The sequence below is a fragment of the Episyrphus balteatus genome, chromosome 1 (assembly GCF_945859705.1).
Source record: "Episyrphus balteatus chromosome 1, idEpiBalt1.1, whole genome shotgun sequence".
Lineage (NCBI taxonomy): Eukaryota > Metazoa > Arthropoda > Insecta > Diptera > Syrphidae > Episyrphus > Episyrphus balteatus.
The window spans coordinates 129,918,538-129,990,626 of NC_079134.1; the positions used below are offsets into that span (position 1 = coordinate 129,918,538).

Here is a 72,089-nt window from a genome sequence, read left to right on the forward strand (position 1 = left end):
CCTCCCTCCAAAACGGGGGGACATTGACCCTCCCTCCCATAGTAAACAATGATTGTATTTAACCCCTCTACAAAATCTCATTATCAGTTCTTGGTGCTTAAGTAATCGTACTTTCCCCTCAAATGTTTCTGTTTTACTTAAGTAAAACTAAAAATACGAAAAAAAGATAGATTAAAATGGCCATACTTCGGTCAATTTTCAATGAAAAAATTTAGTGAGTACAGCATTTTGAAGGAAATTTAATCTTCTTTTTTTCTTTGGAGCAATGTTTATGTCTATCTCAACCCAAAAAAAATGTACAACTAAAAAAGCAAAAAAACTCAAAAAATCGATTTTTTTGATATTTTTTTTATGATTGTTTCGACTATTTTGGTATGGAAATTTTTTTTTCAATTTTTAAAAAACATTATTCCAATTGGAAATTTAATTCTCTACAAAAAGTTGTACAGACAATATATCAAAATTTTGCTTGGTTTACGAGGTATATTGAAAAAACCAGAAAGGGGACTTTTGCACCCCTATCTTCAGTTTCCACCCTCTCATTTAATAGCACTCCGCGGTTTTATCTTCTTTTATAACCCATTGAACGATTCCTGCAATAAAAACTCGTGAACGTCTTAGTTCCTTTCTAAACTACATAATCAATAGCCTACACAGCGGAGAATCGATAGTTTCATCAGAAAAGCGGAATTAAAAAGTCTGAAAAGCGTTTTACGACGAAAGCCAAAAATGTTCGATGCTTTCAGAAAGCCCATTTCTTTTGACTTGACGGCAGCGATGGCCTTCCTGATGGCCAAATTGTCCCAATCGTTGGTTTTTTTTTCTTTTGGTGCCATCTAAAAAATTAAAAAGAAAAACCTATGTGAAGATTTAAACAAAAATTTTAGTTGGTTCCCAATATGGAATACTATTCCATACTAGATAAACTCTGATATTCCATAGGATAGAGTTGCTAGTAGCCGGCTAATTAAGGATTCTGTCTCATAAAATAAAGCACAGAAACGTCAAATATCAACATTTTCGAATAATTCTTGAAATAAAATGTACTTTATTTATAAATTTTTCGGTATGGTTAAAAAAAATTAAAAATAGTTCAATCAAATGATTTAAAAATGTATTTATTTTTCCCCATTTTTTAAACTTTTATCAATAAAAGGGGGCCGAATACAGAAAACTCTTGAATTTCAAAATTACAAAAAAACCATACCCGATTGGATCACTTCACAAAAAGTTATTTTTTCTAAGAAAACTGAATAACAAGAATAATAAGAGTATTGTAAGTTTAGGAGAGATATTTGAAAGAACAGCATAAGAGCAAAAATTTAGAATAAATCCTACGAAATAACTAGTTATAACGATTTTTCTGAAAGGTGGCCGGCTACTGGTGAGGGCCGGAATTAGGCAACTCTACCCTATTAGGAACAATACGATTCACTAAGCTATGTTAAATTTCAATCTTTATTTACCTAAATACTTTTTCTTATGCCTAAGTTTAAGCTTTTTCCTAACCACGCGAAAAATAAAATATATTAAAAGTTAAAAGGATAAAAAAATACAAAAAAAAATAAACTTACAATTATATATGTCATGCACCTACACGAAAACCAACTTTTATTAATTACGCTAATCCAGATCGCCCGGTGTTCACAAGGATTATAACAACGAATATCCGCATGAAAAGAAAGCTTGAATTGAAATAAACAGACTCATACAAAGTGTAGGTCTCAGAATATTGCACTTATTCATATTAGGAGCGTATTCCATAATTGGTACACTTACTCTATCAATTTGAACGTCAATAACGTCAAATCAATTTTGAAATAGCTCTAAACGAATTCATTTCGTTCAAATTAAGCTATCGTAACGTTGTTGTACAAATTCCTTTTGCAAATTTCGTTCTTAAAAGCTATTTAAAGTTAAACTAAGTTCTTCTTAAAAAGGCACTTCTCTTTTCCGGAAGCCTTAACTACAGTTACCTAAAAAGTGGAAAAGTGGGAAAACTTACAAAAGTAAAAAAAAATTATTTTTTTCAAGCTCCATTTGTTTTCGGAAAAAACTACAAAAATTGTTTTTTAAACCAAAAAATAAGCTTTCTGAATCATTATTTTTAATTTTTTGGTCGGAAAAAACTATCACAAAATGAGTTTGAAAATGTTCACTTTTTGACTTTGTGCAAAAAGTGGCCGTTGTAGTTATACCTTTAAAGTTAAACAAATTTTTATATTCTTTTTTATAAATATGGTTGGTAATATTGACTATTTTCCAGTGCTATATCAGCTTTAAAACAAAACATGAAACCAATTTCCCCAAAACTACCATACCGACAGGAAAATTCCTTTTATTAAGGAAAAATCACCACCCACTCAAAATATTTTTCTCTTCTCTTTATCAACTCTTAAATTAAAATTTTCCTGAATTCTGATATCCGATACACTTTTCTAAAAGGCAAACGCATACACTATTTTTTTTTGTTATAATAAAAAAAAAATCTCTCAGGGTGGATATTAAATGAAAATGGTAGATTATTTCCTTTCTCTCTTTTTCTCTCTGATAAAAGTTTTTCCTAACCAATATTCCTCCACCCCAAAATAGTCTAGCTTAAGCAAGCAAGCAAAAAAAAAAAAAGAAAGAAAATCCAAAAAACGAAAAGAGAACCCATAACGTACGTCTATATTTCGGGAAAAAGTCAATTTTCCATCTACGCGATATGGAGGGTGCTTTTTTTTGTAAAAAAATTCAACAAAAATATTGGTGACAAGAAAGTAAAAAAAAAATACAAAAATTTAATTAAATTAAAATTGAAAAATATAAAAATTATTCTTCAATAAAAACGAATTATAAAATATTGTAGAATATGTTGTAATATTTACAAGTAAAATATATACATAGATACTCTCCAACGTTATAGAGAAGGATTTTTATTTTCATACGGAAAATCCGGTTGATATTTTTGTTCTTCTTTTCAAGCGCTTTTGTGTGAGAAAAGCAATAAATTTGAAATTTCTTTTTTTTTTATTTTTGAGAAATGAAAATTTCTTCCATTTTTTCTTTTTGACACAATATTTTGGTGCGGTTCTTAGAATTTTCCCTTAATTTTTTTTTTGCTTTTCTTTTTTTTTGTTCTTTATTGTTTCGTCCTCTCGCTTGTATTTCCTGTTTATTCTTCCATTTCGGGTGGACGTGTGAACTATTAACTGTGTTTCGTGAAAAGAAAAAAAGAAAATTATTTCACCGTTTGTACAAAACGTGATTAAAGTTTAAGTTTTTCTTTTGGCGAAAACTATATCTATCAAGTTTTTGAAAAATTATTAAGCTTTTTTACATTATTTTGGTTTAAATTTCTTTCTTTTAGTTCGGAAAAATAGTCAATTGTCTGGAGTACATACATTTAAATACATATAAATATATATATATATATACACACATATATATCTTTATATATATATATATTCGCATATCCATTTTCGTCTTTGCCTTTCCTACTCTCTACTTTAATTTTGACATCTTACAATACGATAATCAGAAAAGAAAGCAATTCGTTGAAAAGGAAGAATAAAAATCAAAAACCATTTTAGAGATTTTGATTAAATTTTTTAAATAAAAAAATAAGTTAAAAGTTAAAAATAAAAAATAAAAAAAAAAAATAACTTAAGAAAAAAAAAAAAAAAACAAAGTAAACAAAAAAAGGGAGTACCCGACACGAATGTGTGGGGTGGAAGATTTTGTGAAACAAGCACAAAAGGGTAAAAATGCTATATCGGTAGCGAAAATGTGCGTGGAACGTTAAACGGTGAAACGGTAGATGGTGGTGGCGCTAGGTGTGATGGTAAAACGATGATGATGATGATGATAATGATAGAACTGGTAACGGTAATGATGTTGAAGCTAAGAGAGTGTGAGTTTTTGTCGTCGTCGTCTTCGTCTTCGTTGTCATTGCTGCTGTCGTGGTTGTCGCCGAATTCGTCGCCGTCGGTAATATCCGTTCTAAATGTCGTTGCTGTTTAAAATGCTGCAATGCCACTTCTGACCTAAATGTATTGCAAAAAAACAAACTCCATCATTGTGGAACGTGATAAGAACAAAAGAAGGAACAAATATTAACAAAATAAACAAAAAGCAAAAACTTCGACATATTTTTGTTCGTGTGATATAAGCTCGTTGACAAGGCGATATGAGAGGATATCATCTATAAAACGTTGTGTTTTATTTTTTTTCTTCTTTTTCGTGTTCTCTGCTCGCTGTCTCTTTTTCACACTTCATCATCATAATCTTCTTCATCTTCTACTTTTGTATATTTCTGCCTACATACAAACAAAACATACAATATTAAAAAAAAAAAAGAATCATATAAAATGTGCGCGGACAGAAGAAAAACATCCTCTTAAAAAAAAAAAAAATTCAAATCCTCCCGTACACTCAAGAAACCCGAATGTTCATTTTCCAAACATATTTCGAAGTTCGAAATTCGAAGATATCATACCTATATTCTAAGCAACATACAAAAAAGGTTGAAATTGTTATCAAAAATTGTGTTGGTGGTTGTCAGCTTGAAGCTTTTGTTGACAGTGTTGGTGAGTGTGAAGTGCGAATGTAAGAAATAAAGCAAGTGAAGAAGAATCAGCAAAAAAAAAAAAACGAGAAAACATTTTTTTCGGTTTGAAAGAAAAGGTTTAGATATAAAAATTCAAAAGATAAATCACGAATCCAATAATAACAATAGGATTTTAAAGCAATTAGAAATATATTGAGTGACGAGAAGTAGAAATATATAAAGAATAATTGCACTTGGACAGCTTTTTTGTGTGAAAACAACTGATCAGTGAACCGTGAAAATCTGTCTGTATTGTCGTGTTTTTATTATTTTTTTTTCGTCATAATTTTATTTTTTTTTTTTTTGTTATAAATGCCGAAATTTAGAATATTTGTGGAGCTTTTTAATGAAGACAGGAGGCAGAGGGCAGAGCCTCCAACTGGGTTCTGTTGAGACATGTCGTAATGGCAAGAGAGGTGAGTTACAAATTTTATTGAAAATATACACATATTTATTATAGATTCTAAAGTAGAAATAAAAAAGGTATGACAGATGTCAAAAATATTTCCTTTGATAAAGGATATTACTACACGTGCTTTCTTTTATGGATTTTGGATGTCCAAAAATGGCAAACAAAAAAAAATATAATAATCGATATTGAAATGGCGCCCAACGAAGGATATTGGTTTTAGTGTGTTTTTGTTCTTTAGACTTATTATATTATTTTAATAATATTTTTTCTATAAATAAGTATCATCTAGTATTACTTACGGCTAAAAATAAATAATCGTAGTAAATCCAATTTTAATAATAACTTCTTACTCCCGTAACAATCTCAAATTTTTGATGTTTCTTCTGCTTTTTTTTGTGTGATTTTATGGTTTTATGATGATTTGATATCCAAAAGTGTTTGACGTGGGCGAATATCTAAAATAAATACTTATCTACATATAAAATCTAAAATTATAAAATGTGTTCTCTATATTAACTTACAACGCTACCGTTCTACCAATAAGTTTCAAGGCTCTAAGATATTCAGAATTCAGAAATGCTGTATAATGTGTCAAAGAATTCAATGAAAATGGACAATTGCCACGCCCCCTTAGAAAACAGTCTGAAATTGAATTATTTCTTTCAACTACTAGCTCAACCATTCTACCAAATTTCAAGACTCTACGATACTCAAAAATGGTCTACATATATCGTTTGGTATCAGTTCAGTAGAAATGGACCGTTACCACGCCCGTTACTTTGTTGTAAAGGAGAAAAGAAGATACTTTATCTTTAAACTTATCACGGCTAAAATTGGATAAAATATGGACTTTCAAAATCTACTGTTTTTGGACTTTTTGACCTAAATTTCTTGCAATATTTTAATTTCAATTTTTTTTTGGAAAAATACATACCGATAGGAAATTATCTACAAAAAATTTCTTAATGAAAATTTTCAAATTCAGCTTGCTTTTCAAGTTGTATGTAGACAAAAACTCAAAAAGTAACAAAAAGAGTCGAAAATTTTGACCGTTACAAGAATGGTCATATCTTTTTAACTTATCTATTGATTTTGAAGAAAAGTATTTTGTTTAAAGTATGAGGATTCGAAAGATTTTGATTTTTTATTTTCAGTAAGAAATTTTTTTTTGCAAAAATTTTCTTTAAAAAATTGATTTTTTAAAAATGTTTTGATACAGTGCACTTAAACATTGGAAGTTACCAAGAAAAGTTATTCTAGTGTATTTATTCAGCTTTCATATGCCGGGTCTTTTGTTCATATTGATCGGTTATTACTCAAGATATAGCCCGAATACTAAGTATGATAGGAAAAACAACGACAAAAAACTTTGAAAAATCATATCTCGAAAATCTATCCATAAACATTTTTTTAGATAAGATTTTTCAGTTTACTGGGCTCAAATCTATACGAAAAGTATAACGGCACTTTGTGTCCAAAATTTTTTTATTTTTTTGTAAACTATAGTGTTATCATTAAGATAAATTTTAGCTCGGCTATATTTTTTCGATAATTTGTATGGGAACTAAAATTTATCAAACGGTAGGAGCCCCCAATCTGTCAGGGCTAATTCCTTCAATAGGGGTTTTTCTTTTTTAATTCAGAAGAAAGCTCTGAACAGAGTCTGAACATTCTGAGCACGCTCTGAACATTCTCTGAACTGAGCGTGTTCTGAGCGCTCTGAATTAATATTGAAACAGATTTGAGAAGAAACTGCCACCAAATGACATTTTGTCAATTCATAGTTGTCAAACCCAACAAAGGAAAAAAAAAATATGTTCTAATAATTAAAAATAACATAGTTTGAAGTAATTTATTATTAAAACTTAACAACTGCACCAAGCCGACAGCTTCAGCAGCCATTTTAATTTTGATTGTGCATATATTTTTTTTTTCATTGACGTAAGGCGTTCATGATTAATTTGAGAAGTCTCCATCTCCATTTATCGAGCCAAATAATAGTAAGCCTGAGATAAAATTGTGAATTATTCTTTAAATTAATAAGAAACGGTTCTTAAAAACCCCAAGAAACAATACAAAAATTACACTGTGTGACAAAAACAAGGTTTTGAAATATACGCGGGCGGAGACCTATCACGTTTTGTAGAGCTAGTTGCACTGATTATGCAAGGTTATTTAAAAACTCCTTATCACCCCCAAAATCTGGAGTTAGGGCCTTCACCCATATAAAAAAAACCTAGCTTCGTCAAATTTGAACAGTACAATGTATAAAACATGTGGTTTGGTTAAACCAACTAGAATTTATAAGCTGACAAAGTTCAAAAATTTCATTTTTTTTCCGTCATTTACCCAGCTTTTACTTCAATTTAAAGTAAATGTTTTCATGCTGTTTTAAAAATATATTCTAAAACAATATTATTTTCCAATTTAAGCGATTAATTTTTTATTGAAATCGGTTCAAAATTGGCTTAGAAAAAAAAAATTTTCGATTTCAACACAGATACAGAAATTGTTTAGATAACTTGGGTGCCAGAATTTAATAACTGATTTTTGTAGAGGAGTTCAATTCAATAATTTTTTACTATTACTTTATTTTACTTTAAGGCGGGAGGGGCAATTTTCTAAAAAAATAATTAAAATAAAAAAAATTATTAAAAAACAACGGCAACACTTAGAGTAGTTATAAGTGAAACCATTTCCGAAGGGCAAAATTGTATACTTAATTCAAATTTTTTAATCAATATGTTTTTGAAATAATCGATTTCAAAGTTAAAAATAGGCAAACAAAAAACATTAAAAAAAGCTCATTGAATAGGTATTATTTTTGTTCAGGTTGTGAATTTCAATACAAAATTAACTCATACAGAGAACTGCCTCAATTGATTCCTTATCGAACAATGAAAACTATATGTTTTTTTGTGTTATAAGTTTTGAGAAAACGATGAATTAAACGTTTGTACCAATTTTCAGCTCTGACCAAGTTTGAATAAGGATTGTCTAATGGGTAATATTGACCACAACCTCGAAAAATGACAAAAATGGCAAAAATGGCACCAGTACTTTTATAAGTCTAAAAAAAATATTTTTGGTAAAAAATGATGTTTAATTCGAAGTCCTCTCTTTGTTTATTCATCACATCCAAGGATTCATTTTTCTGTTGAGCAAAGGTAAACACCAGTAATATAACTATATATATGTAAAAAAGTTGTTCTCCAAACGACTTTATCATTCCAATCATGTTATACAAAGATGTCAAAAAATCATTTTAATCCTTTTTTTAAAGATTGAATTTAAAACCTTATACTGTTTAAGAGTATAAGTGCACGTGTGTGTATGTATGTATGTATACTTCTACATATTTTTATACTTTTTTAACATTTTCGAGAAATGTTAAGAGCAAAACTGAAAACCTTATTAATTTTCAATTATCCACTTAAGGTCACCTTGGACGGCCGACACAGCCAGGCTCAACCAAGCTCAAGGCATTCATCTAAAGAGCACACATATTGACCGAGCACTTTATCCATGATTCACGTGAATAAATTAAATTATTTGAATCGTTTTGTGTATACAAAAAAAAATCGTTTAAAAAAAAAAATCTTCCTCTCGCAACAGCTTTTGTGGAATTGATTTTAAAAACCTTCAATTCATGAAAAGCCTGTGCATTATTAACCATGCGACAAAGGAATGGATTTAATCTACTGGCAACCATGATAGTGTCTAGGTATAAGGGCGAAAAATGATGATGAGATATCTTTTAGGTTCAAGGTAATAACTCAGTTGGAACACAGGTTAATATTTAGTTGCAGTTGAAGTTTCATCCGTCTGTTTGTCCCTTATATCTTTAAAACTGTTTCTCACTGGCAAATGTCAAACAACAGGTTTTATAACTTTCAGAAACATTTGCACTTACTGAACTGCAACGAAAGTCGCCTTAGAATTTTTTTCTTAGAATTGTCTATGCTTATTTCGAATTTGAAGTCAAACTTCCTCTGGCTTTTGATTTTTTAACATATTTCAATAAAAATAGCTACTTTTGATGCCGAATTACATCAAAATCAAATATTTTGCTAACGAAACTACTTTGGCAATCTGAAAAAGGTATATATCGTGGGCATAAAGCCAAAACCACGAATCTGCAAAATGCCTTCAAAGTTTTGGAAACTCAAGCAATCTTATGGAAACCCGTGGAAAGGAATTTAAGTTTAGGCTTCTAGCCAACAGATGGAGTATTGGGATGGATGAAGGGAAAGGGAATAGAGGACCGATAGAAAGTAAAATGACGCATTAAAGTGAAAATGTCAAAATTGCAGATTCGCGGTTTTGACGTTGTATCAACGATATTATGTTCTCAAAAACTAATATATTGTTTTTTTAATAATTTTTTTTTTTAAATTGGTAATAGAAATTTATGATATTTTGAAGGAAAATCAAGTTTGTATCTTCGGATTGCGATTCAAACAACACTATATTATAAAAAATAGGTATTCTGAATAAAAAAAGAACACTTCATTAGATATCAGTTTTTAAGACTCTAATATACATATATAGCGAAAATAGTGATGGGTAATTATTTTTTTTATTTTGTGACTCGTTCTCGCATAAGAGCTCATTTGTCTTTGTATTCATTTCATTGGGTAGGATTGGGATCTTATTTCCTGTAGCAACTTTTAAATTAAAAGAAACATTTTTTTTTACAAATTTTTAATCAGGGTTTACTAATCTTAAAGCCCAGCGCAGTTTGATGCACATTTGTGCAGTAGTTTATATTAAAACTCTTGAAATTACTCTACAAATTAATTAAACTCTTTTTTTTTTTAACTAGAAATATGTATGTTTCAATATTCTTATATAGTGATCAATTCAATGCAATAAACCGAGTAAAAGCAAAATAATCCCGAAATTAAATATTCTTTTAAATTTAAAATTGATAACATTTTCAAAAATCACAATTTTGAAAAAAAAAATCAATTTAATCGATTGTTTATAATTTGTAAGTAAGTTTATTATGTAAGTCGTTTGTACTAAAACGACACAAAAACGACTCGCTCTGGATGCCGAAATTGAGCCATGAGTAAAAAAATTATCGTGTCATAAAGAAGAAGAACAAAAAGCGGAGGGGACTGCGAAGTTAAATTTCTAATTTGACTCGAATTTGTCCTCCTAGAGCAACTGCTTTTCTTGTCGTTTTAGTACAAACGACTAACGTAATAGGGGTGACTACAAAATAAACTAAATAAAATTAGGAACGAAAATCACAGGTCTTCCTAACCCCACGATTGGCATGTTATAGTGCGTTGTGCATCTCATTGAAGTAAAAGTTTTTCGGGTCAAAACTTGGCATTTTCGTCTGAAGTCTTTTTTTAAGGTTAGAGGCGATGAAGGCGAGTTAATGTCTTGTTTTTTTTTTTGTTTGTTGACAAGTTAAGTGTATGATATGGCCATTTGTATTTAAACAATTAAACGGCGAATTTGGTATCAAAGGTGATAATATCTGTTTTGAAAATCAGAAGCTTCCCAATAACAACTGTGAATTTTTGTATGAAGCCTAACAAAATACAGTAGCGAGCAAAAAAAATGCAAACAATAAAAACATTTGCATTTTTTTGCTCGTCTAAAAACGCATATTTAGGTAGACTTTTGACCAAATAATTGTTTTGGAGTAAAATATTCCACAAATTGACTCTGTTTAATGAAAATAAAACAGTTTCATTATACCAAATTTGGTAACTTAGTTCTTGTTCAAAACTCTTTAAACTTTTTTCGTTTGCATTTTTTTTGCTCGCTACTGTATGTATGTATATATGTATGTATATGTATGTATACTCTTATCCGATGAGAAATAAAACTACAAAAAAAAAAAAAAAAACAGTTTTTAACGAAAAACTTTTAACATGTGCTATTATTTCCTTTAAATAAGCTGCAGTTAAAATCAGTAATAAAAAATATTTTTTTGTTTTTGATAATATTAGAGTACCTATTCGACATTTCTCAGAAAAAAATGATTTGAGTATAATTTTTTCTTAAATTAATTTTTGTTTATGAAAATATTACACATACGCCACAGTGGCCGTTTAAGTTTTGAATTAAAAATAGTTGACAGTTGTTTAATTGTTTAAGGGTTTTGTATAAGAAGAAGGTCACTAAAGAAATAATTAAACAATTTCAATAGTTGACAGGTTTTTTTTTCGAAAAAGAAAACAGTTATTAACGAAAAACTTTTAACATGTGCTATTATTTCCTTTAAATAAGCTGCAGTGAAAATCTCTAATAAATAATATTTTTTTCTGATAATATTAGATTATTCGACATTTCTCAAAAGTTCTTTAAAAAATGATTTAAGTTTATTTTTTTAAATTAATTTGTTAATGAAAATATTACTCATACGCCACAGTGGGCGTTTAAGTTTTGAATAAAAGAAGTTGACAAGTTTTTTTTTCGAAACATACTTTAAGTAGATATAATTGAGTTAGTTAAACGTCTCCACAAGAAACACCAATTCAGTGAAGAGGACTTATTCCTTTCTTTAAGCAAGTTAGTCATAAAGGGAAAATGCTCTTATGATCTTTAATTGAGATATTAAAGACTTTGAAGTTAATGCTAAAACTTGAAAGATTATTTCGGCGCTTAAAAAACCAATTAATTTTTGTAGGTTACGTTTGTATGTTTTGATTTTCGTCAAGTAAAATGAATGAACAATGTTGTTTTTTCGGTTTTTATATTAATTTTGAAATAAGAGAAACAAAAAAAAGTATAAATAAATCCGCTCCTGTAAAGCATATCTTAAATATGTTGGTAGGTACATATGCCACCATCAAGGCACTTTGTGTAAGGTAGATGCAATCTTTTGCAATTGAATGTGATTTTAACAAATTACTATCAAAATTGCATGCATTATGAGATGTTTATCCACTCTCGACAAGGATTCTTCTTCTTTTTTTTTTGTTGTATTTTTTGTTTTTGGTTTTTGTCTTTTGCCTTCCTGAGTGAGTAGTCATTATTGTTTCGATATTAATTCCTGCAAGGACATTCTCTGAAATAAATACATTGTCATCTCAATTTTTTTTTTTTTTTTTTTTGTTAAACTGCATATTTGCTCTGCCGAGTGTGCAATGCCGTGGTGGTGCACGGTTCGGACTGACAAGGGATGAGGTGGAGGGAGGGGTTTTTTTTGGGTGGATGAGGCTGAAAAGTCAGGCAGGAAAAAGAAATCCTTTCAAGGATAGTTAAACAAAAACAAAAGGCAGGAGATGAGAAGAGAGAGGGATGGGAGTAGTATATTTCCATATGTCAAAGTATTCACATCCGTGCGGCATACTTAGAATTTTATGCGCTATTTGTGACATAAGACGTAAAGTTGTACAAATAGATATATACTTGTACATATATAATACCTATGTATATATTTGTCTTGTATATTCGCGTGTGCAACAACAAACAATAAAAAAAAATATATGTTTTATTATTTGAAGAGCTGAAGGTCAAACTTGAAGGATCTGTGGGATTTTTCTTTCTTCTTTTATCTAAATTTAAAGTCAGCATCAACTGGTTGATGACAGGCTAAGATGTTCTTAACATGTGCATGGACTATAAAGGATGGGTTTGGTTTTGATACAATGAAACAATTTTTCTTTATTTTTTTTTTTATTTTTTTCAAGTATAGTTATAGAAATCTATACATACGAATATACCTCTTAAGATTGACACATAATTCAAGATACATGTTCATATATGTATGTATAAAGACGTAAAAATATCGTTTTTCATACCTCTATACTAAAATTGTCTGAGACTTTTCTTCTTATTGAGTTGTTAATATTATTTCAAAGTTATGAATATATTATCAATTTATTTTTAATTGTTTTTATTTTGTAATCATATAATAATCATAATCATAATGAAGCTTGATTTTGTATTTGATATTATTATTTTTTTTTTTTTTTAGAGAAATAAATAGAATTTTGAAAGTATTTTAAAATATAAGCTTAAAAAATGTTGTTTAAAATAATTGTAAAAAGGGCACAGCGCACCAAAACCGCTTTAAAAAAAAATGTTCAAATTCATTTCTTAACAATAAGATATTAGATGAAATGATGAAGTAATTTGAGCAAACATTATTTGGTCGCATCTACTTGATTTTTTCTTATAGTTAAGAATGTTTCATTTGCAATTAAAATAAAGAATGGGAAAACTTCATAAAAATAATAAAGTCTAATGGAAACTTTAGTAGTAGAAGCGACCGTCCAGTAACTTAGTTAATAGGTGTCAAACGAAAGAAAACTTGGTAGTGAAAATGAACAATTATTCATTTTCAAAGAAATTTTTTTAATAGAAGTGTTTGAAAAATGCACCGAAAAAAAATTTGATAATAACAGCTATCAAATTAACATTTTTCAGTGACAAAAGTCGTCCAACAATTAAAATATCAATTTTGATATTTTATCATATCATTTTGACATTTTTTAATTTCAGGTGCAAATGGGAAAATTTCACTTTGAAATTTAAAATATCATTTTGACATTTTTTTAAGTTTAAGTGGATAGTGAAAATTTCACTTTGACAATTAAAATATCAATGTTGACTAGATTTTACGTTTTGGTTTATTATAATGAAACCTATTTCTTTAATATTCTTTTTTATTATTTTTATTATTTTAAGAATTTTCTTTCTTTTTTCAAAACATTACTGAAAGGGAATATTCTTTACAAAATAATGGTGATTTTTTCTATTATAGGTGATATAATTGTTTTGTTATTTTCTCCGAAACAATGTGAAGTAAAATCTTTATGCCGATCAAATTTTCTCAGTAAATCATACATTTTACTTCGAAAAAACACAAAGCGCCTTTTAATTAGTACACAATCAGAATTTTTTATTTAATATTTTTCAATAATTTTGGAATGAGAAATTGATATGAAAAAATGATAATAAAATATCAAAAAAAATTTCCAAAATGTGACATTTTAATATCATCCTGATAATAAAAATGTCGTTTTAACATTTTAAATATCATAAAACACATTTTATAGAGCATTTTTGGCTGATATTTAAAAAAATTTAATTTGATATTTAAAAAATGTTAAATTGATATTTGTTTTTTTTCGGTGTGTTTAACTTATTTTTTTTTATTTTTTCTTCACTTAATAGCCTTGACTGATGAAGTATTGTTAAATAGTAAAAGATTTTTAGATAAAATCCAGCATTTCAAACACAAATTCAGTCTGTATCAAGAAAATTCAATGAAATTGAATTTTAGCTGTCAAATATATGTATTAATATTTCTTCTGCTGAATACAACGAATAATATTTATGATCAAACAAATTTGAAAGGTAAATTCATACTTAAGTTAAATTAAAAATAAAAAAAAAAAATTTTTTTTAAAGACTTAACTCAATTTACTTGGTTTTGATTTTACAGATAGATATAAACTTCTGGCTGCAACGGCAGGTGTTGCCGTTGTGTTCAAATATTTTTTTTTATGTTTGAAGTAAAATTTTGAGAAATTTGCATTTCTCACTCATTCCCATATAGTTTTTTTTCCTTAAATAACCTATAGACACATATGCATAAGAATTAGTAAGTGCATTTACTAGACAAATTGTAAGGTATGAACATTTTCTATTCAAGTTTTGTACATATTAAATAAAACGCATGACTGCTCTTTGGTAAATGTATATATGTAAATAAAAATAAATAAATAAAAAAAAAACATAAAATTCGTTTGAAGAACGAAAAAAAAACTCTTTAAATGAAATTGAGCTCAAAAAATTCAAAATCGTTAGAGAGGTTTTTTAAAAAACTATTTTCTTATAAATATTTTTTTTGAAAAATAAAAAAATTATAGGTTTAAACTTCGTTTAAATTTCGTTTTCGAACATTCGATTTTTCAACAAAAAAAATTTCAATTCAATTTTCAATTTTTTTTCAATTTTAGTTTTGTTTTTAATGAAATTATATAAATGCTGTATAAAAAATTTCGTTGAAATCGAATTAGTTTGGGAGAAAATTTGATTTACAAAAAAAAAAAAAAAAACGATCTATGGCAGGTACCGTAAATAGTGATTTTCGAAAACAAACTTTTTTCATTAAGGCTGGATGGATCACCACATAAACGACTCAGCGTTTATAAAATTGTAAAGAAAATTGAATGAAATTAATTTTTTTATTTAGTTAATAAACAAGGCTTAAAATATTCGACCTTATAATTTCTAAATTTGAACAATAACTCTCAAAATTACCCTCTAAATTATAACAAGATTTGAGATAATCAAGTTAACAAGTTTTGCGAGCCCTTCAAAATGGCCTATCAGCATATTTCGTTTTTTCCATTACTTGTAATAATTACCGATGTTTGAAAAAAAAAAATCAACAAAATCGGAACGGCCCGCCAGGTTCCCTTTTAATTTGCTTAAGTAACTCCACTAAAAGTTTTTATTTAAACTCTTTAAGCATACAAAAGAATAAATCTCAAAACATAGCACCCCTGATGACTTCAGTCGGGATATGGGGTAGTTATCCTATCGGAACACGTTTTCTTCAGTGTAGCAATATATTGCACACTGCAAAATTTTATCGTGGCGTTCAATGAGAAAAGATCGACGTAGTGCGTTATGCTTAATCTAGTACCACGTTGGTACTATAACCAATAAAAAAAAAATCAAAAAATTTCTTCTTCGAAAGAAAAAAAAAACAACTTTGTTAAAAACAAAATTAATTTTAAATTTTTATTTATATACTATGTGAAAGCACAGGACAACATTATGTTTTCCGTTTTATTAAAATTTTTTGAACAAAGAACAAAATCATCAAACTTCCTCAACCTCATAGGTACCTTAAGTTGTAAAGTTAAGGTGGTAGAAAAATAATTGCAATTTTGTTCTTTTGTTTATAAAACAAATTGTTAGGGGATATTGACCTATCCGATTCCATCCAACCTTCCCTTTAAAATATTCATTGATTATATAGTTAATGTTTTGCATCATTACCACACGAAAAATATTTCATATTTAATAGTTGGCAAACAAAAATATATTTACTTTTTGGATATTGAAAAAGTCATAAATCTATCAAATTTATCTGATTTAGATCTTTTGGAAGTTTTATTTTTAACTTCTAACATTTAATTAATTTTTACATATATTATAGTTAAAATTATTAAAAATAAAAAAAAATGAATCTTAGCGAATTATAATGATTTTCCTTATTTTTTTTTTTTTTTCTTTTGAAATAACATGTGTTTTACTTCCTTACCAACAACTCAGTTATTTTTAATAATCAGAGTACAATACCAACATCTGGCTACTTACCTACCACAATAAACACCCCAATTCTGTATGGTTTTCAATTCAACACAAATGACACATTTACATCCTCCCAAATAATATACTTACTGTGGATTTTAAGTTACCTTCCACATTTTCTACATGAACTGAAATCAAATAAAAAGCTCATCTGTGCTAAACAAGTGTAAAAGCTTAAAATAACACACCCACCCTTCATCACCACTACCATCACAGCACCAGCTATTCTAGCAGATTTTTCTCAATTCTTGAATCTAGAACAGAATTAACAGAATGAACCGTTTCGTGAGATTCCTAGTAATTTTCATTGCAACAAAATAAAATAAAATTTAAAATAAAAAAAAAAAATCAAATAACTATGGCACTTTTATCCTAGGTACTTAGAAGTGAGTGACTAGCTTTGACCCAAATATTTTTTTTTATTTACAAAAAAAAAAATTAAAAAAAAAATAGATAGAGATCAAGAGAATACGAGAGAGAGAGAGAAAGAGAGAGAGGGAGTAAGAGTATTGCAGCCAAATGGGAGATGGTGGAAAAACCACAACCAAAAAAAAAAAAAACAAAACCTAGAAAAAAAAAAGGAATCAGGAATTCGTAATAAAGAATCTTACCGCATACTCATATTACAGAAGTTATGTGTGAGTAAGTTTCACTTATTTAACGTTAACGTTGCGGAATTACAATTGCAGCACAGGAAAATGTTTTTGACGTTTTATGAAAATAGAAAAATAATAAAACCAAAAAAAAAAAAAAGAAAGAAATAATATGTAATAATGAGAAGAAGACAAACGTAGCAACATGAAAAAGGAAACCAAAAACATGATATGGAGCAGAAGCAGATTTAGTAACTAGCTTCTTTCATGTAATTAGCATTTAAATTGTAGATACTGAAATATAAGATGAAACTATATTTTTTTTAGAGGATTTTTTTTTGTATTCCCTTTTGGTTACTTATTTTTAATAGGCATTTAATTAAAGTAGCCCATGACCAATTTAAGGAGTTCATTTCGAAGAAAGATTATTATTGAGCTGTGAAATACTGTTGAAGGGCAGTAACAAACGCAATTTTTGTTTTCTGGTGCATCAAAAATTAAAAACAAAAACATTCTTAAGTAACAAATTTATCAAAGATTTTATTTTGCTTTACACTTTTCCCTTTCTGATAGTGTTGGTTAAATTGAATTTTTGTTATGAATAACCTATCTAAAGAAATATGGAGATCAAGCTAGTGTTTTCTAAGATTTTCTGCAATGAACCTAATTAGAAAAAGTCCGCTACGAAAATTTTTCATTTAACATTTCAATTTGTTCCTAGGAGTGCTGATGTTGCGTATACGCCACAGTGACCTTAATAAAACCAGATTATTTTTTTCTAGTATTATAACTACAAGTGGGCACAAAATGCTATAACTTTGGCAGTTGCCTCGAGCCTATGTCAACTACCCTCAGTCTGTTAAAAGTCTCAACGAGAACATCTGTGAAGAATGCGATTACAAAAATTGTGATGGGAAATGGGTTAAATATGCACCTTAAACATGCGTTTTCCAGTGCATTTTTTGGTCAGAAATCAATATATCAACCTATCTTGATCCTAACTTTTTCGTATCGTGGAAGAAAAACCAATGATGTGATAACGTTTTTTTTTAGGTATCCATCCTTATTTAAAAACTGCATTGTTGATGCACTTCATTTGCAATTTGCAGCTATATCAGGATCTACAAGAATTTTACATCTTATACGTCAAAATCAAAAACCCATCCAAGATACCAATTTATTTGATTTGATGTAGGGTGGTCTAAAAAATATTTTTTTTTCTCGATATTTTCGATATCTTAAGCGCAAGAGGGTGCTGATAACAGTTCAATGTTAAGGTTTTGTATGTAATTTTGATTTTTTTTTAGTTTTTTTTGAAAAGTAAATATTTTACGTGTCTTTATAAAATATTTTTTTGAGAAAAATGTAAGCAATAATTAAAAATAATAACACTGATCAACATGGTTTTTGCCACAAGAACCAAAATATACTTTTCTATAGACAATTAGCATTTAATAACTGTAATATTTCAAAAACGGAGGCCAATTAAATTTTTCTGACTCGAGTTTTTCAGATTCGAGTTCAACACATCAAAAACCTCTAGAAAAGTATATCTTGGTTGTGGCAAAAAAAAAATTCAATTTTGTTGACCAGTGTAATTAATAGGCAAAAAGTGCAAATAAAAAGACTTCTTATCTTGATATAAGTCAGAAAAATTTCCTGTACATAAATGAAGACTATCCTCAACAATTCTAATTAACTCAAAGTTGAATTAATCTTAATGAATACTCCTCTTTTGCATATAAACGGATACTTTTAGTGGTTCACTGTGACGTATACGTAACATTTTTTTATTGCATCATTATGGGTTTCTTAAAAACACACAAATTTTAATCAAAATATTCAAAACTAGCTGATCTGGCGAACGTTGTCCTGCGCTTCCCGTTAAGTGCGAACTAGTTGGTATTTGGTTTCATGAAAGATTTGTAATAAAGCGAAGATGATAATTAAATGTTTGTTTTACAGAACAAAAAAAAAATACTTTTTTTACACTTCTTATGAAAAATGTATTTGGAATATTCAATCCACCTGTGAATATGTAAACATCTAAAACATGATTATCAAGTTCCATTTAACTTTTTCCTTTTCTCCTTTGCCACAGCGCCACCTATTCTAGATTTTAAATGCAAAGTTACACATGATGACTACCGATCCCAACTTAAAATTTTGCTAATTTTGTAAATACAAGCTACACTTATCGAAAGAGTGTTCTCAGTCAATAAATTTGTGCCCACTGCACAGAATTTCATTTGAATTGTGCAGTATATTGAGGGCAACGCAATTACTGCAAAAATTCGGTGGAAACCAAATTATTTTCGATTTTCGTCGACATAAAAAATGTCATTAGACACAAGGAGAAAACTGACTACCCAAAAACAAAAACGGATTCCACATTAAATTAAACGGATTTCTGTATGGTTTTTTTCCCAAAGATGACTTCCACCTTAATTTAAGCCGACAAATCTTCTTAATTTCTTGAATGCGTGAATTTTAAAGAAATCCACTAAATTTAAGCGGAAAATCGTCGCCACTGGGGATCGAATACTTACCTGTTGGCTCATTAGTCGAGTTCTTTACCATCAGACCATCTCACCATTTGAAATGACTGACGATAATTTTTAAATGTTCATTTTAGGTCGGCTTTTTAAGACGAACATTTATATTAAAATGAAATGAAGTTCACCTTAAATTTAACAGATTTTAAACGGATTACAATGATTTTAAGCGCAAATCCTATTGTTTTAAGGTGGTGGGATTTAAGGTGGCTTTCATCTTATTCTAAGGTGCCCTTTTTTCTCTATACATGGTCAGCAGTTTCTGTGAGATAGAATTGATTAACAATGCAATGTCTATAAATTTTGTTTACGTGCATTTATCACTGTTTTAATTCAAAAATCAAAGATAATAAAAATCGGTCCAGCCAAAAACTACGATGCTCATGCTCATTTTCTAATTTTGAATGTTTTTTTTTCAGTCTACGTTCTAAACATGAATTTTTCTTTATCCCAATATAACGTTTTTTTGTGTGTTAATTCCTCTCAATCACAATTCGAATCGTGTTTATTATTTTAATTGGAATCCATTATAATCCTGTTGCAAGTGTAAATGTTACGTATACACCAGAGTGAAAGTATGCATTTAATTTGAAATTAATGAAACAGCTTTACAAAAAATAATAATCTAGTAAGCTTTAGGGCTAAGACTGGACAAAAATTTCAAAAAAAAAGCAATCAGAACTCTAACTAAAAGGTGAATATCACTTTATTAGCCGCTGTTTTTCTGTGATAGAAAGTATGTATATCTCAGAACGGTAAACTCTATTCAACGACACTATTTGCCCGTCTCAGATATGCTTGGGCTAAAAATGTGGTATATTATGTTTATTAAAACCCAATAAGTCACCATGTCAAATGAATATTTTGTTACATTTAATCTGTAAAAGTTATATGTTTACTTGTTTTTGATTTAATTTACACATATGGAAACATCCTTAAGTTAAATCGTTTGATAAAGATCGATTTCTCTTAACCCAATATCTAATAATCTTCCCAATTCAACAAAAGAAAAGAAAATCAATTAGCTTTACAAACCATCCATTATAACACTTTAAAATGCAACATTATCACAATAATCAGACTCTGATTTATAAAAAAAAAATATGTCAACTTGCAAAAAAAAAAACACACACACACATAAATGAGGATATGACCCCTACGGCCTCTATCAGGTCTTTACAAATAAGTCCAAAAACTCTCTATTGTGTATTCTCTACTTCATGAGTCAAAATCCTCTAATTCACAATTCAATAATATAACTAAAAAAGGACAAACAGAAAAAAATTACACAAAAAAAAATTCCCAGAGCTTCACCTAGTTTATCCTGCACAAAAAAATAAAATTACGACAAAATATTATATAGATGAAAATACACCACAAGGCTGCCATCATATTCTAATAGTTTTTCCTGTTTCCTCTTGAACTTTGTATAGGTATATCATTTTCAAAAAAAAAAAAAAAAAACAATATAATACAAAAAAAAAGTGGCATATTTATTGCCAATTAAACAGGTGTCCTCAAATCAATTTTGGCATTTCCACCTCTATTCTTGGCCTCTTTTTTGTTTTTGTTTTTTTTTTCTGTTATACCTAGCCCATATGTGTGATATACACACATAATTTATATGTTGTGCATTCTACTTCAAAAACTTCATCAATACACAAATTTACCATCATCATCATACATTTTACGTGTTTCATCACAAGCCCCCTTTTTTTTTTTTTTTGAAAAAAAGGCGAATATATCGATGATGACAGTTGAAATTATAAGGAGAGGGTGAGAGTTCATATTAAAAATAAAACAAGAATAACAAAAATAAAAAAAAAAAAATGAAAAAAAAAACTATAAGAAGAATAGATTTAAAGTAAACTTTTACACACCCTTTTTCGGGACACACACCATAGAATACATGTTCAAAAATAACAGTAAAATATCAACAACAACAACAACAGTTGATATAAAATAGAAACTCCATCAAACAGTGTTATTCTCCCCTGAGTTCTGTTAAAAATATAAAATTATTTTCAAACAAAAAAAAAAAAAACAAACTTGCATCTTAATTTTTCCCATACACATGGACCAAATAACTTGCAAGATGAAAAGCTGCTCCTGATTCTGCTTGCTGCTTTTGCCACTGTTGAATATGCAGGAGCAATATTGCATAAAACATTTTTCATATCAATGTGTGTGTAAGTGTAATGCAATATGAAAAAGAGGCAGATGCTGTGAGAGAGACTATGTGTATGTGTGTGTAAATTCGAGAGAGAAAGTTCAAAAGGATGTGGCTGCTGACACTCCCAAACATGCACATCGCAGGATCAAAATCTCTGTTATATTGCATTTTTTTTTTTTGAATTTTTTTCTTTAAATTGCACCTAACATCGAGTAGAAGATACACGACGAAGGATATACCAAGTGGCTGTTCGTTTCGTTCTACTAGTACACCATTCTGTCCTGTGTGATGAGAGCACACAAAAAATAATCCCAAAGAGAATTTTTTAATATAAAAACAAAAAATAAAACAACAAATTTCAGTTAAAGAAAAAAAAAAAAAAAAAACAAGTAAAACTAAAAGTCCTCTACCGATATGGCTTAAATGTGAGAAAAACGAGGTCAACCGATACTACTACCCGATTCAGTTCCGATTTTGTCTATCGGTCAGGAGGGCACTGCACTTTGAGATGTTCATTGCAACCGAAAGGAACTCTCAATTTTATTCCTCAACAAAAATTCATTGAAACATAAAAATCAAGTTAAACCATTTTTGGAAAGTTAAGTTTTTTTTTCATTTGAAATATATTAACTAAGTTTTTTCTTGCAACAAAACATCATAAAACCTCCAATTTATGTGTTCGAAATCTATTACTGTTTAATAGAAATTGAAATTCTTGATCAATTTTTGTGTGTAATTTTTTTCCAATCGGTCGTATACTCGTCGTGAAAAATCGTATTTTCTACTTCTAGTTTTTTTTCGATTACATATTTTTTTTTCAAAAACTAACCATTTCTAAGGTTTCCTTCAGCATATTTTTGAAAAATTAAAAAAAAAAAAAAAAAAAAAATACAAAATCATGTGTAACTTGCAGTAATTTATCGAAAAAGAAGAAGAAGAAAAAAAAAAATACGTTAGTGTTACAAAAGTCCATGCCTTGTGAATATAATATATTGTGTCAATGTATGTGTGTCTGTATCCTTTCACTTAATTTGGAATACATTTCTCCATCACACCCGCATATCTAACTCACACATACACACACACAAATTTACCAACACCCATCTTCTGTGGGAACAAAAAAAAAAAAACGCGAGTGCTGTATAGAGTTGAAGAAATATAATATCACTTCAAAATGTGTATGTTTGTAATATGCATTTCAGTTTGCACTGCAAAACGAAAGGATTCTACTTGCAAATCATCCTCATCATCAACATCGCAAGTCTCTAATGGTGCTGCTAGTTTTTTGCTTCTCTAGAAACATACAAAATTTGAGCAAAAAAATACTACACAGTAAAAAACCACACGAAGAGGATAATAAAAAAAAAAATACTGAATTCTTCTTAGCTCAACAACCATAATCATCAGCATCAGGATCATCGTCATCATCATCAGCAGCAGCATCCAACGGCAGCAAGCATCAACATCATCAGTAGCTAGCAGAGTGTATAACAGGAGCAAAATCATCATAATCATTCTGTGTGTCCTTTTTGTCGTTGTCGCCGTCATCATCATCAACAACATCGCCTTGCTGCTGTATATTCCTTCAGCTTCAGCTGCATCCTGATACAACATTTAGAAATAATATTCCAAAAAAATATACACTAAACACTCTCTACATCAGGACTAAAAAATATATACAAAACAAAAAAAAAAAAAAAAAGAAACAGGACATCAGAGGAAACTATGATGATGCTATGGTGCTATGTTTGCTACTTCTACTGCGGTTTGAGCGAATAAAAAACCAAAAAAAAAAAAATCCTTCCCTTCGTTCCACATCATTATGAAATATTGGAATAGCAGGATACACCACTATGTATAAAATTAATCCTCGTGAATATATTTCGTGTCCAACAATCTTCTGTGCACTGCCCTGATTATATCATTCAAATGTAGGCCACAGTTACATACAATCTATCTATGTGCAGGAGCAGCATCAGCAGTAGCAGTAGCATTGTGCCTAAACGACCTCAACCAGAAATATGTAAAAAATATAGAAGACGAAGAAGAAAAAAAATAAATTATTAAAAAAAAAAAATCTAATCATACTAGCCTAAACTAAACAATAAAAATAAATTTACTATAAACAAAAAGAAAAACAAAAAATATTAAAATAATTTTTTTTACAAGGGTTCCTTTTTCTTGAGCCTGATAAAAATTTCACAAAAATTAAAAAAAAAAAATTACAAAAATGTGTTCAACGTGCGCGTGGTTTCACTGCAAACAGCTGATTTAATAATAAAAAAAAAAAACATAAAATCTTATTCAAATTTTAATAAGAAAGAAGAACAATCCGGTTTTTCATAATTTTTCTAGTTTTTTGTACAAAAAAAGTTTTTTATAAATTTAAAGAAAATAAAAAAAAATAAATTTTTAATAAAAAAAAAAACAAAAAAATTAACGATGATTGTGATAACGAACATCCTTTTTTTGTTAAGTTCCATTGTAACTTAAACAAAATTTAACAAAAAAACACACATAAATAACTTGAAAACAATAAATTGTCGCAAAAAATAATAAATTATTCGAGTATTATTGAACATCCCCCTTAAACAGAATTCATGCCAAATCGCTGAACTCTTCCATTTGTATACGGTATATTTTGAAAGTGGGAAATTTTAAATAAGTAATCAAACAAAACTAAAATAACAAAAACAATCAGAAACATTGGTGTTGCAGTAATAAAAGATATAAAAACAAAACAAAAATATTTAATTTCTATAATAACTTCGGGTTGTGTATGTAGTTGTTGTTGTTGTTTTTGGATTTTTTTTTCGATCACAAAATTTTTATTTTGTGTGGCCTGCTTTGTGGTCTGTTGTGTGGAAAGTTTCAGTTTCCCTCTTGCTCGCATTTATACACACACACACTTGCAACAAAACGAAAACGCACACATTATTGCCTCTCTCTCGCTCTTGTTCGCTCTCACACTCTCTCTCTCTCTCTCTCTCAGTCTCTCATTCAATCAAAGTGTAGTTTGCAAAAATAAATTTCGATTTCATTTCCATATGAGAGTTGTATAGACATATTTATATGTATTTAATTAACAAACCAAAAAAACCTAAAACTATATGCATACGTAACATAAAAAAAAAAAAATAAATAAATAATAAGAACCTTTATAACTGGACGACTGATGATAAATGACAATTTAATTTGATTTGTATTTTTTGGAGATCTTTTTTCACGTGTTGTTGGATTTTTTTTATATAAAAATATATAAATACAAAAAAGGTTTTTTATGTGTAACTAATAAATAAAAGAAAAAGTTCTACTATATAAAACGTATACCTACTTCTGTGTTCATAAATTAATAAAAAAAAAAAAATATTTATATAACAAATTAATTAATAAAGAATAAATTTAAAAATTGAAAACGTGTGTTGTGCATTGGATAACAAAAAAATAATAAAAAAAAAATTAAATAATTCACTAAATATAATAAAAAATATTTAATCAACAAATCTAACTGCCAAGCTGGTACTGCCCTAAGATTAAATAAAATAGTCAGTCTACTTATAATTAAAAAAATAATTGTTTTTTTAAAACAAATAAAAATATTAAACAAATCACTGCCAAATATATCTATATATTTAATAAATTAAATCAAAATGTTATTAACATTATGATAAAGTTTAAATAACAAAAAAAAAAAAAAAACAAAATTTGTGATTAAAAGGATATCTAACAAAATTTAATTTTAATAAAAATAAGATATAAATTATATATATTTTTCAAATCCCCCGGAAGTAAGGAAACGGCGTTAAAGTGGATTTCAAAAGTGATAGAATGTGGTCCGCTGCTTTGTGCACATTGGGCGTGACAAAACCAATATGCAATTGCCTGAGCTTCCGACAGGCGGCTCAGGGAGCAGTTGCTGCTGCAGCTGCTGCGGTAATAAAATATATTTATTTTTACATTTTTCTATTTTATATTAAAGATTGAACTTTATTAGTATATAATGTATCTGTGTAATAATATTATGTGCTGAGATTTGACAGTTACATACATACCTACACATTAACGAATGTCATTATTCTTCTTTAAGGATTTTTGAATAGTGTCATCGTATTGACACTTAAGAAAATTTCTTTTTTTTTTAAACAATTTTCGAACTAGAAAAATCTATTGTATTTTTTCGATCTGTTGATTTATTGATAAAAAGTTTTTTTTTATCATATTTTGAATATAGAATTAAATTTTTGATGAAAAATAATTAAAAGTGCACGCCTATGTCGAAATTTTATTAGGAAACAAATTGAACACGAAATAAGAATCAAACATGACATAACGTTGATTGAAAATTCCGACGACCGATTTCAATGAAAATTTAAAAAAAATTTAAGCTCCTACTTAACTAAAAAAAATTTTGTATTTAAAAAAAAAAAATTTGTTTTTGAATAATAAATTTTTTGATTGTCCTTTTTAATGACATATCAATTTTATTTTGCGAAAATGTTAAAAAAAAATAATTGGTGTTTAAAACCATTTAAACAGATGTTTTTGTAACTTTTTGTAACAAATTGTTTGTAATTTATTTTTAATTTCTTAAAAATACTCTTTTTCGAATTTTCAACGTTTGATCCAGTCGCGCATTTTATTTCTGATTTAAATTATTTTTTTTTTCGAAAACAAATATTTTCTTGTAAAATTGTAAGTTAAAATATTTTGAATTAATTAATATTATAAGTATCAGCGGATTTGTTAAAAAAAATGCAAGTAGAATGGGAGTAGGGATCAATTTGTCCCTGATCAATGGGAGTAGCAATTTCATCCTCAAAGTAGTTTTGATATCATAAATATGACAAACCAAAATACAATTCCCATGAAGCCTTTAACTAACGATAAAGTATACGTCCTGGAAAATGGTTCACAAATGTAATCTTCTAACAACAATCATTTAGCAAAGAAAAAAAAATTTGTAAAAAAAAAATTTGTAAAAAAAAATGTTACACATACACCACAGTGACCATTTATAAATTAAACTCAAATAAAATTGATATTATATGTACATAAATAAATTTTGATTGAGTATTAAACTCATGCTTTGAACCAAGGTCATGTAAACTAATTCTATAATGGTATTAATAAACTCTCAAATATGAATTAACGTCATATTATGGGTTAAGCCCAATTACAAATTAGAACTTAAAAGTAAGGTACATGTGCTGTGCATGTAGGTATCTTCAACTTGTGAAATTGTTACAATATCACAATACATTTTTCTTAAAGTTAAAAATCCATTCGTATATGTAATTACAATATATCTGAACAATTATTATTATAAAATAATAAAATTCGGAATTAAATAAAAAAAAAAACAATTTGCTAATTTTTGGCGTATTTACTTGAACAGTGTCATAATTAAAAAAAAACTGGGTTTTCAGGAAACGAGTTTTAAATTTAGCTATCTAAGAAATTACTTTCTGGAAGACTGAAGAAGTGAAGATTACTTTACTTCAATAACTTCCCAAAATTCTAGATTTTTGAGTTATGACAGTATTCAAGTAAATGAGCTATGTTTACTTATAGTTTATTCGCAAATTTTTGTAAAACAAAAAGTAAATATTTTTCTTTCAATTTTTTATTGTTTAATCCGTTTTAACCAAAATCGGGCTTTCAACTCATGCTTGAAAAAATTTTATAAAATAGAGAATGCGAAAAAAGTGAATTTCACAATTGTCTTTGTTTGTTTGTCTCCCTGTTTCTGTCTCGAGCTGCAGTCCCGAAGCAATACAGCGATTAGCTTTAAACTTGGTAGTTAAGGGTTTTAAGTGACCTCTAAACGAGGAATTGAAGTATTTTTGGGAGTATTAAAAAAAATATTTTTTGAGCTTATCTCCTAATTGACTCAACCAGGTTTCAACTAAGATTTGTATACAACAAATTGTTAGTAAGAATTGTGTTAAAACTAAGAAATATTGTAGGGTTTTCTTAAATTATTTATTTCTTTGAAAAATCTTCTTTTTTTTAAATCCAATCCATTTTAATTTTTTTATAATATTTTAAATAATAGCATGTTATTTATTTATTTATTTTTTTTTGTCGAAAACTTTGATGTATGTATAAAAACTATTATGGCTCAACGTAATAAGTTTTCTTATTTTTTTTTTATTGTGATTGGGGACAACAGAATGTAGAGTGTTGTATTTAATTTACACACACACAAAGCTTCTCCAAAATCTCTAAAACATTAAAAACTGAACTCTTAAAGAGGTTTTTTTTCAAATGTTTTGATTTTGTTTTTGGTCGATCTATCATCTGCAATTTTGTTTGTTTTTCGTTATAACCAAATATATAAATGTCAAATTTTCGAAATGGTGATCCTAAATATGATTATTTGACAATTGTATACATTGTTTCACAAAAAAAAAATCACTCAATAATCTTATTATAAAGCTTGAAGGAATTATGAACAATTCAGTTTACCGTAATTTTATACTAGTTTTAGTTATTTTTTTAACAGTAACTTTGTCGACTTTCATAATTTAGGGCACATTTTTAATCATTGTTCCTTCTTACGTTTCCTATTTGCACCGCAAAGACTTTTCAAAAAAATCATTAAAGTTGAATGTTTATTTTTTGTACAATATCATAACCAGAAACTAATTGCAAGTCATTTGGAGCGTTTCTTCTAACCTATTCGAACCCATCAACCGATACCTACATGCACAGCACATGTACCTTACTTTTAAGTTCTAATTTGTAATTGGACTTTACCCATACCTATATGATATTAATACCTATTTGAGAGTTAATTAACACCATTAAGGCATTAGTTCACATGACCTTGGTTCATAGCATGAGTTCAATACTCAATCAAAATTTATTTATCTATCATATCAATTTTATTTAAGTTTAAATATAGAGGGTCACTGTGGTGTATGCGTAACATTTTTTTTTACATTTTTTTTTTATTCAGAGTTTTTTTTTTGCTAAATGATTGTTGTAAGAAGTTTACATTTGCGAACCATTTTCCAGGACGTATACTTGATCGTTAGTAAAAGGCTTCATGAGTATTGTGTTTTAGTTTGTCATATTTATGGTAACAAAACTACTTTGAGGATATTCAATATTTTTTATTTTAGCCTTAAACCCTTAAAAAGTTTCAAGTCAAAGATTTGGATTAAAAATACTTTTTATTACCTACTAATTTTTGTTTCTAATTTTTCTGAATGTTTCCTTTCACAAATAGACAAATAATCTCACTTTCTTTATAATTTAAATCGTCTACACCTTAAAGAATTAATTGAACGAAAAATTCAATTTTCACTCAAAATCCACCACCCCCAAAACAAGAAAAAAATAATCATTAAATACATTTTATTAGCTATTAGATTAGTATCTGTATAGTTTGTAAATGCCCACACAAGTAAATCACATGGTACTTTTGCTCGATATTATTTTTTTTTCGTCTTGCTCCCAGCTTCAGAATGAACTCGGGAGTGTAGATTTGAATTAGCTCTACACACACTTGTTCGTCCAGGCGAAAACAAAGCTGCAAAGGAAAAAAAAAATTCCTTATCCTCCTTTTACATTTGCTGTCTCTGTGCGTGTGTGAGTATATGTGTTTTCCTACTTTGTATATACATATTAATGTATGTGTGTGTGTGTGTGTGTGAATAAAAGAGCTTTTTCTTATCATCATTATCAGCATCCGAATCATATGTGTGTACACCCGAGTGTGCAGTGATAGTTAAGTAGGTCACTAGGACTCTCATGTCCTTGCTGTTTTCAATTTCGATGTCTGTTTCTGCACAATGCTACTACTGCCACAAGTGCATCCATGAATATACATATATATGCATGGATTGGATATATGCATGAATGTGCATATATACACATACAGGAATAACTCTTGGATTTTTTTTTATTGCTTAAAAAAGGCCAAATCACCCCGCCTTATGAACTCTCAATATTGCATATAAATATTATAAGCGTAGATAGTACGAGTATTATCTAAAAGGGCGAAGCAGCCAAAACGAATCCGGTCATAAGCTTGTCATTAAAATATTTTTTTTTTTTTCTAAAGGAGTTCATATTGTTTTTTTTTTTTTTTTTTTTTTTTCAATTTATTTTGGTTATTTGTAGGTATGCCAAAACATTATTCCAATATAAATTACATGTGCACTGATTTTGAACAATTTATTCGTTCCAAGAAAATAAAACATTTATTTTTTAAAGATCAATTAAATGTTCAGAGAATTTCATATTATAACTTTAATCGTTGTAGTTTAATCATGTTATCATTTTTGGTTTCTTTAATTTAATTTTTTTTTTAATTACACTGGTCAGTGAAAATAGAGCTTAAACCAAACCATACTTTTCTGAAGGATTTTTATGTGCTGATTCCGAATCCGAAGTCAAAATTTTACTGGCTCCTCACATTTTTGAAATATTTGAAGGTCAAAAATGCGTTTTTTTTGGAACTTTTGGCATTGAATTACATCACCGTCAAATTTGTTATTGCAAAACTACTTATGCAATTGCAAAAACCTATATTTTATCGTCTTAAATATGTTTATTCTTTTTACAAAATTATTTTTTTTTAAAAGATATTTAAAATATAAATTTATGATATCTCAAAATCTTAGTGGTTAACGTAACTAATGTTTTTTGAAGCAGATTTGAAGTAAATTCCAGTTTTCGACGATTTGGATAAAAAAAAAAAGCAAAATAATTCGGAAAAATATATATTTTAGATCAAATATCAAAAAGCATTTAGTTCAAAATTAGTTTTTGAGACTCTAAAGCGAAAAAAGTGATGAGTAGAGGTCAAAAACTAGACGTGATGGAATAAATCTGTAAACAGTTTTGAACTCAGCACACTCCCGACTTTTTTTTCTTTTTTGCCGAGCAGTGTTATTGATCTTACACTATCAGTGTCTATACCAAGTACTAAGCCCTTGTTTCCCACCTGGTTGTTTTCAGATAGCAGAAAACTCATAAGAACTGGTTAGCGGAGTTCGATACCCTTAAGTGTAGTTCTGGCCAGGAAAGAAAAAAGCAGTGGTCACTAAAAATTTTGGATCGCAGCAATCGTTTGCGTAACGGCTTATTATTCCACCAGCCACTATCATAAACTCTGAAAACCATTCTGCAACTCAGGTCTTAAGCCGAGCTCGTCCAAGAGAGGACACAATGTGCACAGGGAACCAGTGTCGCTCACTTTTTACTGGACATATTTTATCCATCGCCATCTATCTGACCGATTACCATTTCAAGCTCTGGTTCTTATTAAGCACCACAGTGGCTTAGTGAGCTCGACCAGCAGAATATCCGATGTGCAAGTAGGACAACAATTTGGTCTTCAATTCAGTTTTTAGGTCGCTTAGGTGTCTAGAAACAGGGCATCAAAGGCTAAATTTGAATTATTCCAAGTACCAACTGCCAATAAAAATAACCGTTAATGTCACTGTTTTCATGACAAAATAGGTGATTTTTGAAAAGCAATCTCAGAGATTATTTTAATTTTATTTTAAGCTCATTTTATCAAAAAAAGTGTGAGCTAAAATCATCATAAACTTGAAAATTTGGATACTTTTAGACATTTTTTTTTGGATTTTTGACGATCTTTGATTTTAGGAATGTGCCATGATTTATCTATATTTATACATATCTAAAAATAGATCTTATTTTGTTATGGTCTAAGGATTTGTTGCATTTTCGGGTCATTAGCACGTCAGATATGTCGACAAACTACAATTTTCTAAGCCAATTATGAATAATAAAATTTATCCATTAATATAATGTAATATTTCTTATTAATATAAACTTTAACCCTTTAAGTAATTGCTAATCAAATTGAATTTTCTTTTAATTTTTTTCAGGAGTCTCGCGGCAAGAGACCCCTTAAAATTTGGGATAGTTGGCGGAATGTACGCAAAGGCGTAGTAGTTGGAAGTTTTGAGGAACTTATCGTTAGAGGTAAGTTGTATACCAATTCACCATTAGTAAAAGTTCTACTGAGTTAAGACTTTAAGACCCAATTTATTCAATTTCTATTAAATTTAAAATCGCCATTTAAAATGAAAAATTGGCGATTTGACAGATTTTAAAATCTATAATGGAGACTTTAAATTTAATAAAGAGTGATTAAATTGGGCCTAAGACTCATAAGTTTTTTTATTAAATACAACTTTCAACTCATTAATTCGTGTTTTTTTTTTTATAGGCAAGGATAAGCTTGGGGTTCCTGCCTCAGAACCAGTTCGTGTTGTTCTAGAGTGCGATGGGACCCAAATCGAGGATGGCGAATATTTTCGGACGTTGGCAAATAATACGGTTCTGCTGCTACTAAGGCAAGGCGAGCGTTGGTATCCAACTGGCGTCGATGTTATAAAAGCTGGTTAGTATGTCGTTTTGTTTACATTTATTTTAAATTATTCCTTCCCTTTTTTACACCTTTATTACACACAAAAAAAAAAATTATTACAGCGATATCAGCTATTCCGAAAATCGTCTGTGAGACGATCCATGCTCTAGAGCTCCACGATGAGACGCCATCTTGGAAGATTATGGATAACAAGGGTCGCGTCACGGTGGTCCTACACTGGGACCAGCGTCAGGGAGGTGGAGGAGGGGGAGGCGGTGGTGGCGGGCCGGGCAGTAGTAGTGCCAGCGGCCTGGGCGCCAGTGGTGTTGGCGGACCAGGTGGCAGCAGCAATGGTCTTATGTCATCGGAAAAATATTCACCATCGAAAAAAGGACTTTCGGCACAGAGCTCACTCGATAAATCATCACCAGCACCTCAGCGTTATTCGAGCCCACAAATAACCGTAATTAGTGATGAAGGACCGGCGAGCATCTACCATCCAGGTGGACGACGCCTATCCAAGCAGGGCGGTTCCTTTGATAGTGCCGTTGGTGCTGTGCACGTGCACACGCCCGAATGTGCCCATCACGCGCACACGCCTAGCCGTGCCGGCAGTCCTAGTACAACCGAATGCGACTTCCATTGTTGTGCCCTGCACGAGGAGGGTCGCAAAATTGCTGTACACAAAAGCGTTGCAACCTCACCCATCCAGGATGGCACAACAAGCCCTCAACCCCAATCGTCAATATCAATATCGACGGGTGGCGGCGGCGGTGGCGGTGGCGGCGCAGTCGGTGGCAGTGCCGATCCTACGGGTAGTATGCAACGACGATCGTCTGGTGCTAAGGGACACGTCCGATTTCTGGACATTGCTCCCGAACGGGACAGCTCCGAGAGTGAGACCGAAAATACAGTCATGGAAGATGACAAAACGACAACAGAGAAATTCCTATTATTAATTGATCAGCTGTCCGTTGATCAGAAACGTCATTTAAGTATTAAGGATATTGGTATTATCTTAGAGCGTTTAAATTCAAAAATCCTAGATGTCGAACGGCTGGATCGTGAATCCGAGTCGGACGACTGTTATAACTGGACGATAAAGGCCACAATTCGTGGCGATGCGTTACGGGAGCTAGGTGTAATTTATAATGGCAATTATTATGCGATCTCCGAACATCCTGGTTATAAGGAAGAGATCGAAGAGAATGGTGAAGAGGCCGAAGAGGAGGAAGAGGATAGGCTTTAATAAATTGTATAAAAAAAAAATTAATAATAATTAAAATTATCCGTAAAAAAAAAATACTACAAAAAAAAAAAAAAAATACCAATTGAAATTAAAAATAGGTAGCATTAGTTATAAATATTTATATATTAAAAAAAATATAATTTGTTTGAGAAATTGTAGGTGTTAGAAAAGTAAACAAAAACAAAACATAAATTAAAAACAAACAAAAAAAAAAAACAGTATCTCATTCTGATGTCTTGTTACGTTTTCGGTCCCAAAATTTGGTTCCATTTTGTTAGTAATTAAGTTCTTGTGTAAGGCATGCAAAGGTAGTTTTTTGGGCCAACGGACAATAGTGCAATGTATAAAAAAAAAAAAAAAAACAATTAAAAAATTATTATAAATTTTTTTTATTTAAACAATTAAAACACTATATTAAGTGTATTTAAAAAAAAAAATAAGGACAGAAATGATTAAATCTATAGGTAAAAATTTTGGAAGGAGAAAAAATGAGTGAAAGGCAATCGTGAATGTTTGATATCCCTTCGCTGCCATTTTTTAGTTTTAATTTTATCATTAAGTTATAATATTTACCTTAAGGTTTAAAACAATTTTAAATTAATTTTAAAAGCTTTATTTAAAAAATCATTAACTTTATAAATTGAAATTTTGTATAATTTTTGTTTTTTTTAACAAGGGTGATTGCATCTGCTTTTAAAAAAATACAAGTGCTCAAAAATGAATAAATACAAAAATAAATTATAATGGCTTAAAGCAAACATAAAAACAAAATACATAAAAAAAAGTGCCAAAGTTGGAATCATATACGAAATATTATAATTAAAACACCCGAGATAGTATTAAAAATCAAACGATATATTTATTTTGTAATTTTAAATCACACACACTTTTAACCAGTGCCAAATACATTTTTACCAAACTAGCCGTCGAATAATACACAAATATATTGGTATTATTCAATCAATCGTCGTAACATACAGTACCTATTTTTTTTTTTTGAAAAATAATGAATACATTTTTTTTAACTTTTTGTTAAATAAGGGACAAATAAGTAATAAATGTTGCAGCAAAATATGCTTTCTAGAAACAAAAAACTTAAGCAATATATTTTGTATCAAGTTTATTTCTTTTCTGTACCTAGCTGAAGAATAAGGCAGTCAAGAACTTATAATGCACACATGTCAGCCAAATAATTGCACAGGCGAAATTTGCATATAAAAATCGAATTTGACAACGCCTGACTTAATAATATCTAGAAACATACAGTGACACAGAGGGAATTTGAAGGCGATTGAAGTTATATTTCTCGCTTTTCACTTTTATTAAAACTTTTTTTCGTACTCATGTGAACATGCCTTTAAAAGTTTAGAAGGTTAATAACAGCATAATTCGATGTAATCGTTCGATAAAGTTATTTAATATAACTTAAATGTAAAGTAAATGTCATTTTGACATCTGTCAAAAACTAAATTTTCACTTCGATTCAATATACAAACGCCAGAAAAGAAGTATAACTTAAAATAAATATCAGAAATAGGCAGAGAAAACTTGGCATGGAATGACATTGAATGCAAAAAAAAATCTAAAGTCTGCCGACACAAAACCAAGTTTGCGTCAGTTTTGACATTTCTTATCGATAAGATAAGAATTACATAGCGCATTTTTAGTCTCGGATGTGTATGTGCACAAAATGCAAAAGAGAAAGTCAATAAATAGAATAGATATGTATTAGTGTTATGTGAAGGTAGAGTTTTTAGGGTTTGTTCGTTGTGAGCTCTAGGGCACTCTGGGTCGCTCCGAATTCGTCGTCAAGCGTTTTATGTAGCTCCTTTTTCAACCAGAATTATTTGCTCTGTGTTCGATGTTTGCTCTGAACGCACCTTGAACAACTCTGGGTATTTTGTCAGAGCGCGGGATTCAGAGTTATCAAAATCAAATCAGTTGTTGTCATTTTTAAGACAAAAAAAAAGTTGTTTGAAGTTCGAAAAGTGATTTGTCGTTTGTGGATACAAAATATTTATAGTAAATATGAGATTTTCACGAAATTCATGAAATAAGAAACTGAATAAGTAAAAAACGTCAAAACAGAAATTAATTGGGGGTCTAATCTATTACGCAATACGAAACGATTGGCAAGTCAACGAGTGGCAAGTCAACGATACTGAAGTCACGACAAAGAGCAATTATGTTAAACGAGAAAGTCGTTTGGCCAAATTAAACCAAAAAAAATATTTTTTTTTAGGCTCACATGAATTCTACCAGCAAAAGCAATAATATTATGACAGTTAAACGATAGGTAACTGGCAGTCGTAAAGATTAACGAGTATCGTTGATGTAAAACGATTATCGTAATGCGTAGTCGCATTTCAACGAAAACGAAGTATTTTCAACGATAATCGTTTTACAAAATATTGCCCCTGATGAAACTAAGGCTCTGAGGTGTTCGATGTAAAATCAAAACCTGAGAAACTCTGATTTTTTTGACAGTTGATTGACATGACTCAGAGTGCTCTGGAGCGGGGAACAACGAACAAACCTGTTATGTACATAGGTATGGATTAGATTATAACGTAAACTGCGTCACTGATATATAGCTCCGGAAAGTAGGTACTATAATAATGTACGAAACAAGCCACGAAAGTCGAAAGAAAAGAGAACTGCCAAATTGATTTAAAAAAAAACTGTCAAAATCGAACTTCCTATAAATCATATTATGATAGAAAAATTTAAAGGTGTGTTCCTTGAAAAGTACTTGAACGTAATTTTTTAATGATAGAAAAATTTAAAGGTGTCAAAAAAACTGTCAAAATCGAACTTCCTATAAATCATATTATGATAGAAAAATTTAAAGGTGTGTTCCTTGAAAAGTACTTGAACGTAATTTAGAAGTACAATATACGCTTTTCTGAAGTAATACTTCTTCTAGTTCTAAAACTAAATCCAGATCATAATACGAATTTACGTTTAATAATTTATGGGTTTATTTGTGCCAAAAATTATTTTTATTATCATTCAGTATAAATTAATTAATAGCAGTTATAATAATAACAATAACATAAATACCTATTACAATCACCGAATGGATGATTGAATAGGGGGGTGAAATGTTAGTAATATTACAATCACCGAATCGAGTAGGGGGGGGAGGTATTATCATTTCAGCCCATTCGCTTACAGAAACCGATAAAAGTTACAAAAACTCTACACAACAAAGAAGCATTGCGGTGCAGCCATCAAATCCAAGCAATAATAACAAGAAAAAAGCAGTAATGATTGATAAATAGAACAAAATATACTGCTTGAAGAAAAGGAACAATTATGTTTTAGTAGAAAATCACTTTTCTTTTTACCTACGTCATATGCAGCATATAGGGTCTTATGCAAAAAAAAAAGAATTGGGGGGGGGGGGGGGTATTTTAACCCAGTCGCTTACAGAAAGCGAAGGAAGTAGGGAAGACTCAACGCATTAAAGAAGTATGCTAGACTAGACAAAAAGCAGTGATAGTTAAATAGAAAAAGATACACTGCTTGAAGAAAAGGACAAACACGTTTTAGTAGAAAATCAATGAAATATTTTAAAAAGATTTCAAATGACAACTTTTCTTTTTATCTACTTCACGTGCAGGATAAAGGGTCAAATGAAAAAAAATAGCTTAAGCTCTTTTCTCACTACACAGTAAATTTTCTTGAGGTGTTTCTTATTTTCTTGAGACAGGTTTAAAGAAAATATACTGAAAATCATCAGATTTCTGAATCTTACAAAATAATTATTTAAGCCTGGTACGCAGATCGAGCTAAATTTTAGACGAGCTAAAGCTCAAATACATGTTATCGATAATTTGTATGGGATAAATTTAAGCTCGACTAAATTTTTCCGATAATTTGTATGGGAGCTAAAATTTAGCTTGATCTGCGTACTAGTCTTACCAAAAATGCGTAGGTATGCCAGTATCTGGACTAGTTACTAGTTTTAGTTACGCTAAAAAAAAAAAACAAAAGCTTTCGCAGAAGCTAGTGGTTTTAAGTATAATGGAATTATTCCCTTAAAGACTTAAAGACACCACGTTCTAACGTTGCTCTATATAGTAAAGATTTTGAACCCGGCGGAAACGCTTAGATAAGAGCGTTCCGAGGACTATCAAAGAATCTTTTCGATATATGTATTAATTTTTAATTTAAAGAATTCACCCGACACGACATGAATTCGAAATGGTAAACGATTTACCCAACATAAAAACACAAAAAAAACCTAGTTTTTATTTCCCTGTATTAAATAAATTTTGTTTGTTGATGATGTATAACTTCTAAAGCGTTGCATGAATAGTACTCTTTGAGTACCTACATACCACTTTTTTCTATAGAAAAAATAATTTATGGTGGATTTTAGTCTCCGAATTATAGAAACCTTTTAAAATGAATTCGAACATAAAAGTGGTGGTGTGAAGTGCCAAATGTACGCCTAGCAAATTTCCTCTGGTATGACACTGTCTGTTTCTATTTTAATGTAAATAAAGTTTTTTTTTTTTGTTTTTTTGATAACCTATCGTTTTTAGTTTTGAAAAATTAAATATCTGAAAGTTAAACACCAATCGCACCTGAATTAAAAAATTATGATTTTTACCAAAATTTTATCGATTAAAACTGCCATTAAAAATATAAATATATATTTAAGAGCATTAAAAATAATTAAAACCAGTGAAAAAAATCATTTTAATTAAACAAACAAAAAAAAAAAAAAAACAAAAACTTAACAACTTTGAATCATACGTACATAAATGGTTTTAATTCATATTATAAGAATTTTAAACCAACAAAAATAAACTGCCATTGAAAATATTAGTATATTATAATAAATTACGAAACAATGGAATGTAAAAAATAAAAACAAAAAAAAAAAAAATATAAGAAACATCAACAAATTATAATCCGAGAGCAATTACAATTTTTTTCAGTTTTAAGTATGTGGTTTCTTAAAATCTAATTTTGTTTCAAATTTTATTTATTTTTTTTTCAAATAAGAAGCACAAACACACCAATTTATTGTTTCAACGAATTCAAACAAACAAATTGCATAAAATTAAACGTTTATATATATATAAAAAAATATTTAAAAAAAAAATATAAACAGCAATAATAGAGAATTTATTTTATATTAAAACAAGAAAAAAACAAAACAAATTAATTTATGAGAATAAAAAAAAATAAAATTGTGTTTCCTTTTTAAGTAGGTAAGATACCTTATAATGTCAGATCTTAAGGATCCTACGCACACATTAATTAATTAATTAATTAATTTAGTAAAGAAAAAAAAATATCAAATAATAACAATTTTACGAATGGAAACAAGAGATTAAAATAATATTAAAAAAAACGATGATGATAAATGATTCATACAAGAAAAACAAAAATAAAATAATTAAATACAATTGAAATTAAATAAAAAAAATATTGAAATCATCAAATAAAAAAATAGTAGTTAAAAACAGAAAGCATAAATGAATAAAAAAAATTAGAAAAACAAAAAAAATTAAAAACATATATTTGTAAATGTATGTGCATCTGTATATAATTATAAAATTGAAAAGCAGCAGGAAAAAAAATTGGTTTACAGAAAAGTTTAAAAAGATCGAGTTTGTCGTGTAGTAGACTACTTTCACTAAAGCCTTAATGAGCTTATTTCGCAAATTAACTCACTTCGAATGCCAAATCTTATAAAAAATTATTTCATTTGACATTCGAAATGAGACAATTTGCGAAACTATCTCATTTAGGCTATAGTGAAAATATGCTATTTGTGCATTGTGCTTTAGCCATCAAATTTACTACTTTTTTCATTAAGAGAAAATATATCAATTTATCAATGTGTTTGCAACTTAAGTTGTCTTTTATTAGGCTTTTTACGCATCTACCTTAACCTTTGTCATTTCTGTTTCATGCTCACATTAACCAATAATCTTGCATTATTGTTTGTTTCCAACATCTTCGAATTAGAATTTAACTTCTTCGAAGAAGAATCTGACATCTATGTAACTATAAAAAGCCTAATTGTTTGATGTTGAGTGGTTGGATCTTTTTGCCTAAAATGAAATATTTTGGACAAAATTCAGCACATGAATAGGCCCCCTGAAGTAATAGGGGTATTCATGAAATGGTGTAGTTAACTCTGTGTAAACCTAGTAAAATGGTAAATGTCTTAAACGAACTGTCAAACTCATACAAAATTTTGACATATATACCACTTTACCAAGTTTACCCTAGAGTTTACACCGTTTCACGAATACCTCTAATAGACGGACTCAAACAATAACATGGACAAATCTTTCTTTAGCGGTATCCGCATTATACTGATTTGGGATGATCAACACGCTTGGTCAATGTAGAGAAACAAATGTGGACATGTACGTGTTGATAAATAGCACTGATCAACCTGTGTTGATCCGAATGCAACCCAAATTAAATTGTTAAAGATCAAAGAAAATTTTATTTAAATAAGCGAGAAATTATTTTCAAGTGAAATTCAAGTTGAATTAAGAACAACTGACCCGACTTTCAACAATAGGTCTGTTCCAGGCTCAGTCTGAGATTTCCGAATTTAGTCATATTTGGTTATTTTTGATCTGAGTCTGTTCCCAACTTCAAAAATTGTGTTATTTTTCGTAGAAGAAAGCGCTATTGGGAGAGTAAAAAAATTTCCCCTCCCGCCCTGACAAAATTTAGTCCGAAGAACAGAAGGTGTATGTTATATAAAGCCTGGTACTCAGCTCGTGCTAAATTTTAGCTCCCATACAAATTATCGAAAAATTGTATCTGATCTAAAATGGATCCAATACAAATTATCGATAACTTGTATGGGAATTTTATCTCGGCTAAAATTTAGCCGGAACAGCGTACCAGGCTTAAACAATAAAAAAAGAAAGCTAGTTAAGCTATCGATAAATTGTATAAAAAAGTAAAAGTTATCGATAAATAATATGAAAACCCAAAGCTGATCATTGAATTGTAATAGTTTGGCAAGCAAAAGTGGTGGAGACAGTTTCAGAATTCGGAAAATAACGAAAAAGGAATAGGTAGACAATTGAAAAGGAAGTGTTGAGAAAAAAACTTGAGTATTTGCTCGTCAGAATGGGATCAATCTTGCTCTCGAAATTTAACCTCGCTTACCAAAAAGTAAATTTTCACTCTGATGCAACGCCGAAAAATTAATATAAGTTCAATAATTTCTGACAAACGTACTGCTACCGTCAATTCTGTGTGGCGTAAAACCACAACCGCATTTCGATTCGCCTTAAAATGTCTGATTGAGGAAATAGATACTTGTTGCATCTGTCGTGTTGGCCCTGTTTTTTATTTGAAGTGGCAAAGTACTTTGGTACTTTAAACTAGAATAGAATGCAATTGCAGCGAAACCAATGCAGTTGCAATGTTATTCTAGTAGTAAATGTACTAGATCATCTACCCATCAGTAGGAACGGGGTTATTACCGCGAATACTAAAAAAAAATACGTTTGTGTAGAAGATTTTACAAGATTACTCGAATGCAACGTATATTAACTAATGTGTCGTGAATCCAATGAGTCACTTAGGTCCGGTGCATTTGCACAAAAATGCATTTTTTAACGCTCGATGTAATCACACACAATTGCGGTGACACTGTGAGACGAATTGAAATTACCACTCATGAGGTGACGCAGCGGTGGTTTTCCTGTGAGAACGACGTGCAATGCCATAGTGTCACCGTTGTGACAAATGTAAGAATCAAATTTCTGAGTCATCGTGCGTCAAAATGACGTATGGCTGCACTAGGTCATAAAATTGTTAAACACTCTAGCAGTTACGATGCAATGGTATTCGATTTTATCACCTGTTTTCTTTGAACCTTTATAAAATGTTATTCTTCGAAACTTGATAAAATCATGGTATTCTCCGAAACTTGATAAAATCGTTAATGATTTTATTGACAACAGCAGTGCGTTCCAGGTATTAAATTAAGAGGTTTGTAAAAACGCTCGAATATATTAAGCCTTCAGCGTCAATTTTTCTTACGTTACTTTTTGTGTTTGTCCATTCTTTCATAATTTTATTGAATTTTTTTTCGTAAAAGAACTAACAAATCTTACATACTGACGATTAATAAAAGTAATCGTAAAAGGTAAGAAAGGTGTTTTCTGATTTACGTTGCAGTAACACTTGAAAACTTGACCATATTTGGCACACGCACTAAAATATGCATTACACAAAAAACGATAGATAAAAAAGAATTGGAAATGGATAAAATTTAATTATAAAAATTAAAAAAAAAAATCATATAGTAAATGAAAATAAATTACTGTCGCACAAAATAAAAATATTCAAAAAAAGAAAATAATAATTGAATAAACAAAAAAAAAATAACTGAGAACTAATATTATTATAAACTTATACTTAGAACTGTTAAAATATATTACGTAATGCATAATAAACCAACAAAAGAAACAAAAAAAAAAAAAACGGCGAATGAAATCGCTTTTATTAAAAAAAAAAAAAAAAATAGAAACCAAAATTAATAATTTTTTTTCTTTAATTTTAATTTACTTACGAAATAAATAACAATTAACAAAAAAAAAAAACACACAGAATAAATAATGCAAAATGGAAGGAGGAGACGAAACGAATTTCTTTCATCACATCAATAAATAATTATAAATAAATAAAAAATAAAAAATAAATAAAAAAAAAAAAACAAAATATAAACAAATTTAATAAAACTTAAATATAAAATCGAAACTTTTAAGTTGTTAAGTTTTTCAATATAAATCTAGAAATCTAGGAAAATTTAAACAAGTTTTATTATTAATTGTAAAACATACAAAACACACATACATACACACAATAATTGATAGAAAAGTTACAAAAAAAAAGAATACAAAAATAACATAAATAAATTTATACATCTTTAGAAAATAATAACAAATAAAAAAAAATCCTACTTCCAAGAACTTCCCTTTAAACAAAACAAAACAAAAAAAAAATAATAAAAATAAAAATATTTTTAATTTAGTTAATTTTTTTTTTGTAAGTTTTCGTTAAAATATTTAAATATATACGAAAAAATAGCTACTCATTCTTGAATGAAGAATGAGAAAACTCAATTACTTTGGCATATTGCTTACCTACCTATAAATTAATACGATCAACATCAACAACCAAAAAGTGGACATAAATATAATTTAAAGTAATAAAAATAATATATATATAAAAACACAACATCCAAAGATGCCATATTATTCTATATAGGTATGAAATTTTAAGTGAAAAAAAAAAAAATAAAATAATAAATAAAAATAACTAATTAATTTAGGAAATTTATTATGGTAAAGAAAGAATACAAAAAATAACTTAAAATTTGAATTCATAACAACAACAACAAAAATAATAATAAATAATAAAAAAGAATGAAAAAATAAACAATTATATACACAAAAAAAAAATAAAATAAAAAAAACAACAAACACATTATTTAATAAAAATAAAGACAAGTATTAAAAAATAATGATTAATTGACAGAAAAAAAAAATACAAGTAAAAAATTATTACAGCATTAATTTAAATAGTTAGTAAGTGATATTTTTTTTTATGTGTGTATGCAATCAGTTATAACTATATAACATGATAAGTGAAATGCAAAGATAAATGTTTTTATTATTAATTATTATAAACAATATGATTTATTTTGTTATTTCTTCTATTATTATTGAATAAGTATTAATTTATTTGAAAGAACAAAAAATAAACAAACAAAAAATTACAAAAAAATGAAAACGATAAAAACTAAAAAAAAAATAATAAAAATACCAAAAAAGTTATTTATGAAAAATAAAATTTGTTTTTTTTTTTTTGTTTTTTGTTTTTGTTAGAAGTGATGTTTAAGAAGTCCATAGCCTGCTGGCTACAATGTTCCAACAAAAATAAGGTTTGGCCTAAAAACTCCTGGTACAAGCAAATGCATTCAGTTGGCCTCAGAAATGGAAGAATACAAAACCGGGAGGCTTGCCGCCGATTTCTGAGGTCAACCCATCGAACCCCACAGCAGGATCACTAGTGTGAAGCAGATAAGTGGAATAATTATGATCCCCTCGACATCGAGATCATGACAGCGCGCCGAGAAAGGGAAGAAGAAGCTACAGACTTACATACTAAATTTGAAAGAAATTTATAGTAAATAGCTGACAGTTAATTTAGCACGTTTACCATTTTACCAGGTTTACCCAGAGTTTATACCGTTTTATGAATACCCATTATAGTTTTATTATTCAACAAAACATTCTCCTAGAGCTTATAGCAGCAATGATTGAAATTTTTTTTTTTGATTTTTGACATTTTTGATGTTTTTTGTTCGATAATTGAGTCCGAAAACTTAGGACTCTAGGAGAATGTTTTGTTCATTGGGTGAAAACTATAAACAACCAACAAAAAATCAAAACTATCAGATTTGATGTATACGATCTTCCTTGTACTACTCTGGAAATTCATTTAAGATTTTTCAATAAAAAAAAGTTACACATACACCACAGTGAACCTCGAATCTTCGAATTATTTACATACCTAATAGTTCACTAGGAAGTTTAACGAGTTAATTTTTCTTCACCATTAATCAACTGTCAACATTTTTTAAGTTCTTGATCTCCCTAAGATTTCGAAACTCTTAAGCACGAATAATATCGCATGTTCAAAAAAGCAGTCTAGTGGAAATATATCCTTAAAAAAAATGGCGGAAATAAGCTGAAGTTTTTATTTACATTCAAAAACACAGGTAAAATTTGGTTTGTCAAGCTGTGTACTGTAAAACAAAACGCAGAACATAATTTTGCGTTGAAAATTTTGTTGTGTAATTTTTGTATGAATTAATAATACACAAAACTGCCTTATTTTTAATAAAAGGTTCCTCTTTGGAAAAAATAAAAAGTTTCAATGCAATACGTAAAATTTGTGTTAAAGTCAATTTTAAAATGCCTCTAATGCCCCATTTACACGACTGACAACTTGCCAGTTATTTTGTCAAACAACTGTCAAATGCTTTTGCCATAATATTGAGCTTAATCCTTTATGATTAAAGCATAGTAGGTAAATACTTCTGGTGAAGTGAACATGAACACATCTCCACTTGTGAAAATTTGACATTCATCGCTGGTGCACATTTCAAGTTTATTCATCTCATGTATACGCACACAATCAATAAAATGCACACATTCCTTTTTTTCTTCAATTTTAAAATTCACTTGAACGAAAAAATATAAAGGAGGCATATAAACTCATGCTAAAAAAGCCTTAAGGCTTGGCCACACCGAAGGGTACATGCAGTAGCGGTACGAGTACCAAATTGACACATCAACGTTCAGATGTGTAGTTTTTTTTCATACAATTACCCGTACCGCTACCGCATGTACCGTTCGGTGTGGCCAAGCCTTAAAGCCTGGTACGCTGTTCGCGCTAAATTTTAGCTCCCATACAAATTATCGAAAAATTTTATCTGAGCTAAAATGGATCCCATACAAATTATCGATAACTTGTATGGGAATTTTATCTCGGCTAAAATTTTGCGCGAACAGCGAACTGCATACCAAGCTTTACCTCTCGTTGTTCCATTCTGTTTTCAACACGATTTCAACAAAAAAGAAAATTTCTGTGGCCACAACCAATAACCGCTTAAGTGAGTTAAGACAAAAAATTTTCAGTGGTCTTATGATGCTTTCCAATTCAAAGTCTACATATTTTTACTGTTTTAACTATAAAAAACGATAGATTAAAACCATCTACATCGATTTAATAAAAGATTGAGTTGTTTTTGAGGTAAATTAAAAAATGCGGAGCATTATAGTAAGACTTAATTTTGTTTTCTTTTTCGACTTAAAGCCTGGTACGCTGCTCGCGCTAAATTTTAGCCAAGATAAAATTCCCATACAAGTTATCGATAATTTGTATGGGACTCATTTTAGCTCGGCTAAAATTTTTCGATAATTTGTATGGGAGCTAAAATTTAGCGCGAGCAGCTTACCAGGCTTAAGCGGTTATTGGTTGTGGCCACAGATTTGTCACTGATAAAATCGCCGCATGTAAATTCCACAAAATAATGCACCATGTAAATCCGAACTAAATATTGGATAGTTATTCCAATGTAATTATAAATCTCCTGGCATCACTGTTTCTCATCTGTCAAAAAAATCACCAAAACGTCAAAAAACGACATTTCTATCTTTGAAGAAATAAAAAAACTTTCAGAATTTTTAATTTTCCTAAAAATTTGTTATTTGTTTATTTTTTTTTTTTAGTTATTAATCATTATTCTAAATTATTAATTAACTATATTACGTCGATAACCTTAAAGTCAATTAATTGATATAATATAATCTATCATTGAACTTCAACCTACGCACAAGCAACAACAACAACAACCAAAAAAAAACATTCTAATTTTAGTGAAAAGAAACAAAAAAAAAAAAACAAACTCGTCGTAGTCAATAAATTTAATTACTTATTGGATTTTCTTAATCATCCACACCAATTAGCCATGATTAGCCATCTAATCTTTTCAATAACAAAACTATTTTATCAATAAAAATACCATATTTATTTTAACTTTCAAACTAAAGCAATATATAAAATTTAACTACTTAAAAAAATGGATATAAACGCCAATGAAGATCCAAATGAAATCGATTACGCCAAAGTGCCATTGGATGCAATGCGTCAATCATCATGCACAATATTGTCTAGGTCACTCAATCCAACCAAGGTGCTTTTGTCAGAGGAAGGCATTTATCGCGATTGGCGGGGAATTGCTTATTTAGCTGGCTTATGTAGTTTATATGGTCCATTTATGTCGGCCGAAAAAGATCCCATGGCCAAGGTACTTTCACTTTGGCGTCGCGAAGGTGACAATCAAACTGCTAATTTTGATAATCTTTTGAAATTCTTGGGCAAAATTGATCGTTGGGATGTTGCCGATGATTTAACTGAAAGTTTAGGTAAGAATCATTTTTATAGTGTCTTGATTTTAAAGACAAGTTTTTTTTTTCTGTAGCTGAAGATGCCAAAGCTTTCAAATCAAAAAAATATCAAGAGCAATTAATCATTGCCCGCCAAGAAGCGTCAGCCGCCTGTGATGACTTTAGCAAGGATATGTGTGGTAATTTCACTCCCGACCAAGACATTCTCACCAATGACGATGTACAGAATGCAATGCAAGGTCTTCCACCTCAGATGTATGACGCATTTGTTCTGTTCGCAGACGAAGATTATAATTTTGCAATGGAACTCATTACCCGCCTGGAGGAGAAGCATCCCAAGTTTGATTTTAAGGTTGGCAAGCAATACAGGGTTGGGGTCAAAACTTGCTAAGCAACAATATCGGGCACTTTTTGAAATTAGTAGTAGTACTTAATATAAGAGTTATTTTGAGATATTGGGCCACCTTTTATTCCATCCGGAACATAGCCGTAGCTAGGATTTCATTTCGGGAGGGGTTAGCTCAGACCGATCAAATTTTTTTTTTATATATTTTTACATGCGACCGTAAGCAAGCAAAAAAATTTTGTAGAAGCCTTCCTACCCCTTATACAAAAAACTATTTCGTAAAATATCATATAAAAAACACTAGATATTACACTGGCTAACAATTTTCAACTTTTTAAAATTTTCCAGAAAGATTTATATCAAATTTTATAGATTTGGATTCAGTAAGCTCAAAAATAATATTGGTTTCTTCTGTCAGCTCTAGTTTTTGAAATATTTAATTTTTCATATTTGGGGAAGTATTAATACTAATTTTTAAGTTTTTCTTATTGGGTCAGTAAACCTAAAAATCACATTAATTTTTTTTCTAGGAGCTCTATTTTTTTAAATATTTAAGTTTTCCACATTTTGGGGGTAATTTCGTACTATTTTTTTAGATTTTATTATTACAAGGAAAGCGTTTGGCTTTTAATTTAGTAGGAATTGGACAAAAACAGTCATAATCTTTCGAACATTTCCAACAACATTTCCTCATCATTATCTCAAAAATGTCATTTTTTGACTTATCGCTCTTTTACACTGAGAGTGCGATATGTATGTATATCGTTTAAAAATGAAAGTTTCCAATATTTAGGTTGAAGGAACAATTTTCTTGCATTCTCGTTTCTTGTTCATATTCAGTAGGGTGTGTCACTTTTGTATGGACGAAAAAAAATTATCTAACTTTGCAATGTAATAGTGGTCAAAAGTTTTGTTAGGGTCTAAGGTTTAATAATATGTAAAAAAAAATTATAATATCGTTCGCCTTTGGCTCGCTCAAATCGGTTGAAGTTGTTAGGAAAACAACGATTTTATATGAAAAAACGATTTATTTCCTTCGCATATTTTTTCGCAAATTCTTTACTAAGTGATCAATTCTAACAAATATAAGCTTAAAAGTTTTTTTCTATATATACATATATTTATATTATTTGTTTTTGTATTCAAACGGCGAAATTTAAAAAAAAACATATATTTGAAAAATTTTTTAAATTCCAAATTTCTTCGATTTCTTCCTATATTTTGAGCGAGCCAAAGATAATAAAAAATTGTAAACGCAGGATTTATTTTTGATAAGTAATGCAACTTTTTAAAGCTATTACATTTGAAAATTCCATACTTTAGCATTTTGACACACCCTAATATTCAGCCTAGTTTGCTGTGTTACCACAAGCTTTTACAAGTCAGTAATCTGAATTTGACCAAAAAAAATATTTAGCATACAACTGTTTGTCGTATTATTTCAAAAGTGAGCTCTTTTAGCAAAAACAAATTGTATACTTTCTTAAAAAGAAGAGACAATCAATTTATAATTATATATTTTTTTGTACGACTTATGGTTCCCACTTATAAGAGGATTGAAAATTTCATACAAATCAGTAGATACTTCTTAAAAAAAAAATACTTTTTTCATATATATATCACTAAAATATAAAAGCAATCCATCAAGTTCGGCATATATATGCACAAGTATGTATTAGGGTTGTATTTGTTCAAATTCTCATCATGATTTTCTAAAAAAATTTCGGGGTTGGGGGGGTTAAACCCTGTACCCCCCCCCCCCCCCCTAAATACGGCTATGATCCGGAAGGGTAGATACAAGAGTTTTTCTGTGTTTCACTCGCTTTGTTGAATAGCATAGCATAGTACCTATAAGAAAAGGAATATTTTTGTAGATATGATACATACATGATTTTGATGTATACATATATATTAGGGTGTCCGTTATTTTCCAAAGTGATGTTTTCGGGGGAGACACCCCCTAGATCGAGAGCCTAGAGCCTAAATAAGGGGAATTTAGGAAAACAAAATTTTTGGATGTCATTAACCCGTGCCTCTAGGGTCATATTTTCCCCATACAAATTTGTATGGGAAATTTTTAACTCATACATAAAATTTTTTTTCTCTCGAGTTAAATCATATTTTTTTTTAATGCTTGATAATTCTGGTTGGAAAACAGTTACTTTAAAAGATCACATTCAAAATTTACCGTTAAAAATTTTTTTTATATTTTATTTCGGTTTTTGAAATTATTAGCTATTTTCGTAGTTTTTGCTTTCACCTATCACACAATTTTAAATGCAGTTTTATTGGTTTTTAATTCTTTTTAAATATTGCATTAAAAAATTTGTGAATAAATCAAAAATTTCAATTTTTTGAAAATTTTTTTAGAAATTTTTGCCGTTTTTATAATAAAAAAATATTATTAAATACTTTACCCTTTCTTGTTTGCAACTTTTTTGATGTAATTTTTTAAGTGAATAATTTTTAAACAAAATTCAATAAAAATATTGTAAACATATCTTTTGTAGTTCGAGAAAAATAAATTTAAACGTATAAAAACGGCAAAAATTTCCAAAAAGTTGCGTTTTTTCGCAACTTTACACAAAACACAGTTATTCTCTAGAATAAAGGCAGGCTATCAAATCGAGTAAAATGATGAAAAACGGTGGATCAAACTGGTTTTAGTATAGAAAAGTGAAGAGTTGGTATTATTTGTGCATTTAACCAAAGAGCTTTTATTATTAACCACGAAAAAGAAGAAAATCGAAGTTTGCACTGGAAATGCATTTTCACAGTGCACAATCACGAACTAAAGTGGAGAAATTACATAAAATGCCTGGTAACATCTTAAAAAGTAAGAAATTATAGTTTTCCATAACATTTACATTCGATGAATATGAAGGCTAGTCCAGTGAACTTTCGTCTTGATCCAATATGCATCAGTTTTATTTCTATTGCAATGTGATTTCGGGCATTTACTTTATGGAATGCTCATGACGTTTGTTTACCCATAGTGTTAACCACAACGAAAGCTTCCACTGTTATTTGTTTCTCAAAATTTACAATTATTTTCGAACCATGTAACTAAAAGTTAATTTTTGCATATTATAAAAAAGTATTGTTTCCTATTACACATTTTAGCGACCTTTGTTGGTGATGAAAAAAATGTACCTCCTATCTAAATCTAAGAAATAGGACTAATATCGTTCTGGAACATTTTAGATGGTTTGTTTTCCATCCAAAAATCACTCACCAACCCATTTTATTTTTTCAAATGCAACAGTAAATAATGAACTTTTTATTTTGCCTTATTTGACCATAATAGTGGTCTTATTCTGAAATTTGAACCTTTTTAAATATTGTACACATTTTTATCTTCAGTGAAGGTACAAACCATCACAATAACATCAAATAAACACCACTTTTCGTTTGATTTCAGAGCCAACGTTTACGGAACGTGCAGCTAGTTTTTGAATTATATTTTTCTCTTGGCTCCTTGTCTAGGTGCCTCATGCTTTACTTTTACATTAAATCATTAGTTTACGTTAATTTCAAAATATTCTCATACAAATTTAGCGTATTTATCAACACCATTCACGACTGTGCATAGTAGAAGTGCATTTTTAATCTTAGCTTCTATTTTTGTATTTTCTGTGGTACCTAATGGTAGCTCTTAGCGCAGATTTTGTTAAAAACACAAATTATTACAAAGTTGCACTTTTTTATACTAAAACTAATTTTGTCTACGCTTTTTCTTCGTTTTTACAAGATTTAAGAGCCTGCCTTTATTCTAGTGAACCAAACCAAACACAGTGTTTTGTCAGGAAATGCGAAAAAACGCAACTAGTAGCCAAACGGTTTCTGTTTTTGGTTTTTTGTTTTTACAATATTGTTTGTAATAAGTAACTCTTTGAAAACCGAAAATCTGTTAAGTTACCAAACCACAGCACCAATCGCTTTTATCTTTTGTAATATTAGTGCCTTATTTCAAGTGAACCGCAGTGTATATACAGGGTGTCCCAAAAGTAATGGATCAAACGAAATATGCTGATAGGGGATCTTAAGGGCTCTCAGAATTTGGTAACTTGTTCATCCCAAATCCTTACGGTTTTCGATTTAATGCAGTTCTTGTGAAATTTCGAAAAATCCCTACTTTGCAACAGTATTTTGCTTCCTGCGCCCATTATTTATAAAAAAGTATAAAAATTCCCAAAGTTGCAGTTAGATCGCAAAATATTACAATTTTAATTCAACAAAACTGGGGTTTTCAGAACAAAAAACAACCAAAAATAAATACATTTTCTCGACTGTTGTTTGTTTATTTTTCTTTGAACAAAAGCCTATATTTTTGTTTGTATTTTTGCTCTGAAAAAACCCTGTTTTGTTGAATTCAAATTTTAATATTTTGCGATCTAACTGCAACTTTGGAAACTTTTATACTTTTTTGAAAACTACAATAACAGGGCAACTTTTTAAAATAATAAACCATTCACACACCGTACAAATTTGTTTTGCAGTGTTGCTCTCAAATAAAAGTTAGAAATTGACCTTTTATAAAACTTGAAACTGTTAGTTAATTTGCAGCGAAATGGCGTATGAAATAAAAAATGTTTTGATTAATAAATTGTTCCTAATTATTTGGCAATGTTTTAGTAAAAGAATTGTAAAAAACAAAAATCAATAATGGGCGCAGGAAGCAAAATACTGTTGCAAAGTAGGGATTTTTCAAAATTTCAAAAGAATTGCATTAAATCGAAAACCGTAAGGAATTGGGATGAACAAGTTACCAAATTCTGAGAGCCCTTAAGATCCCGTATCATCATACTTCGTTTGATCCATTACTTTTGGGACACCCTGTATATATATAGGTACAATATATAGCCCTCAATTAAAGATATTGGACCTCTTAATATTTTACCCAAGAGCATGTATAATGCATATGAACCTTCTAATAATAACAAATTTTACATTAAATTATTTAATTTGCTTTCTGTGCATCATCATAAACACCCTTCTAGGTAAAATATTAAGTGGCCCAATATCTTTAATTGAGGGCTATATATTGTATAACCAATCCTATTAATATGATCCCTTCATCACAAACTCCACAATTATTTTTTATACTTTTACTTATGCAGTATGCACCTCACTCCTTCAAAACTGTAATTTGTATAAAAATTCAATGAAAAATAAAAGCTAGCTCTTTAAATTTGTCATGATAATTAAATATTCCATGGCAAATTAATAAGATTTTTGTTTGCTTTTGATTATCATACCATGTATGACATTTATATGCAGTTAAAAAAAGCATAGGGGAGAGGTGAGGACAGTGAGACACCCTTTTTTTTTAAATTGGTATATCTTAGGATGTTTTCAAGATAGCTTAACAAAACTTTGAAGACAGTTTAAGACACATTTTATCTTAATGTTGCAAAAAAACTTGTAGTTAAAGAATGAATGAGAGCATCACATTGGACTTAAATGTAGAAAAAGTCAAAACGTCTCACTGTTTGCAAGGGGTGCGATCAGTGAGACATTCTTAGGTGAAACAAAAAATTTACGAAAACGTCAAATAATTAGGTAATTGACAAGTATATAAATAATTAATTTATGTTACTTTAACCCATTTTTTCAAATAAAAATAACAAAAAGCCCAAAAAAAAAAACGAAAGAAAAAACACTTCGAAATCATATTGAACAATCTAAAATAATAGATTTTTTTAAAAATTATATGTCTCACTGTTTGCTTTTTAAAAATCTTATGTCTCACTGTTTGCTTTTACATAATAGGTCCGTTCCACACTCAGTTTGCAACTGCCGAATTTAGTAATTTTTGGTTATTTTTGGTCAGAGTCTGTTTTTAACTTCAAAAATTGTGTAGAAAAGAGCGCTCACGAGAGAGTAAAAAATTTCCCCACCCTGACAAATTTAGCCCAGAGAATTTCTTCCGGCAGAAATATGAGTTCTGTCAAATGAAAAGTTGACGTATGTCAAACAAATAAATAGAGAAGAAAACAAATCAAATTGTAGTGATTTTTACTTGCTCTATAGGGCAAGTATTGGTTTCGTGTCGAAAAAAAAATTTGAGGTTTTAATCAAAACCAACATTACGATGATGGAGAATTTCAAAAAAGTGGGTCTCGCAATTCCGTCCGTGCGTCTGTACGTCTGTGCGTCTGTGCGGTTGTGCGTCCATCTGTACACATTTCCACAGCCTAAACGGGTGGACGGATTTTCTTCAAATTTGGTACAGGTGATTTTTATAGAATTCTGAAAGTTGGTTTTTTTTTGTTTTTTTATATCTCGTTTAGAACGTATACCTCCCATACAAAAAAATACGATATTGCGAATTTCTCGAAAACGGCTCTAACGATTTTGATTAAACTTTGTATACGTAATATTTAAAGCAGTGGCAATAAAACTGCATTTTTATTTTTTCTCAAAAAAGTCAAATAACAAAAAAAAAAAATTTTTTTCATGCCCTAAATGTCGGCTCTTCCTCAATATCAATTTTTTTTTTAAATTTAGAGCCAGCTTTTAAAATCTACAAGTAGACTAACATAAAAGTGCTTTGAACTGCAAGAGCAAGTACGTGCGACCCCAGTCGTGCATTTTATTTTAAATTGAATCGCGTTTACGTGTTTTTTGCATTAAAAAAGTGTTAATGTTTATCGAATAAAGCATAAAATATGAAATTGTGTTGTATAATGGTGTTCAACTTGTTCCAGACTTTTTGGCAGTCTTTCGTAGTTTTATTTCCTTCTGAGAGAATTCTCTCCCAACTCTCATTAATTTGACAGACTGCCGAATTTAGTGCACAAAAAGTCTGGAACAAACCTAATGTCTCACTGTTTACTTTTTGTCATTTTTCGGAAAAATATAAAATTATAAAAAACGAGAAGGAATTCTAATTACATGATATTTTTTTATGAAAGAACATATAAAAACAATACAAATGTAAAAAAAAGTTCTCTCCACTAACCAGATTTTTTTGTGTTATAAACTCTTTTTATAACACTCCAAAAACTACTTTCACCTGATTTTGTGTGATAATTTACGGTGTAGGGAAATGGACAGCTTTAATTAAGTCGGGACAAAATTAAAAGACGCAGACGGGGAAATAAACGTTTTGACCCAAACTAGCGTTACTGTGCTTATTTTCAGAAAAGAGAAAAATGGATTGTCTCACTGTTTGCACTGTCTCACTGTCCGCGCCTTTCCCCTACATATTCCATGCTACCAATTTCAAATGTTACCATTTCAAAAGTATTCTTTCCCGCTAAAAAAAAAACACCGTGTTACCCGAAATATTTTGATAGACATATTTAATTATTTTTTTCTATGATATATGAAACATCCATACAAAATTTCATCAGCCTACCACTTATTTTCAAAGAGTAAGTGGTAATTTTCTGATTCTTGCATTTTAAGTAAAAGACTATTAGTGAAGAGTCAAATAACTTTTTACATGATGGTCGAAATATTTTGGTATTAATTTTATTCGATCAAATGTTAAAAACTACTTCGAAATCTTGAAATATTACTTTTCTTATACTATGCTATGCAACAAAGCGAGTGCAACACAGAAAAACTCTTGTACCTACCATTCCGGATGGAATAAAAGGTGGCCCAATATCTCAAAATAACTCTTATATTGAGTAGGTACTACAACGATGTAAATTTCAAGCTTTTATCACAAAGTGCACGATTGAGTTATTTATAATTTTTTTATTTCAATTTTTTGTTTTTTAAAAACTTAAAAACAATTATGAATATTAATAAGTAATAACATCAGATGATTTAAAAATTTATTCATTTTTTTTTTTTTCGTTTTTTTAAACTTTTATTAATAAAAGGCCGCCGAATTCAGGAAACCCTTGAATTTTTAAGTTTTTTTTGTGTGTTATTTCTCCTATTCTAATTGAAGAATAGTATATATTTAATAAGAAAAACAATATTTCAAAACATAAACTCGGAAATGGTTAACACAAAACACTAATTTCCATAGTAAGATTCGGCAGTAAAATTATACAAAAACTTTACCCGACACGGCACAAAAAGTTACTTTTTTGAAGAAGGCATAATATCACAAAAAAAAAAAAATAAAATTTTAATCTGAATATACCCCAAAACAAGCGTTCCCGCAAGCCATTCCGGGGACGCATTTTTTGAGTACCTATATTTGATGAAATAAAAATTAAAAAAAAATGCGTGGACATCAATTTTTCCACCTCCATGATTTTGACCCTTATATGCGCAGCCTAAGACTCAGTTCTTCTTCTTTTCTAGATCTGTGTGAAGGACCGTGACCTTGTCGGGGGCATCTCAATTGAACACGAAGCAATAATGCGTATAATTAAAGAACGTTGCCATCGGCTTATTGTGATAGTTTCTGCTGCCTTTCTTAAAAGTGCAGCCAATACATTCTTTACGAATTTTGCTGCTGCTCTTCAAATAGGTAAAACCATGATAATTTCTTGAAGACACTCTTTGAATCTTTTTTTTTTTTAATTTTCTCTTACAGAACAAAGGCGTCGTAAAATCGTTCCATGTCTTTATGAACCTTGTGAGCTGCCTACAACTCTGAGTTTCTACTTTAACTTAAAGTATTACAATACTGGAAGGTACTTTAATTTCTGGGACAAACTAAGTGATTCCATACGAATTACTCCTTTCTACGGAAATATGAATGGAGTTCGCATAAATCCTATGCCAAAGTAAGTCCATCATTTAACTTCAAATCAAGATCTAAGTACAAATTTCTATTTCAGCATTCAAATTGAAGAAGTCAAAGAAGAACAAACACAAAAAGCCATAACTTCCAGTGTGCCTGTGAAGGTGCCACGAAGAAAGAACTCCAAAGTACCTGAGCCATTAAAAATTGCACCGGAACCACGACTTCGCGGGGCATTATCAATGAATCAATTGAATTCCCTTGCAATTAACGATAACAACAACGACAACTATCGCAGTGAATGTGATTTATCATCGGTGCATAGTTTTGATACTTCCAATTTACCAGAATTATCATCTTCAACGAAATCTAGTCGAAGTGGCAAAACCAAATGGTACAAATTGTTACTTCCGTCCATAAGTGCTGGATCGAAAACCGATTTGCCAGTCGGTTCGTCGATGTCATTTGATTCAATTGAAAAACCAAAACGTAAGAAGAATTGGCTTAAAAAGAGATTGATGACATCTGATGCTACCTAGTTAAAGGAGAAGGAAGGTGCTTCATAATAATAATGGGACTAAGGAGACATTCCATTTTATTTTTTTACGATTCTTAACAATACAATTTGCTTCTTAAGCAACTCCCCAAACAGGAAGCTTTAAAAATATTTAATAATATGTTATTTATGCTTGAAATGGCCTTTTTTTTTAAATAATAATTCTTGTTGACAACTGTATTTATATAGTTATTGTATTTTTGATAGAAAAAAAAAAAACTTATTAAACATTATATATTTTTTTAAATGAATAAATAAATAAAGCTTAGTAGAGAGAAATGTTGAAATTAAAAAAAAAAAGATAATCAAAATGATTCTTGGTGTTTCTTTTAAAAGATCGCATCGACTTGCTCTTATAAATCAAACACACTAAACTTGTTGAAGATTTTTAGTTCCCTATTGGCGATTGGTAAAGTTGAAATGCGCTACCGGTGGTCGAAACAAAAACTAAAATTAACAGGACGGAAGGAAGGAGTTTTCAAAAATTTTCTCCGAATCCATTTATTGAGACATAAAAAAAAAAGACCCTTTAAACTCTAGTCATAACTGACAACCAAAGTTTGCCCCACGTGGGGCATCTTGAAATGCCCCATGTGGGGCATCTGGAAATGCCCCACGTGGACAATCTGGAAATGACCCACGTGGGGCATTTGGAAATGACCCACGTGGGGCATTTGGAAATGACCCACGTGGGGCATCTGGAAATGACCCACGTGGGGCATCTGGAAATGACCCACGTGGGGCATTTGGAAATGACCCACGTGGGGCATCTGGAAATGACCCACGTGGGGCATTTGGAAATGACCCACGTGGGGCATTTGGAAATGACCCACGTGGGGCATCTGGAAATGACCCACGTGGGGCATTTGGAAATGACCCACGTGGGGCATCTGGAAATGCCCCACGTGGGGCATCTGGAAATGCCCCACGTGGGGCATCTGGAAGTGACCCACGTGGGGCATCTGGAAATGACCCACGTGGGGCATTTGGAAATGACCCACGTGGGGCATTTGGAAATGCACCACGTGGGGCATTTGGAAATGACCCACGTGGGGCATTTGGAAATGACCCACGTGGGGCATCTGGAAATGACCCACGTAGGGCATTTGGAAATGCCCCACGTGGGGCATCTGGAAATGACCCACGTGGGGCATTTGGAAATGACCCGCTTGGGGCATCTGGAAATGACCCACGTGGGGCATTTGGAAATGACCCACGTGGGGCATCTGGAAATGCCCCACGTGGGCCATCTGGAAGTGACCCACGTGGGGCATCTGGAAATGCCCCACGTGGGGCATCTGGAAATGACCCACTTGGGGCATTTGGCCCACGTGGGTCATTTCCAAATGCCCCACGTGGGTCATTTCCAAATGCCCCACGTGGGTCATTTCCAGATGCCCCACGTGGGGCATTTCCAAATGCCTCACGTGGGTCATTTCCAAATGCCCCACGTGGGTCATTTCCAGATGCCCCACGTGGGTCATTTCCAAATGCCCCACGTGGGGCATTTCCAGATGCCCCACGTTTGGCATTTCCAAATGCCTCACGTGGGTCATTTCCAAATGCCCCACGTGGGTCATTTCCAGATTGTCCACGTGGGGCATTTCCAGATGCCCCACATGGGGCATTTGGAAATGACAAACGTGGGGCATCTGGAAATGACCCACGTAGGGCATTTGGAAATGCCCCACGTGGGGCATCTGGAAATGACCCACGTGGGGCATCTGGAAATGCTCCACGTGGGGCATCTGGAAATGACCCACGTGGGGCATTTGGAAATGACCCACGTTTGGCATCTGGAAATGACCCACGTAGGGCATTTGGAAATGACCCACGTGGGGCATCTGGAAATGACCCACGTGGGGCATTTGGAAATGACCCACGTGGGGCATTTGGAAATGACCCACGTGGGGCATCTGGAAATGACCCACGTGGGGCATTTGGAAATGCCCCACGTGGGGCATTTGGAAATGCCCCACGTGGGGCATTTGGAAATGCCCCACGTGGGGCATCTGGAAATGACCCACGTGGGGCATTTGGAAATGACCCACGTCGGGCATCTGGAAATGACCCACGTGGGGCATTTGGAAATGACCCACGTGGGGCATTTGGAAATGACCCACGTGGGGCATCTGGAAATGACCCACGTGGGGCATTTGGAAATGACCCACGTGGGGCATCTGGAAATGACCCACGTGGGGCATTTGGAAATGACCCACGTGGGGCATCTGGAAATGACCCACGTGGGGCATTTGGAAATGCCCCACGTGGGGCATTTGGAAATGCCCCACGTGGGGCATTTGGAAATGAACCACGTGGGGCATCTGGAAATGACCCACGTAGGGCATTTGGAATTGCCCCACGTGGGGCATGTGGAAATGACCTACGTGGGGCATTTGGAAATGCCCCACGTGGGGCATTTGGAAATGACCCACGTGGGGCATCTGGAAATGACCCACGTGGGGCATTTGGAAATGACCCACGTGGGGCATCTGGAAATGACCCACGTGGGGCATTTGGAAATGACCCACGTGGGGCATCTGGAAATGACCCAGGTGGGGCATTTGGAAATGACCCACGTGGGGCATTTGGAAATGCCCCACGTGGGCATCTGGAAATGACCCACGTGGGGCATTTGGAAATGCCCCACGTGTAGCATTTGGAAATGCCCCACGTGGGGCATTTGGAAATGACCCACGTGGGGCATCTGGAAATGACCCACGTAGGGCATTTGGAAATGCCTCACGTGGGGCATCTGGAAATGACCTACGTGGGGCATTTGGAAATGACCCACGTGGGGCATTTGGAAATGACCCACGTGGGGCATCTGGAAATGCCCCACGTGGGGCATCTTGAAATGACCCACGTGGGGCATTTGGAAATGACCCACGTGGGGCATCTGGAAATGACCCACGTGGGGCATTTGGAAATGACCCACGTGGGGCATCTGGAAATGACCCACTTAGGGCATTTGGAAATGACCCACGTGGGGCATCTGGAAATGACCCACGTGGGGCATTTGGAAATGACCCACGTGGGGCATTTGGAAATGACCCACGTGGGGCATCTGGAAATGCCCCAAGTGGGGCATCTGGAAATGACCCACGTGGGGCATTTGGAAATGACCCACGTGGGGCATTTGGAAATGACCCACGTGGGGCATTTGGAAATGACCCACGTGGGGCATTTGGAAATTCCCCACGTGGGGCATCTGGAAATGACAAACGTGGGGCATCTGGAAATGACCCACGTAGGGCATTTGGAAATGACCCACGTGGGCATTTGGAAATGACCCACGTGGGGCATCTGGAAATGCCCCACGTGGGGCATCTGGAAATGATCCACGTGGGGCATTTGGAAATGACCCACGTGGGGCATTTGGAAATGCCCCACGTGGGGCATTTGGAAATGACCCACGTTTGGCATCTGGAAATGACCCACGTAGGGCATTTGGAAATGACCCACGTGGGCATTTGGAAATGACCCACGTGGGGCATCTGGAAATGCCCCACGTGGGGCATCTGGAAATGCCCCACGTGGGGCATTTGGAAATGCCCCACGTGGGGCATTTGGAAATGACCCACGTGGGGCATCTGGAAATGACCCACGTAGGGCATTTGGAAATGCCCCACGTGGGGCATCTGGAAATGACCCACGTGGGGCATTTGGAAATGACCCACGTGGGGCATTTGGAAATGACCCACGTGGGGCATCTGGAAATGACCCACGTGGGGCATTTGGAAATGACCCACGTGGGGCATCTGGAAATGACCCACGTGGGGCATTTGGAAATGACCCACGTGGGGCATCTGGAAATGACCCACGTGGGGCATTTGGAAATGCCCCACGTGGGGCATTTGGAAATGACCCGCGTGGGGCCTCTGGAAATGACCCACGTAGGGCATTTGGAAATGCCCCACGTGGGGCATGTGGAAATGACCTACGTGGGGCATTTGGAAATGACCCACGTGGGGCATTTGGAAATGCCCCACGTGGGGCATTTGGAAATGACCCACGTGGGGCATCTGGAAATGACCCACGTGGGGCATTTGGAAATGACCCACGTGGGGCATCTGGAAATGACCCACGTGGGGCATTTGGAAATGACCCACGTGGGGCATCTGGAAATGACCCACGTGGGGCATTTGGAAATGACCCACGTGGGGCATCTGGAAATGACCCACGTGGGGCATTTGGAAATGCTCCACGTGGGGCATTTGGAAATGACCCACGTGGGGCATCTGGAAATGACCCACGTAGGGCATTTGGAAATGCCCAACGTGGGGCATTTGGAAATGACCCACGTGGGGCATTTGGAAATGCCCCACGTGGGGCATTTGGAAATGCCCCACGTGGGGCATTTGGAAATGACCCACGTGGGGCATCTGGAAATGACCCACGTGGGGCATTTGGAAATGACCCACGTGGGGCATCTGGAAATGACCCACGTGGGGCATTTGGAAATGACCCACGTGGGGCATTTGGAAATGCCCCACGTGGGCATCTGGAAATGACCCACGTGGGGCATTTGGAAATGCCCCACGTGTAGCATTTGGAAATGCCCCACGTGGGGCATTTGGAAATGACCCACGTGGGGCATCTGGAAATGACCCACGTAGGGCATTTGGAAATGCCCCACGTGGGGCATCTGGAAATGACCTACGTGGGGCATTTGGAAATGACCCACGTGGGGCATTTGGAAATGACCCACGTGGGGCATTTGGAAATGACCCACGTGGGGCATCTGGAAATGCCCCACGTGGGGCATCTTGAAATGACCCACGTGGGGCATCTTGAAATGACCCACGTGGGGCATTTGGAAATGACCCACGTGGGGCATCTGGAAATGACCCACGTGGGGCATTTGGAAATGACCCACGTGGGGCATCTGGAAATGACCCACTTAGGGCATTTGGAAATGACCCACGTGGGGCATCTGGAAATGACCCACGTGGGGCATTTGGAAATGCCCCACGTGGGGCATTTGGAAATGACCCACGTGGGGCATTTGGAAATGACCCACGTGGGGCATCTGGAAATGCCCCAAGTGGGGCATCTGGAAATGACCCAAGTGGGGCATCTGGAAATGACCCACGTGGGGCATTTGGAAATGACCCACGTGGGGCATTTGGAAATGACCCACGTGGGGCATTTGGAAATGACCCACGTGGGGCATTTGGAAATGACAAACGTGGGGCATCTGGAAATGACCCACGTAGGGCATTTGGAAATGCCCCACGTGGGGCATCTGGAAATGACCCACGTGGGGCATCTGGAAATGCCCCACGTGGGGCATCTGGAAATGATCCACGTGGGGCATTTGGAAATGACCCACGTGGGGCATCTGGAAATGACCCACGTGGGGCATTTGGAAATGCCCCACGTGGGGCATTTGGAAATGACCCACGTTTGGCATCTGGAAATGACCCACGTAGGGCATTTGGAAATGACCCACGTGGGGCATCTGGAAATGACCCACGTGGGGCATTTGGAAATGACCCACGTGGGGCATCTGGAAATGCCCCACGTACGTGGGGCATTTGGAAATGACCCACGTGGGGCATCTGGAAATGCCCCACGTGGGGCATCTGGAAATGACCCACGTGGGGCATTTGGAAATGACCCACGTGGGGCATCTGGAAAGGACCCACGTGGGGCATCTGGAAATGACCCACTTAGGGCATTTGGAAATGACCCACGTGGGGCATTTGGAAATGACCCACGTGGGGCATCTGGAAATGACCCACGTGGGGCATCTGGAAATGCCCCACGTGGGGCATCTGGAAATGACCCACGTGCGGCATTTGGAAATGACCCACGTGGGGCATCTGGAAATGACCCACGTGGGGCATTTGGAAATGACCCACGTGGGGCATTTGGAAATGACCCACGTGGGGCATTTGGAAATGACCCACGGTTGGCATCTGGAAATGCCCCACGTGGGGCATCTGGAAATGACCCACGTGGAGCATCTGGAAATGCCCCACGTGGGGCATCTGGAAATGACCCACGTGGAGCATTTGGAAATGACCCACGTGGGGCATTTGGAAATGCCCCACGTGGGGCATTTGGAAATGACCTACGTGGGGCATTTGGAAATGACCCACGTGGGGCATCTGGAATTGACCCACGTGGGGCATTTGGAATTGACCCACGTGGGGCATTTGGAAATGCCCCACGTGGGGCATTTGGAAATGACCCACGTGGGGCATCTGGAAATGACCCACATGGGGCATCTGGAAATGCCCCACGTGGGGCATCTGGAAATGACCCACGTGGGGCATTTGGAAATGACCCACGTGGGGCATCTGGAAATGACCCACGTGGGGCATCTGGAAATGACCCACATGGGGCATCTGGAAATGCCCCACGTGGGGCATCTGGAAATGACCCACGTGGGGCATTTGGAAATGACCCACGTGGGGCATCTGGAAATGCCCCACGTGGGGCATTTGGAAATGACCCACGTGGGGCATCTGGAAATGACCCACGTAGGGCATTTGGAAATGCCCCACGTGGGGCATGTGGAAATGACCTACGTGGGGCATTTGGAAATGACCCACGTGGGGCATTTGGAAATGCCCCACGTGGGGCATTTGGAAATGACCCACGTGGGGCATCTGGAAATGACCCACGTGGGGCATTTGGAAATGACCCACGTGGGGCATCTGGAAATGACCCACGTGGGGCATTTGGAAATGACCCACGTGGGGCATCTGGAAATGACCCACGTGGGGCATTTGGAAATGACCCACGTGGGGCATCTGGAAATGACCCACGTGGGGCATTTGGAAATGCTCCACGTGGGGCATTTGGAAATGACCCACGTGGGGCATCTGGAAATGACCCACGTAGGGCATTTGGAAATGCCCCACGTGGGGCATGTGGAAATGACCTACGTGGGGCATTTGGAAATGACCCACGTGGGGCATTTGGAAATGCCCCACGTGGGGCATTTGGAAATGACCCACGTGGGGCATCTGGAAATGACCCACGTGGGGCATTTGGAAATGACCCACGTGGGGCATCTGGAAATGACCCACGTGGGGCATTTGGAAATGACCCACGTGGGGCATTTGGAAATGCCCCACGTGGGCATCTGGAAATGACCCACGTGGGGCATTTGGAAATGCCCCACGTGTAGCATTTGGAAATGCCCCACGTGGGGCATTTGGAAATGACCCACGTGGGGCATCTGGAAATGACCCACGTAGGGCATTTGGAAATGCCCCACGTGGGGCATCTGGAAATGACCTACGTGGGGCATTTGGAAATGACCCACGTGGGGCATTTGGAAATGACCCACGTGGGGCATTTGGAAATGACCCACGTGGGGCATCTGGAAATGCCCCACGTGGGGCATCTTGAAATGACCCACGTGGGGCATCTTGAAATGACCCACGTGGGGCATTTGGAAATGACCCACGTGGGGCATCTGGAAATGACCCACGTGGGGCATTTGGAAATGACCCACGTGGGGCATCTGGAAATGACCCACTTAGGGCATTTGGAAATGACCCACGTGGGGCATCTGGAAATGACCCACGTGGGGCATTTGGAAATGCCCCACGTGGGGCATTTGGAAATGACCCACGTGGGGCATTTGGAAATGACCCACGTGGGGCATCTGGAAATGCCCCAAGTGGGGCATCTGGAAATGACCCAAGTGGGGCATCTGGAAATGACCCACGTGGGGCATTTGGAAATGACCCACGTGGGGCATTTGGAAATGACCCACGTGGGGCATTTGGAAATGACCCACGTGGGGCATTTGGAAATGACAAACGTGGGGCATCTGGAAATGACCCACGTAGGGCATTTGGAAATGCCCCACGTGGGGCATCTGGAAATGACCCACGTGGGGCATCTGGAAATGCCCCACGTGGGGCATCTGGAAATGATCCACGTGGGGCATTTGGAAATGACCCACGTGGGGCATCTGGAAATGACCCACGTGGGGCATTTGGAAATGCCCCACGTGGGGCATTTGGAAATGACCCACGTTTGGCATCTGGAAATGACCCACGTAGGGCATTTGGAAATGACCCACGTGGGGCATCTGGAAATGACCCACGTGGGGCATTTGGAAATGACCCACGTGGGGCATCTGGAAATGCCCCACGTGGGGCATCTGGAAATGCCCCACGTACGTGGGGCATTTGGAAATGACCCACGTGGGGCATCTGGAAATGACCCACGTGGGGCATTTGGAAATGACCCACGTGGGGCATCTGGAAAGGACCCACGTGGGGCATCTGGAAATGACCCACTTAGGGCATTTGGAAATGACCCACGTGGGGCATTTGGAAATGACCCACGTGGGGCATCTGGAAATGACCCACGTGGGGCATCTGGAAATGCCCCACGTGGGGCATCTGGAAATGACCCACGTGCGGCATTTGGAAATGACCCACGTGGGGCATCTGGAAATGACCCACGTGGGGCATTTGGAAATGACCCACGTGGGGCATTTGGAAATGACCCACGTGGGGCATTTGGAAATGACCCACGGTTGGCATCTGGAAATGCCCCACGTGGGGCATCTGGAAATGCCCCACGTGGGGCATCTGGAAATGCCCCACGTGGGGCATCTGGAAATGACCCACGTGGAGCATTTGGAAATGACCCACGTGGGGCATTTGGAAATGCCCCACGTGGGGCATTTGGAAATGACCTACGTGGGGCATTTGGAAATGACCCACGTGGGGCATTTGGAATTGACCCACGTGGGGCATTTGGAATTGACCCACGTGGGGCATTTGGAAATGCCCCACGTGGGGCATTTGGAAATGACCCACGTGGGGCATCTGGAAATGACCCACATGGGGCATCTGGAAATGCCCCACGTGGGGCATCTGGAAATGACCCACGTGGGGCATTTGGAAATGACCCACGTGGGGCATCTGGAAATGACCCACGTGGGGCATTTGGAAATGCCCCACGTGGGGCATTTGGAAATGACCCACGTGGGGCATCTGGAAATGACCCACTTAGGGCATTTGGAAATGACCCACGTGGGGCATCTGGAAATGCCCCACGTGGGGCATCTGGAAATGACCCACGTGGGGCATTTGGAAATGACCCACGTGGGGCATTTGGAAATGACCCACGTGGGGCATTTGGAAATGACCCACGTGGGGCATCTAGAAATGCCCCACGTGGGGCATTTGGAAATGACCCACGTTTGTGTGACCCACGTGGGGCATCTGGAAATGACCCACGTGGGTCATTTGGAAATGACCCACGTGGGGCATCTGGAAATGACCCACTTAGGGCATTTGGAAATGACCCACGTGGGGCATCTGGAAATGACCCACGTGGGGCATTTGGAAATGACCCACGTGGGGCATTTGGAAATGACCCACGTGGGGCATCTAGAAATGCCCCACGTGGGGCATCTGGAAATGACCCACGTGGGGCATCTGGAAATGACCCTTTTAGGGCATTTGGAAATGACCCACGTGGGGCATCTGGAAATGCCCCACGTGGGGCATCTGGAAATGACCCACGTGGGGCATTTGGAAATGACCCACGTGGGGCATCTGGAAATGCCCCACGTGGGGCATCTGGAAATGACCCACGTGGGGCATTTGGAAATGACCCACGTGGGGCATCTGGAAATGCCCCACGTGGGGCATTTGGAAATGACCCACGTGGGGCATTTGGAAATGACCCACGTGGGGCATCTGGAAATGCCCCACGTGGGGCATCTGGAAATTACCCACGTGGGGCATCTGGAAATTACCCACGTGGGGCATCTGGAAATGACCCACGTGGGGCATTTGGAAATGACCCACGTGGGGCATTTGGAAATGACCCACGTGGGGCATCTGGAAATGACCCTTTTAGGGCATTTGGAAATGACCCACGTGGGGCATCTGGAAATGCCCCACGTGGGGCATCTGGAAATGACCCACGTGGGGCATTTGGAAATGACCCACGTGGGGCATCTGGAAATGCCCCACGTGGGGCATCTGGAAATGACCCACGTGGGGCATTTGGAAATGACCCACGTGGGGCATTTGGAAATGACCCACGTGGGGCATCTGGAAATGCCCCACGTGGGGCATTTGGAAATGACCCACGTGGGGCATTTGGAAATGACCCACGTGGGGCATCTGGAAATGACCCACGTGGGGCATTTGGAAATGACCCACGTGGGGCATCTGGAAATGACCCACGTGGGGCATTTGGAAATGCCCCACGTGGGGCATTTGGAAATGACCCACGTGGGGCATCTAGAAATGACCCTTTTAGGGCATTTGGAAATGACCCACGTGGGGCATTTGGAAATGCCCCACGTGGGGCATCTGGAAATGCCCCACGTGGGGCATTTGGAAATGACCCACGTGGGGCATTTGGAAATGACCCACGTGGGGCATCTGGAAATGCCCCACGTGGGGCATCTGGAAATGACCCACGTGGGGCATTTGGAAATGACCCACGTGGGGCATCTGGAAATGCCCCACGTGGGGCATTTGGAAATGACCCACGTGGGGCATCTGGAAATGACCCACGTGGGGCATTTGGAAATGACCCATGTGGGGCATCTAGAAATGCCCCACGTGGGGCATCTGGAAATGACCCACGTGGGGCATTTGGAAATGACCCACGTGGGGCATCTGGAAATGACCCACGTGGGGCATTTGGAAATGACCCACGTGGGGCATCTGGAAATGACCCACGTGGGGCATTTGGAAATGACCCACGTGGGGCATCTGGAAATGACCCACGTGGGGCATTTGGAAATGACCCACGTGGGGCATCTGGAAATGACCCACGTGGGGCATCTGGAAATGACCCACGTGGGGCATTTGGAAATGACCCATGTGGGGCATCTAGAAATGCCCCACGTGGGGCATCTGGAAATGACCCACGTGGGGCATTTGGAAATGACCCACGTGGGGCATTTGGAAATGACCCACGTGGGGCATCTGGAAATGCCCCACGTGGGGCATTTGGAAATTACCCACGTGGGGCATTTGGAAATGACCCACGTGGGGCATTTGGAAATGACCCACGTGGGGCATCTGGAAATGCCCCACGTGGGGCATTTGGAAATTACCCACGTGGGGCATTTGGAAATGACCCACGTGGGGCATCTGGAAATGACCCACGTGGGGCATTTGGAAATGACCCACGTGGGGCATCTGGAAATGACCCACGTGGGGCATTTGGAAATGACCCACGTGGGGCATTTGGAAATGACCCACGTGGGGCATCTAGAAATGCCCCACGTGGGGCATCTGGAAATGACCCACGTGGGGCATTTGGAAATGACCCACGTGGGGCATCTGGAAATGACCCACGTGGGGCATTTGGAAATGACCCACGTGGGGCATTTGGAAATGCCCCACGTGGGGCATTTGGAAATGACCCACGTGGGGCATCTGGAAATGACCCTTTTAGGGCATTTGGAAATGACAAACGTGGGGCATTTGGAAATGACCCACGTGGGGCATTTGGAAATGACCCACGTGGGGCATTTGGAAATGACCCACGTGGGGCATTTGGAAATGACCCACGTGGGGCATTTGGAAATGACCCACGTGGGGCATCTGGAAATGACCCTTTTAGGGCATTTGGAAATGACAAACGTGGGGCATTTGGAAATGACCCACGTGGGGCATCTGGAAATGACCCTTTTAGGGCATTTGGAAATGACCCACGTGGGGCATTTGGAAATGCCCCACGTGGGGCATTTGGAAATGACCCACGTGGGGCATCTGGAAATGACCCTTTTAGGGCATTTGGAAATGACCCACGTGGGGCATCTGGAAATGACCCACGTGGGGCATTTGGAAATGACCCACGTGGGGCATCTGGAAATGCCCCACGTGTCGCATTTGGAAATGACCCACGTGGGGCATTTGGAAATGACCCACGTGGGGCATCTGGAAATGCCCCACGTGGGGCATCTGGAAATTACCCACGTGGGGCATTTGGAAATGACCCACGTGGGGCATCTGGAAATGACCCACGTGGGGCATTTGGAAATGACCCACGTGGGGCATCTGGAAATGACCCACGAGGGGCATTTGGAAATGACCCACGTGGGGCATCTGGAAATGACCCACGTGGGGCATTTGGAAATGACCCACGTGGGGCATCTGGAAATGACCCACGTGGGGCATTTGGAAATGCCCCACGTGGGGCATTTGGAAATGACCCACGTGGGGCATCTGGAAATGACCCTTTTAGGGCATTTGGAAATGACCCACGTTGGGCATTTGGAAATGACCCACGTGGGGCATCTGGAAATGCCCCACGTGGGGCATTTGGAAATGACCCACGTGGGGCATTTGGAAATGACCCACGTGGGGCATCTAGAAATGCCCCACGTGGGGCATCTGGAAATGACCCACGTGGGGCATTTGGAAATGACCCACGTGGGGCATCTGGAAATGCCCCACGTGGGGCATTTGGAAATGACCCACGTGGGGCATCTGGAAATGCCCCACGTGGGGCTTTTGGAAATGACCCACGTGGGGCATTTGGAAATGACCCACGTGGGGCATCTGGAAATGCCCCACGTGGGGCATCTGGAAATTACCCACGTGGGGCATTTGGAAATGACCCACGTGGGGCATCTGGAAATGACCCACGTGGGGCATTTGGAAATGACCCACGTGGGGCATCTGGAAATGACCCACGTGGGGCATTTGGAAATGCCCCACGTGGGGCATTTGGAAATGACCCACGTGGGGCATCTGGAAATGACCCACGTGGGGCATTTGGAAATGACCCACGTGGGGCATCTGGAAATGACCCACGAGGGGCATTTGGAAATGACCCACGTGGGGCATCTGGAAATGACCCACGTGGGGCATTTGGAAATGACCCACGTGGGGCATCTGGAAATGACCCACGTGGGGCATTTGGAAATGACCCACGTGGGGCATCTGGAAATGACCCTTTTAGGGCATTTGGAAATGACAAACGTGGGGCATTTGGAAATGACCCACGTGGGGCATCTGGAAATGACCCACGTGGGGCATTTGGAAATGACCCACGTGGGGTATTTGGAAATGACCCACGTGGGGCATCTGGAAATGCCCCACGTGTCGCATTTGGAAATGACCCACGTGGGGCATTTGGAAATGACCCACGTGGGGCATCTGGAAATGCCCCACGTGGGGCATCTGGAAATGCCCCACGTGGGGCATCTGGAAATTACCCACGTGGGGCATTTGGAAATGACCCACGTGGGGCATCTGGAAATGACCCACGTGGGGCATTTGGAAATGACCCACGTGGGGCATCTGGAAATGACCCACGAGGGGCATTTGGAAATGACCCACGTGGGGCATCTGGAAATGACCCACGTGGGGCATTTGGAAATGACCCACGTGGGGCATCTGGAAATGACCCACGTGGGGCATTTGGAAATGACCCACGTGGGGCATCTGGAAATGACCCACGAGGGGCATTTGGAAATGACCCACGTGGGGCATCTGGAAATGACCCACGTGGGGCATTTGGAAATGACCCACGTGGGGCATCTGGAAATGACCCACGAGGGGCATTTGGAAATGACCCACGTGGGGCATCTGGAAATGACCCACGTGGGGCATTTGGAAATGACCCACGTGGGGCATCTGGAAATGACCCACGTGGGGCATTTGGAAATGACCCACGTGGGGCATCTGGAAATGACCCACGAGGGGCATTTGGAAATGACCCACGTGGGGCATCTGGAAATGACCCACGTGGGGCATTTGGAAATGACCCACGTGGGGCATTTGGAAATGACCCACGTGGGGCATCTAGAAATGCCCCACGTGGGGCATCTGGAAATGACCCACGTGGGGCATTTGGAAATGACCCACGTGGGGCATCTGGAAATGACCCACGTGGGGCATTTGGAAATGACCCACGTGGGGCATTTGGAAATGCCCCACGTGGGGCATTTGGAAATGCCCCACGTGGGGCATTTGGAAATGACCCACGTGGGGCATTTGGAAATGACCCACGTGGGGCATCTGGAAATGACCCTTTTAGGGCATTTGGAAATGACAAACGTGGGGCATTTGGAAATGACCCGCGTGGGGCATTTGGAAATGACCCACGTGGGGCATTTGGAAATGACCCACGTGGGGCATTTGGAAATGACCCACGTGGGGCATCTGGAAATGACCCTTTTAGGGCATTTGGAAATGACAAACGTGGGGCATTTGGAAATGACCCACGTGGGGCATCTGGAAATGACCCACGTGGGGCATTTGGAAATGACCCACGTGGGGCATTTGGAAATGCCCCACGTGGGGCATTTGGAAATGACCCACGTGGGGCATCTGGAAATGACCCTTTTAGGGCATTTGGAAATGACCCACGTGGGGCATCTGGAAATGACCCACGTGGGGCATTTGGAAATGACCCACGTGGGGCATCTGGAAATGCCCCACGTGTCGCATTTGGAAATGACCCACGTGGGGCATTTGGAAATGACCCACGTGGGGCATCTGGAAATGCCCCACGTGGGGCATCTGGAAATTACCCACGTGGGGCATTTGGAAATGACCCACGTGGGGCATCTGGAAATGACCCACGTGGGGCATTTGGAAATGACCCACGTGGGGCATCTGGAAATGACCCACGAGGGGCATTTGGAAATGACCCACGTGGGGCATCTGGAAATGACCCACGTGGGGCATTTGGAAATGACCCACGTGGGGCATCTGGAAATGACCCACGTGGGGCATTTGGAAATGCCCCACGTGGGGCATTTGGAAATGACCCACGTGGGGCATCTGGAAATGACCCTTTTAGGGCATTTGGAAATGACCCACGTGGGGCATTTGGAAATGACCCACGTGGGGCATCTGGAAATGCCCCACGTGGGGCATTTGGAAATGACCCACGTGGGGCATTTGGAAATGACCCACGTGGGGCATCTAGAAATGACCCACGTGGGGCATCTGGAAATGACCCACGTGGGGCATTTGGAAATGACCCACGTGGGGCATCTGGAAATGCCCCACGTGGGGCATTTGGAAATGACCCACGTGGGGCATCTGGAAATGCCCCACGTGGGGCTTTTGGAAATGACCCACGTGGGGCATTTGGAAATGACCCACGTGGGGCATCTGGAAATGACCCACGTGGGGGGCATCTGGAAATGACCCACGTGGGGCATTTGGAAATGACCCACGTGGGGCATCTGGAAATGACCCACGTGGGGCATTTGGAAATGACCCACGTGGGGCATCTGGAAATGACCCACGTGGGGCATTTGGAAATGACCCACGTGGGGCATTTGGAAATGACCCACGTGGGGCATCTGGAAATGACCCACGTGGGGCATTTGGAAATGACCCACGTGGGGCATCTGGAAATGACCCACGAGGGGCATTTGGAAATGACCCACGTGGGGCATCTGGAAATGACCCACGTGGGGCATTTGGAAATGACCCACGTGGGGCATCTGGAAATGACCCACGTGGGGCATTTGGAAATGACCCACGTGGGGCATCTGGAAATGACCCTTTTAGGGCATTTGGAAATGACAAACGTGGGGCATTTGGAAATGACCCACGTGGGGCATCTGGAAATGACCCACGTGGGGCATTTGGAAATGACCCACGTGGGGCATTTGGAAATGACCCACGTGGGGCATCTGGAAATGCCCCACGTGTCGCATTTGGAAATGACCCACGTGGGGCATTTGGAAATGACCCACGTGGGGCATCTGGAAATGCCCCACGTGGGGCATCTGGAAATGCCCCACGTGGGGCATCTGGAAATTACCCACGTGGGGCATTTGGAAATGACCCACGTGGGGCATCTGGAAATGACCCACGTGGGGCATTTGGAAATGACCCACGTGGGGCATCTGGAAATGACCCACGAGGGGCATTTGGAAATGACCCACGTGGGGCATCTGGAAATGACCCACGTGGGGCATTTGGAAATGACCCACGTGGGGCATCTGGAAATGACCCACGTGGGGCATTTGGAAATGACCCACGTGGGGCATCTGGAAATGACCCACGAGGGGCATTTGGAAATGACCCACGTGGGGCATCTGGAAATGACCCACGTGGGGCATTTGGAAATGACCCACGTGGGGCATCTGGAAATGACCCACGAGGGGCATTTGGAAATGACCCACGTGGGGCATCTGGAAATGACCCACGTGGGGCATTTGGAAATGACCCACGTGGGGCATCTGGAAATGACCCACGTGGGGCATTTGGAAATGACCCACGTGGGGCATCTGGAAATGACCCACGAGGGGCATTTGGAAATGACCCACGTGGGGCATCTGGAAATGACCCACGTGGGGCATTTGGAAATGACCCACGTGGGGCATCTGGAAAT

General features: G+C 35.2%; 2 protein-coding genes across 4 annotated transcripts; both read left to right on the forward strand.

The window, feature by feature from the left end:
* Positions 1 to 2,607: 2,607 nt before the first annotated feature.
* LOC129918505 (uncharacterized) lies at positions 2,608 to 33,586 on the forward strand. Of its 3 annotated transcripts, none has more exons than XM_055999113.1 (5): positions 2,608 to 2,762; positions 3,353 to 5,007; positions 31,495 to 31,591; positions 31,839 to 32,012; positions 32,102 to 33,586. In XM_055999113.1, exons 2-5 carry the CDS (start codon positions 4,996 to 4,998, stop codon positions 33,226 to 33,228), a joined length of 1,410 nt encoding a protein of 469 aa, XP_055855088.1. In that variant the 5' UTR covers positions 2,608 to 2,762; positions 3,353 to 4,995; the 3' UTR covers positions 33,229 to 33,586. The 3 variants fall into 3 exon arrangements, with proteins under 3 accessions (XP_055855088.1, XP_055855081.1, XP_055855074.1); XM_055999106.1 differs by having other exon boundaries at positions 3,524 to 5,007; XM_055999099.1 differs by lacking the exons at positions 2,608 to 2,762; positions 3,353 to 5,007 and adding an exon at positions 25,393 to 25,558.
* An 11,951-nt stretch (positions 33,587 to 45,537) lies between these two features.
* LOC129905932 (myeloid differentiation primary response protein MyD88) lies at positions 45,538 to 56,054 on the forward strand. The gene is made up of 5 exons (XM_055981560.1): positions 45,538 to 46,229; positions 46,286 to 46,563; positions 54,829 to 54,997; positions 55,064 to 55,256; positions 55,311 to 56,054. Exons 1-5 carry the CDS (start codon positions 45,884 to 45,886, stop codon positions 55,750 to 55,752), a joined length of 1,428 nt encoding a protein of 475 aa, XP_055837535.1. The 5' UTR covers positions 45,538 to 45,883; the 3' UTR covers positions 55,753 to 56,054.
* Positions 56,055 to 72,089: the final 16,035 nt, after the last annotated feature.

Coding starts and splice junctions, on each gene's coding strand:
- LOC129918505 (XM_055999099.1), top strand. CDS start 25,454: ATGTGGTCCGCTGCTTTGTGCACATTGGGCGTGACAAAACCAATATGC. Junction 31,592..31,838: donor TGAGGAACTTATCGTTAGAG/GTAAGTTGTATA, acceptor TTTTTTTTATAG/GCAAGGATAAGCTTGGGGTT. Junction 32,013..32,101: donor CGTCGATGTTATAAAAGCTG/GTTAGTATGTCG, acceptor AAATTATTACAG/CGATATCAGCTATTCCGAAA.
- LOC129905932 (XM_055981560.1), top strand. CDS start 45,884: ATGGATATAAACGCCAATGAAGATCCAAATGAAATCGATTACGCCAAA. Junction 46,564..54,828: donor ATCCCAAGTTTGATTTTAAG/GTTGGCAAGCAA, acceptor CTTCTTTTCTAG/ATCTGTGTGAAGGACCGTGA. Junction 54,998..55,063: donor TGCTGCTGCTCTTCAAATAG/GTAAAACCATGA, acceptor TTTCTCTTACAG/AACAAAGGCGTCGTAAAATC.